The sequence below is a fragment of the Camelus ferus genome, chromosome 13, assembly GCF_009834535.1.
Source record: "Camelus ferus isolate YT-003-E chromosome 13, BCGSAC_Cfer_1.0, whole genome shotgun sequence".
NCBI lineage: Eukaryota > Metazoa > Chordata > Mammalia > Artiodactyla > Camelidae > Camelus > Camelus ferus.
The window spans coordinates 8,796,721-8,867,221 of record NC_045708.1 but is presented as its reverse complement, the minus strand read 5'-3'; the positions used below and the strand labels follow the sequence as shown (position 1 = coordinate 8,867,221).

Genomic DNA, 70,501 nt, shown 5'->3' with positions numbered 1-70,501 from the left:
AGAGCTAAGTGAATTTAGCAAAGTCACACGATACAAGGGCAATCGATAAAAATCAATTGTATTTCTGTGCTAGCTACTAGCAAAAAACAATTGGAAACTGAAATAAAAGCTCCATTTATAATAACATCCAAAAGTATGAAATGCTTAGGGGTAAATTTAATAAAATATGTTCAAGACCCATACACTGAAAACTATAAAACATTGCAGAAGACAATTAAAGAATAAATAAATGGAGAGACACATTGTATTCAGGCATTAAAAGATTCAAAATTGTTAATACGTCAATTCTTTCCAAAATCTATAGATTTGATGCAATCTTAATCAAAATTCCACTAGGTTTTCTCGGTAGAAATGGACGGGCTTATTCTAAAATTTGTATGGAAATACGAATGACCGTGTATAGCTAAAAGAAATTTTATAAAAGAAGAATATTCTGGATGACATACAATCTGATTCCAAAACTTAATATAAAGTTGCAGTAATTGAGGCAGCATGATGTTGGCATGAGGATTAATGGAATAGAACATAGAATCCTATGTAGACCCACATGTAGATGGTCAATTTTTATACGGTGCCAAGGTAATTCGATGGGAAAAAAAAAAGTCTTTTCAACAAATGGTGTTGGAATGATTGGCTATCCATGTGAGAACAAAATAAATACTAAAACTTACCTCATGCCATACATAAAAATCATATTGGAATAGACCACAGATCTCTATGGAAAAGGCGAAAACTACAAAATTTCTAAGAAAAAACTTAAATCTTTGCAACCTTGGAGTGGACAAAGGTTTTTCTCCAACAAGGACACAAAATCACAAACAATAATAGAGAAAGTTGATAAATTGGACTTTATTAAAATTTAAAATTGTTGCTCTTCTGAAGACACCGCTAATAAAATAAAAAGACAAGGCACAGACTGGGAGAAAAGATTCATAATACATATGTCGAACAAGGATTTGTATCTGGAATATGTTTTTAAATTCTTGCAACTCAATAATAAAAGAATTGGCCAAAACATTTGAACACAAAAGAAGATACATAAATGCCAATTAAACACACGAAGAGGCGCTCAGCATCCTTACACACCAGGGAAATGCAGCTTCTTGTGAAGACAAATGTAAGAAGGGTGTTGTTTGACCCAGGAATCCCACACTTAGAGAAAAGAAATGAAATGATACGTCCACACAAAGGATTGTACATAACGCTCACAGCAGCTTGTTTTATTACATGCACAATGAGAAACAACCCAGTTGTCCACGAAGAGATGACTAGATAAGGAAAGTGTGGGGGGTCCATACAGTGGAATGCTACCCAGTAACTGAAGGAAAGGAACCCCCTGTACACACATGGTGTAGGTGGTTCTCAAACGTATGATACACAAAAGACAACGTGCTGCATGATTCCATTTACATGACACTCTAGAAAGTGCATCTATGGTGACCAAAAACACCCACATTAATTGTTCCTCGGGGAGGTGGCCGGGGTGACTGACAGCAAAGAGCTCAAAGGAATTTTGGGGGGTGATGGAAGTGTGCTGTGTCTTGATTGTGGTGCTGTGGTGTGTACATTTGTCAAAACCTATCGAACCACAGACTTTAAATGTGTGCAGTTTCCTATCAATAAATTATAACACAATATAATTGATTTTTAAATTTACATAAATCAATCTCAAAAACAAAATCCTGGCCCAAATAATGCACACGGAGAAGGACATATAGAGGATCACATTACTGTAAGTTTTACCAATCTCTGAAATAATACACTGTAGGCGAACACATTTGTTTGCAAATGTAATTCAAGCATGCACAATAAGATGCTATAATGAGTTTAAGATAGTGGTGGAAGGGAGGGGAGGAAGAGACAGGGGTTCAAGGACAGGAGAGAGTTCCTCAGAAAGAGTCATCTGTGTCTTTACTATTGTAATAGGCTTTAAAAAAAATCTGATTACCTCTGCAGTTCCCCAGTCCACCAGCTGAGCTATCGAAGGGTGCGAAAAAAATCTAAAAAGAATGTGGAAAAATGTTGATATTACGAGGGCAAGCTGGCTGTGAGCACTTACGCACTTTTTCTATTACTTGGGGTACTTATTCATGAATTTGGGATATTTTGTAATAAAAGCTACAGTGCGAGTATGTGAGATAGTAAGACACGGAGATGGAGAGCGTTGAGACCTCTTTAGAGAAGTTTGCCTCTGAAGGAGAAGAAATGAAACAAGAGCTGGAGGATGAGATGAAGTCCAGCGAGATTTTTCTTCTCTTCCTTTTTGCTTCTTTTTTGAGATGGAAGACAAAGGACAGCCTGTCCTAAGATGATGAACATGAAAATGGCTAAGCAAGAGGATGGAAAGGATGATTCTGGAGAGACGGGGCTAGAGACCGGGAGAAAACACTGAGGAACCAAAGAGGGGCTTTGGTGAGAAGCAGGACTTTTATTATATGCTGTGGTTGGTAAGACCACCACCACCAACAAAATTGGAACAACTAAAATTTACCCTAAACAGGAAAAAGGTTAAATTGCGGGCCATTCTTTTATGGAATACTACAAGATTGCTCATATGAATAAGGACAGACCTTTAAAGACCTACCCTTAAATTTAAAAAAAGCAAGGTGATCAAAACCACACTAAGGCACTTTTTCTATAAGAGAAGATAAGATGAGATGTTTCCATATGCACATGCAAATGTATAGAAAATCAGAGAAAAGTCTTAGAAGATACACTAAATTGAACCCTTTGGAGGGGGGGCCTGGGATGAGACGGGAGTTCGTGAAGAGGCTTGCTCCATTTATCTATCTATCTATCTATCATCTATTTATCTATCTATCAATTATTGAGATGTTTTACATTGAGAATGTTGTCCTCTCTTACTTGGGCAAAACCAACAAAAGCATGAAAAACGAATTAAGTTTTCCTTCATGTATGATTTAAATGTACAAACGCATTGACCACAGAATCATGAGTGCCATTTCTTCTATGTCCAACTTAGTTATGATGTTACTGGTAGCCAGCTAATGATGACTTCCTGGAATTTGCATTTTAGTGAAAAACAACATTTGGCTCTAAACTGATGAGAAAGATTTCCATGGTCCATGCAGTCATAAGCATTTACCAGCCATACCAGGCTTTGAGTTCAGCTGTGGAACCACAGGGTGATAGAGACAGTCTTTGCCCTCTGTGGGAAAATCTCTAACAGGTGAGATTGTCGGGAAAAAATTATTGTAATACATACCCTTATTATACAATCCAGCAATCTCACTCCTTGGTATCTACACAAATGAGTTGAAATCCTATGTCCACACCAGAATGGGCACACGGATACTTACAGAAGCTTTATTCATAATAGCCAAACTTGGAAGCAACCAAGATGTCCTTCAGGAGGCGAATGAATAAATAAACTGTGGTGTATTCAGACAATGGAATGTCATCAAACCATGAAAAGACGTAGAGGAAACTTGAATGTCTATTATTAAATGAAAGAAGCCAATCTGTATGATTCCTACTGTATGATTCCAACTATGTGATATTTTGGAAAAGGCAAAACTCTGGGGACAGCAAAAAGATGAGTGGTTGCTAAGGGATGGTGGGGACAGAGGGATGAACAGCAAGACCAAAGAGGATTTTTAGGGCCGTGAAAATACCCTGTATGTGATACTACAATGGTGGATGCATATCATTATACTCTGTGCAAGCCCATAGAATGTACAACACCAAGAGCGAACCTTAATGTAAACTATGACGTTTGGGTGATAATGATGTGTCAGTGTAGGTTCATCTATTATAGCAAATGTACCGGCCCCATGGGGGATGCTGATGGTGGAGGAGGCTGTGAATATGGTGGGGGCACGAGTTAAATGGAAACTGGAGGGTACTTTCTGCTCAATTTTGCTGTGGACCTAAACCTGCTCTAAAAAAACAGTCTACTTAAAAATACATATAATTGTAATCCTTCCAGGTGTAAACCTCTATTAGATTAAATACTTTTTAAAGAAAAAAATTCTCGTTCATCTATCTTTAAAATCAGTTTTATTTTTAAATTTTTTTTTTAAAATCAGTTTTAAAGTCTCATTCATTTTGAGGCTCCAAATCAAGTTAAATATTTTAAAAAATATCCACATACTTTCTTTAAAAGTACTGCGTGTGTCCTTTATAATTTGAAAAGACAATTTACATCTTTAATCTTTAAAAAAATCAAATAACATTTATATAAAAACAGATTTAAAAAATACTGGGCTATACAGTTCTGCTCGCAACACTGATTTATAGCCCCTCGTCTGATCTACCAGCAGGTGGCCTAGGAGTCCTGAGACTCAAAGTGTCTGTCACTAGAGATGAATCCAATCCCCCCTTTGCCCCTCCTGCCTGTCCCAACCCCAGACACCTGCATTGGCTGCTTGAGCAGCTTGGCTGAATCATGATTCACTGGGGGCCACAGGTGTAAGCTGAATCTCATTTTGGGCCTGATTCTGCTCTCCTCTCTGTTGTAAGAAATAGAAGGCAAGTTAGAGGGATGAAGGTACCGGGGGCTCCTGCGAGGAAGGAGAAAGAAGGAAAAGCGCCGTGTAGCGATGTCTCACTGTGTGCCAGGTGGGGTGCCAAGCCTTCCCCGTGCATCGTCTCATTGGATCCTATGAAATCCCGTACGCTGAGTGTCCAGCATTATCTTTATTTCATGGGGAAACTGAGGCTTTTGCCTAAGGTCCTCCCCCCAAACCTTTAACTTCTCCCTCCCCGAGCCAACAACAGCAGCCCCTGAATCCTCAAAAAGAGTCTTCCTTTGAACGTCCTTTGTTAAGTTAATTTTTTTCCTGCTAATATTGATGTAGAAAGGAATGCCCCGATGGAGGTCAATCATTAATTCCGGGAGGCTCTGTAAGGGCATCTCTGGAAGAGATTAGCATTGGAATCAGCAGACTGAGTGAGGAGACCTGCCCTCACCAGTGTGGGTGGCACCTGCCTGTCCTTTGGGGGCCTGAATGGAACAAGGAGGGCAAATTCTCCCTTATCTCTCTTCTGGCCCATGAACGTTGACGCTTCTGGTTCTTGAGCCTTCAGACTCTGGAATGTGTACCTGTGGTCCCCTGGTTCTCAGGGCTTTGGATTCAGACTTGGAGTTACACTGTCAGAGCCCCTGGTTTCAGCCTTAAGCCTTGGTCTGAGTTAAATCACCGTCTTTGCTGGCTCTCCAGCTACAGACAGCGGACTGCAGGATGTCTCGGCCTCTGTGACTGTGCAAGCCCGCTCCTGTGATAAATCTCCTCTAATATATATTTCTATCTCTGTCTCTGCCTCTACAGGTGACCCTGGAAACACTGGTTTGAAATGCTCAGGTCCACTTATAGATGTTTTTCAATAGTAAATACAGTTCTACAGGATCTCCAGTTGGTGGAATCCAAGGATGTGGAAGAGAGGATATGGGGGCGGACTATGCGTTATATGGGGATTTCCAACAGAGCAGGGGTCAGCACCCCCACCTGTGTGCTGCTCAACAATTTACTGTACGTACTCTAATGGTTACTCAGGACAACCCTGACCAACACCGTGTCTTCCATCAGGCAAGGAGGTCACGTTCACCAACAGGTGCTTTGTTTCGTGATACATCCTAATGTATCCATGTCCCCGATGGGGAGAGACAGGAGGGGTTATAAGAATAAAGTCAATCTCTCGTTGATATGACCTAGCCCCCTAAAAGGATATCGTGTTTAATGAGGTATAGAAATACCAAAACCATGTTAAATGCCTGCACTGTTTCAGTATTTTGCTAAAAGGAATTTATATGTGTTTTCTGGCCACAATAGATCAGCTCAAGAAGGACCCCGACCCACACATGACAGGCATGGGTTGTGAGGGCCAGAGGCTCAGCTTGTCTGCAGCGTGGATGACTCCCTTCCAGAACCATGCAGCCTTGTGCAGCGAAGCCCTTCCCCAGCACACACAAAGGCCAGGATCTGAGAGTTACAGACCCACCTGGAGAACCATGAGGAATGTACCTCCTGTGGCCAAAAGAGCAGATGAGTTGGGGTGTTTTCCAGCCCCGCTGGCTGCTGTTAGACCTTGTTCGGGGGCAGTTAACAGGGAAGCAGTGACACTAGTGGGAGACCCTTTGATGATCCTGACAGGGTATCCTGCCTTACTCTTGAGTGGTTGTGGGGACAGTTCTGAGTTCAAACTCGTTCTGCTCGCCGCACAACAGGCCAATAAATCGGGAGACAAGGTGTTAGGGCAAGGAATAGGGACTTTATTTGGAAAGCTGGGAGACCTAGAAGATGGCAGACTGATGTCCTGGAGAACCATCTTCCCCAAGTCAGAATTCAGGCTCCTTTTATACTAAAAAGGGGAGGGGGTACGCTTGGTTGTTGCAAACTTCTTGGTGTAGGAGTTCTTTGTTTCTGGAATCCTTTGTTCTTGCAGCCGTCCCCAGTGGCTCAGATCATGGCGTCCCTCCAACAAAACAAACCTTATTTTCTATTCTCCAATTTGTTATCTTTATATGAATGGAAAAATGTTACTATCCTTAAAGGTCAGAGCCTTGAGAATAGGCTGTCCTGTATATTTCAGGCTGTAGACAACATTCTTTTACAAAAGGTGCAGAACCAGCAAGACGAAGCCTAGGAAACAGCGCACAGGGTTAAAGTCGAAGGAACAGATCTCATATGGAGTCAGATTTGTTCTTTTCTATTACATTTGCAGGACAACACAACTTTGTCTTTGAATTCATGAGTGAATTCCCTGAGCATCGGTACATCCAAATCCACCACCAGCCCCCAGATATTTACCAAGAACAAACAGAAAAAGGGGGAATCAGGTTTTGAATTATTTTTATATCTACTCCTCAGAGTTAGTGCTAATCAAGGAAACCCTGAACCTGAAGCTATGATGACCTGTAGCTTGGTATCAAATTGGCCACACGGGGGCAGGCTTGTCCTGGTCAATTGGCCGAACCCCAGGGCAGCCACCCTGGTTTCTTCTTACTCGGTTCAGTGGTATGATCTGAACACGGCAGATCCTTAAGTACCAAACACAGCTCCTGAATTGTGTGGGGAAAGGTGTTGGTGTTTGTGAACAGTGCTAAATATGAAGGGAAAACCAGACTTTTATTTCTGTGCCTAACGGCGTCACCTCGATCATAATCTGTGTTGAACTTACCTAAGTTTGAGGAAACAGTAATTATCAAAATATCCTTGGAAAGGGGTCAATGGGATTATGGATCGGCTGCCAAGGGCCCTAGAATATGGCTGGGCTAATTGCCACCTGGGCTGTGTCCTCTGGCAGAAGAACCTACAAGAACCAAAAAATTCCCGGGGTAGCAGCTGCCCCGATGATTACAGGGTTGTGTGTGAGTGGCCCATGTTTATTTCCCCCACTGGCTGCAAGTTCCCAAAAGCCCACAGCGCCCACCCTCAGTGGCTCTCAGCGTTGGTCACCTCTCCCTCTGCTCACATTCTCAGATTTAGTCTTTTCATTGCCAGGTTGCCTCCAACTTTCTGGGAGGAAACGCCTTCAAGGATGACACTGTCTTCTCTTAGCCACTCCCTTTAAATTTCTGAACGCCACACAGAGGAAAGTCTTTCAATCTCCCTTCTACCCAATGGGAAAAAATATATACCCATATTTTACACTGTTTGGATCATTCACCTTTAGGAATGCCCAGCTCCACAAAACCCCATCTCCCACCCTTACTTCTCATTGTAATTTTGACCTGATGTCCTTCAGAGAAGCCTTGACTTATGCTTGAAGGACCAGCCACATCTCCAGCTGCACTTCCCTTGCTACCTGAATGGTCTCGTGATCTCCCATGTTTCAGGCATAACAGCTAGGTGATCCCTGCTACAGAGACACATTTATTTTGTTTTCTTCGGAACAACATCACTGTCCTTGTGAAGCTGTTTTAATTCTGGGACATTTTGATAATTCTGATATGGTCAAAGATTCCCCAACAATGCTGCTTTCAAGTTTTGTTTTCTCCCGTCCAACATCAGAGGTCAGTAATCCCCTCCCTGTCTCACACCATGGCTCTCACTACTGGTAGTGGTGAAACTCAACCAGTGTTTGTGGAATGAATCAATGAGTAAGTCTTTGACTCCCTCCACCTCCCTCCTTGGTTCTCTCTCCTGAATGAATGTCTGATTCAATCATTTCCGCTCCAGATACACAAAGATCCGATCAGGACTAAGCTGATGCACAGTCTGGAATCTAATCAGGTGTGATTTCTGATTGGATGTTAGCAGTTGGAAAGAGGGAGGATGTGATTAGAGAGGTCTGTAAAGGTACCAAAGAAGAGACGCAGAACTTTCTGGCTCCAGGGTCACCTCTTGGGTTTTCCATGAGGTCTGAGAACTGAGCCCCCTGCCAAACACATCAGAGCTGGTAAGTTAACAACCTTAGCCAAGGACACCCTCATCTTACCCATGGTCGGCTGGTCCTGAGTGGTGGTATGCAGCTCAGGACGGAAGGGAGAGTGTTTTTGGTTTTTTTTTTTTTTCAGATGAACTTATATAAAGTTTTGGTTTTGCCTTTAGGTATGGTTTTAACTTAATCCCAAATATTTTGATCTGTGCTTTGATTTATATCATTTTTAATTGTCTTAACCAAGCAGATACTCTTTTTAATTAAAAAAAATCTAACTGTTTGGAATTTTATTTCTTGACATTTAAAATATTTACTTTGTGCAAATGGCATTCATTTTAGGGATCTCCCCTTAATCTTTCCCAACTGGATTCACTGTGGGGACTGAGGATGGAGGCTGTGGTGGGTCCCATGACCCTTCCATTCTCATAGTTTTGGGGCCCAAAGTGATGGTCTGAGAGTTTTCCCCAAAAAAGATGGGAGTCAGCTTTCAGGCTTATGGTACCCACTTCCCAGGGCAGCATAATTAGACAAAGCAGTAGATGGAAATGGAGGGGCAGTGGTTGGGTTTCTTCCTCCTTCTCAGTGCTTGTGAGGTGCTTATTCTGGTGCCCTTAGGGGTGGAGCTAGGGCTTTATGCCCCCTGAGGCCAGAATGGAGTTGGGATAAATCAAGCCTGTTGCACTATTGCCAGAGCAGCGACCTTGACCCTGAACAGATTCCTCTGAAGGGTGGGAAGACAAACGAAGGTGTGTTTATGCTTGGTCTGAGAAGAATGCTTTGTTCCCTGAAAGGTTTCACAGGATTCTTTCTGGAGCAGAGTCAGGATGAATGTCCGGACCCCACCCTAACTCCTGGACCTGGCAGGAACTGGCCTGCTGAGGGACAATGAGGCCCCGGCCATCACTGCTCTGGAGTACCTGCCCACTGAGCTCTTCCCATCTCTGTTCCTGGGGGCCTTGTATGGGAGACATACAAGGTCTTCAGCGAGACCCTGAAGGCCCTGCTGCAAGCCTGGCCCTTTGTCCGCCTGCCTCTGGGGGGCCTGATGCACATGCCTCATGCGGGGACCTTCCAGGCAGTGCTGGATGGGCTCGATGTCCTGCTGGCCCAGAAGGCTCCCCCCAGGTGAGTCTGATCCAGGCAGTCTGGTAGGGTCCTGGGTGTCCCTGAGGAGACAGCTGGGGTCAGGAGACTGGATGCCATGGGATGGACCAGAGGCTTTTGATGATGCCAGTGAAGAAGCTCAGAGGCCTTGGCCACTGCTGAGCTCACTTTGGGAAATGCCTTCCAGCAGGGCAGGAGCGCCTAAGTGCGGGGGAGCCTGAAAGAACGTGCCCCAGCTCCTTCTAGTGATGCTTTAGGTACTAGGAGTGGAGAACCAGAAAAGATGGGAGGGGAAAGGGAGGTGGAGGAAAGTGAGGCAGAGAGAGGGGAAGAGGGCAAGGCAGCAGGGGCATCAGGAATGTGAAGTAAAAGCGCAGGTGGGAAGTCTGAGTGTTGCCTAAATTCCGAGAGTAGTTCCATTTATCGTGGTTGTTGGACCATCCCAACCAATCTGCCCTTTTGGCCACAAGAGGTGCAAACTGCAGGTCCTGGATTTACGGAACACGGGCCAGGACTTCTGGAGCATGTGGCCTGGAGCCAGGGACCATGTGTGCCCAAATGTCCTCAGCCTTGCATCACTGGCTGAGGACATTTCAAGGACAGAGCAGCCCTTGGCTCCCCTGGAGGTGATCATAGAACTCTGCCTCAAGGAAAGGATCCTGGATGGATTCCTCACCTACCTCCTGAGGTGGGCGGAGCAGAAGAGAGATTCCGTACACCTGTGCTGTAGGAAGCTGAGGACGCTTTCAGTGCCCGTGGGGAACACGATGAAGGCCCAGAGTCTGGCGCAGCTGGACTGTATCCAGGTGGTGGAAGTGAATTCTCAGTGGCAGCTGTTCCCCCCTGGGCGTGTTCGCTCCTCTCCTGGGCCAGATGACGAATGTGCAGAGACTCCGCGTGTCTGTCTCTGAGGAGCAGGAGCTGCAACGTGTTGTCCAGTTTACCTCTCAGATCCTCAGGCTGCACCACCTCTGGGATCCCCATCTGGAATCTCCCTTTTCCCTCGAAGGCCGCCTGGACCAGATGTTCAGGTGAGGGCGGCGCCACTGGCCGTGTGACAGTGAGCACAACTCTAGAATGTCCCACGCGCTGTCTCCTTGGCTGCTCTCTCCTGAGGTGTGGCATCACGTAGCCACACAGATCCAGGTAGAGGGACAAACTGGGGCAGAGGCTGGGGAAAGGGACACAGTGCCAGGAAGGTGCAGACTGGGGGGTTCAGATCCGTGATGGAGTTTAGATTCTTACTTTAGGAGGAGAGGTCTACGTTTAGATGACTTACGACTCACTCACGGGGGAGTGGAGAGGCGCTGAGGAAGGGAAGCGATGTCAGACCTGCGCATTTCTAAAGAGAAGCTCTGTGCTCCCCAGTTTAGTGGCCACAATGAGCCTGTCTCAGATTCCCCATCAATAAAAAGGTTTTTTGTTTTTGTTTTTGTTTTTGCTGAAGGAGGTCTGAGTTGAAAACATTTTTTGTCTTGTCTCCCGATATTAAAATTCAGTGATGCTCACACTTGACTGAGACAGTGTGTCAGGCGCTCCTGCGAGCGTGGCTAGTGCCTTCCCTGAGCTTCACACCCTCACGAGGAGGTGGAGTCTGTTGCCCTCTGCTTGGCAGATGAGGAAAGAGAGCTTCCGAGAGTCTGTGAATGTGACTCAGTCACACAGTGAAGGTGACAGGACTCAGGCTAAAATGAGACTGGGAATTCTGGGTACTGATCTTTATCAAGTGGTCAGAACGACCTTGACCTTGGCCAAATCATTTGTCTCCCACCTTGAGGTCACGTGCCACCCCTGTTTCCCAGACCTAACTGCTCCGTGTCTCCCCAGGTGCCTGATGACCCCCTTAGACAGCCTGGCAATAACTCACTGCTTCCTGGAGGAATCAGACTTGGACCCACCTGTCCTGGTGCCCGAACATCAGTCAGCTAAAGGGCCTGGATCTGAGTGGGGTCAGCCTGACGGACTTTAGTCCTGAGCCGCTCCAAGTTCTGCTGGAGAAAGTTGCAGCCACCCTCCAGGAACTGAACTTGAATCAGTATGGGATCATGGACCCCCAACTCGAGTCCGTCCTGCCCGCCCTGAGCCGCTGCTCCCAGCTCAGGTCCTTCAGCCTGTGTGGGAGCCCCCTCTCCACGGCTGTTATGGGGAAGCTGCCAAGTCACACCGCCGGGCTGCCCAGATTGAGTCAGGAGGGGTACCCTGCCCCTCGGGAGACTTACAGCTGTGCTGGAGTTCCCCTCAGAGAGAGACTTGCCCGGCTGCAGGCTGAGCTGTTGGAGATTCTGAGAGACCTGGGACGTCCCAGGACCATCTGGCTTAACTCCATCCCCTGGGCTCCCGGTGGCTATAGGGAATTCTCGCTCATAGAAATCATTGAACACCCCCACCTAGTTGGTTGCATCTGTCAAAAGGTTTCTTCTGGGTGCTTGGAAACTGAAATCTAGGACATAGGTGCACCCTGAAGGGAACACAGACCCATGGTTTCAGACATCTGCTCAGTGTGAATGGGAAAAGGAGAGGTGATCCAGCCGTGGTGCAGGACTGCAGAGAGAAATGCTGTTTCAGGGAGTTGATGGAAATTTTGGGGTCAGAAATATGAGCCTGAATTTCTGGAGGGGGATTCAGGCTTGAGACACATGTACTGGAGTGATCCCTGGATGGATGGTTGTAATGAAATGGTCAGAAATAAAAAGACCCTCATCATAGATGGACTGGTGCTCTCCGTGATGTGTCATCCTGTTTTCTCTGTTTCCACGTCAGGGATCTCCAGTTACTGATGAAAAAAAAAAAAAAAGGCGCTCAGTTGACAATGATCCAGAACTCGATCATTCCCCCAAGACCTTTTTTCTTCTAGATCCTCTCACCTCCTTACTTATTTCTGTGGCTCTTCAGTGGGTTAATACACACAACAGAGAGAACACACTCTGTTCGGTGAGTGACAGATAAGCCGGAGCCTCTGGTCCTCACCACCCATGTCTGTCTCGTGGCTAGGGGTCCCTCTCGAATTAATCTAATTGTGGCCGGAAAGGATACAGATTCTTTTTAGTGAAATAGTAATATCATAAGGCATTTAACATGGTTTCACTACTTTAACACCACATTAAGTAATCACACCCTTTTGGGGGCTAGGTCAACAATGAACGAAAGAATGATATGTTCACACAGAATTTTGTATAATTACGTTGTAAAATCAGTCTTGTGACCTGCACTTTACTTTCTCCTACTATGCACACCACCACTTTCTGAATGCTTTTTTGTGTGTGTCTTGTCCAAAAAAAAAAAAAAAAAAGAGCCCACAAAGCACTTTACAGTCCCCCCCCCCCCCCGCCACTGTTTGTCTCTCCTTTGCTGTGTCTGAGTTTGTCCGCGCTGTTATAACAGAATCCAGAGACTGGGTGGGTTAAATAGGAAAATCTATTTGTTACACTTTTGGAGTCTGGAAGCCTGCGATAGGGAGCCAGCATGGTGGGGCTGAAGTGGGGGCCACCTTGTAGCGACCTCACATGGTGGGGGTGAGAGGAGCTCAGGTCTCTTCATTCCCTGAGAAGTGAACTAACCCCATCATGGGGCTCCACCTTCATGACCTCATCCCTCATCCAAACCTAAGTACCTTCCAAGGGTACCAGCTACAAATCCTGTCACATTGGGAATTAAGGGTTCAACATATGAATTTGGGGAGTGGGGAAACAAGCATCAGTTTACAGCAGCCCCTCACCCTAGAGGACCAGCCTGCAACGGACCAACTCAGCACTCCAGTGGGCATTGTCCTCTCTTCGTTCCCCCCCAACCCCAACCCCTGAGCCTCCAGCAGACTGCCAGAGGTATGGCGCCTCCCATGTCTGTCCACCGCTGTGGGTCTCCAACACGACGGCTTCTCACAAGCCTGGATTCTCACTCCTCTCTCCCTGCTCACCCTTCCTGCTCCCTCATTCCCCTACAGCTTCATCTCCATGCACCATCACAACAAATGGGAGAACATTAATCAGGTCATGAAAATCTTCCAATAGCTCCTCGCTTCATTCCAAGACCATGTGACCAGCCTGCACCCTCCTGGCCCAATCTCTGACTCTCTACCTGTTTCCAAGTTGGCCCAGCACTTCACTACATCAGGGTTGGCACAGGCCACCCGTGCCCAAAGCAGTCCCCTCAAATGACATTCTTTGTTTGACTAAACGCTAGTCTGGCACCTGAACCTTCTGCTCGGTCCATCTGTGCACGTTCTTGTAAAACCCGCTTTTAGCAAGACCCCTGATAAATCAGTTTCACAAGAATCCCACCCGTGGTACACCACCATCCTGACACCTGGGCAGATTTCCTCAGTCCTCTCTCCTGGCATCAGACCACCCTAGACGGCCCTCGGCAGGAACGGAGTTAGGTTGACTCAGCCTGAATCCCCTTCCTGCCCTCAGACCTGATGTCTCTTCTTAGCAGTTTTCCAGCCGTCAACCCCTCTGCTCCTCGGCTGTGAATCCCCACTTGTCCCTGTTGTACTGTGAATGGAACCCAAGTCTATCCTGGGGTATCTTTTAACCTCATTCCTTTCCAAGAGGAAAAACAAAAACCCCTATATTTTACTACTGAGTTATTCACAGGGTGCCTCTAAGAATGCCCTGCTCTGGCGGGGGAGGATATAGCTCAAGCAGTAGGGTGCATGATTAGCATGCATGAGGTTATGGGTTCAATTCCCCAGTACCTCCTCTAAAAATAAGTAAATAAACCTAATCACTCCCCCAAAATTAAAATTACCCTAGAAAAATCTAAGTCAACTACCTCATTCGTAAATAAGAGAACAGAAATGAAATAAGATAAAAACCACTTGTCCATGGAAAAAAAAAGAAGAAAGAAAAAAGAATGCCTGCCCTGCTCCACACTGCCCAGTCCCCACCTTCCTTCTCATTGTGATTTTGACCTGACCTCCTTCAGGGAAGCCTTGACTTAAGGCTTGGAAACCAACCACATCCCCCAAAGCATTTCCCTTGCTCCCTGAATGCGCTCCTGATCGCCTACGTTTCTGACAACACTTAAGTGACATTTGATACAGGGACACGTTTATTTCCTTTCAGAACAACAGCACTGTCTTCATGAGGCTGTTTTAATTCTGGGACATTCTGATAACTTCGATTTGGCCAAAGATCCCCCAACACCAGTTCCTTCAAGTTTTGCTTTTTCTGGACAATGTCAGGAACCCGTCATCCCTTCCCTGTCTCACATCCAGGGCTGACACTGTCTGTAGCAGTAAAACTCAATCCAACATCGCCGAGAATGAATGAGTCCTTGACTCCACCCCTTCCTCCCCTCAATCTTTCTCAGTCTCTGAATGACCGTCTGACTCAATCAATCCATCCAGAGATTGACAATAATCCAATCAGGATTAACCTGTGTGATAGTCTAGAATCTAATCAGGTGTCGTTTTGTGATTGGCTGTTGGAAAGTGGGCAGATGTGATTAGACAGGTATAAAAGCCTCAGACACCAGAGACAGATGCAGAATTTTCTGTCACCAGAGTCACTGGCAGGTTCCCCAAGAGGTCTGAGGTCTGAGCACCCTGCCAACCACATCAGAGCTGGTGGGTAACTGACTTCAGCAAAGGACGACATCACGTTATATGTGGTCTGCTGATCTTTAATGCTGACATGCAGGATGGCAGAGAGATTTTTAATTCTTTCTTTTCAGATAAACACATTTTAGGTTTTGGTTTTGCCTTTAAGTGTAGTGTTGCCTCAGTCCCAAACATTTTGATTTGTATTTTGGTTTATATCATTTTTTAATGCGTATACCAAGTAGATAATCTTTTTAATGAAAAACATATAACTGCTTGTAATTTTATTTTTTTACATTTAAGATATTTATTTTGTGCACAAATGGCATTATTTTAGGGGTATCCTCTTAGTCCTTACCAGCCAGGTTACTTACGGTCACTGAGGATGCAGTCTGGGTAGGTCCACAAGACACTCCTCTTCTCATAGTCTTAGGGCTCTAAGTGATGATTTGAAAGTCCCCCACCTAAACTTGGGGTCCGCCATCAGGCTGTTGGGACCCAATTCCGAATGGGACATGAAGTAAGCAAAGCAGTGGATGGAAATGCAAGGACTGGTGGTTTTCTCCTCAGAAATTTGAGACACTTGTTCTGGAGCCAGTACAGGCAGAGCAATGGCTCTGTGCCCGCGGGGACTAGAGTAAAACTGGGGAAAACTGAGGCTCCTTCACCGTTTCCAGAGTAGTGACTTTAGCCCTCAGTTGGAAGCTCTGAAGGGTGGGAAGACAAACGAAGGGGTGCTCATGCTTGGCCTGAGAAATATGTCTTGTTCCCTGGCAGTATCCACAGGGTCCCTTAGAAGCAGAGTCAGGATGAGTGTCCGGACCCCACCCCGACTCCTGGACCTGGCAGGAACCAGCCTCCTGAGGGACAATGAGGCCTCGGCCATCACTGCTCTGGAGTATCTGCCCACAGAGCTCTTCCCACCTCTGTTCCTGGAGGCCTTCTTTGGGAGACGCATCGAGACCCTGAAGGCCCTGGTGCAAGCCTGGCCCTTTGTCCGCCTGCCTCTAGGGGGGCCTGATGCACATGCCTCAGGAGGAGACCTTCCAGGCAGTGCTGGATGGGCTCGACGTCCTGCTGGCCCAGAAATTTCGCCCCAGGTGAGTCAAATCTAGGCAGCCTGGTAGGGCCCTGGGCGTTCCAGAAGATACTGCTGGGGTCAGGAGAGTGGATGCCGAAGGGATGGACCAAAGGATTCTGATGATGCCAATGAGAAGCTCAGAGGCCTTGGCCTCTGCTGAGCTTATTTTGGGAAATGTCTTCAGATGTGTAGGAGTGCCTAAGTGCGGGGGAGCCTGAAAAACATGCCCCCCACCTCCTCCCAGTGATGCTTAAAGACATTAGAAGTGGAGAACACGGAGGGACGCGAGGGGGAAGGGAGTTGGAGGAAGGTGAGGCAGAGAGAGGGGAAGAGGGCAAGGCAGCAGGGGCGCCAGGAATGGGAAGTAAAAGCACGGTGGCAAGTGTGGGTAGCCTAAATCCTGAGACTCTGGCTTTATTCAGTGGCCCTTAAAGCATCCCACCAACCTGCTGTTTCCCCACAGGAGGTGCAGACTGCAGGGTGCTGGACTTACGGAACACCGGCCAGAACTTCTGGAGCATGTGGTCTGGAGCCAGGGCCCATGTGTGCCCAAGCTCATGGATGGCACCAGCGGCTGAAAATAGTTCAAGGACAAAACAGCACCTGGCTTCCTTGGAGGTGTTCACAGACCTCTGTCTTGAGAAAAGGACCCCGGGTAAATTCCTCACCTACCTCCTCAGGTGGGTGGAGCAGAGGAAAGGTTTGATTCACCTGCGCTGTAAGAAGCTGAAGATCGTTTCAATGCCCGTGGGAACTATCATGAAGGTCCTGAGTCGTGTGCAGCTGGACTGTCTCCAGGAGGTGGACGTGGACTGCACGTGGCGCCTGTCCGCCCTGGCCAGGTTCGCGCCTCTCCTGGGCCAGATGACTAGTGTGCAGAGACTCCGTCTCTCCCACGTCCGTGTGTCTGAATTTGATCGGCAGCAGCAGCAGCAGCAGCAGCAGCAGCAGCAGCAGCAGCAGCAGCAAGTTGTCCAATTTACCTCTCAGATCCTCAGGCTGCACCACCTCCGGGATCTCCATTTGGAATCTCCCTCCTTCCTCGAAGGCCGCCTGGACCAGATGCTCAGGTGAGGGCGGCGCCACTGGCCGTGTGACAGTGAGCATAACACTAGAGGGGAGCCTGCTCTGTTCTGAAGTGTGGCATCATGTAACCACACAGATCCAGGTAGAGGGACAAACCGTTATAGAGGCTCTGGACAGGGACACCGTGCCAGGCGGCTATAAACTGGGGCTTTGGGATCTAGTGAGGGAGGACATGCATTTCTTCTTTAGCAAGAGATGTCTTTGCTCAGATGACATAGGAAAATAGGTAAGTGAAGGGAGCATTGAAGATGGAGAAGCCCACCAGACCCGAGCATTTCAAACAGAAATTCTGTGCTCATCAGTTTCATGACCACAGTGAGCCTGTCTCAAATTCCCTGTCTGTAAAACGTTGGTTTTTTGGTTTGTTTTTTTGTTTTGTTTTGTTTTGTTTGCTCCAGATGAGGTAATTAATATATGAGAAATGCATGATTCTGGAGTTGATGGCAAAGGTGCTGGAGCCAAAAGGGTAATAAAAGGTGGCAGATGGTTTGCAGGTGATGCAGGGATGTAAGTGATCCCCTGCGGACTGGCAACCCCAGCTGATGTGGCCTCTTGCCTACTTCCCTCGAGCTTCAGATCGCCCAGAGATACAGGAGCTTAGGGACCAAACATGGGCTGAAGGAAGCCTGAAATGAAAGCTTTTTTTTTTTTTTTCGGTCTTGTTTCCAAGTATTAAAATTCAGTGATGCTCACACTTGACTGAGACTCAGTATTAGGCTCCCCTCTGAGCATGTTGAGTGCATTCCATTCCATTTAGTCATCCTTATCCTTAAGGAAGTGGAGTATGTTTTACTCTGAATGACAGATGAGGAAAGGGAGCTTTCAAGATTCTGTGAGCTTGACCCAACCACACAGAGAAGGTGAAAGGATTCAGCCTAAAATGAGACTGGGAATTCTGGGTATTGACCTTGCTAAAGCGGTTAGAATGACCTTGGCCTTAGGCAAATCATTTGTCTCCCAACCTTCGCTCACGTGGCTCCCTGACTTCTCCCACCTAATTTCTGGATTTCTCCCCAGGTGCCTGAAGACCCCCTTGGACAACCTCTCAGTAACGAACTGCCAGCTAACAGAATCAGACTTGAGCCACCTGTCCCGGAGCCCAAACATCAGTCAGCTGAAGGGCCTGGATCTGAGTGGCATCAGCTTGAGCGACTTTCGTCCTGAGCTGCTCCAAGGTCTGCTGGAGAAAGTCGCAGCCACCCTCCAGGAGCTGAACTTAGAGCAGTGTGGGGTCATGGACCCCCAACTTGATTCCATCCTGCCCGCCCTGAGCTGCTGCTCCCAGCTCAGCGCCTTCAGCCTGTGTGGGAACCGCCTCTCCATGGCCATCATGGGGAAGCTGCTGCGATGCACTGCTGGGCTGCCCAGGTTAAGGGAAGAGTTCTATCCTGCCCCTCAGGAGAGTTACGGCCCTGGCGGAGCCCTCCATCTGGGGAGACTTTCCCAGCTTCGGGCCAAGCTGATTGAGATCATGAGGGGCCTCGGAGGTCCCAGGGCCATCTGGCTCAGCTCCAGCCCCTGTCCTCGCTGGGGCAGCAAGCTACGCTCTCATGAGGAGCCCTTTCTCTACCACTGCTACGTGCCGGCCTAGGTGGGTGCGTCGATCCAAAGCTTTCTTCTGGGCACCTGGAAACTGAAATCTAGGACATAGGAGCATCTTGAAGGGAACAGAGACACGTGGTTTCAGATTTCAGCGCGATTTGAATGAGAAAAGGAAATGTGATTGCACATTTCAGCAGGGGTTCAGGATTTCAAGGGAAAATGTTGACTTGGGGAGTTGGTGGGACTTTCCGGGACATGTATTTAGCAAGTCAGAAATAGGAATCTAAATTTCTGGAGGGAAAGTTGGGTTTGAGACACACATGTTGGCGTTATCTCTGCATGGATGGCTGTAAAGAAATGGTCAGAAATAAAGAGAACTGCGGTGTAAATGGACTGGCGTCCTGTGTGATCCATTACTCTGTTTTCACAGTTTACACCTTGGAATCTCCAGCTACCGATAAAAAATAAAAGAAAGGGCACTCAGTTGTCTATGATCCAAACCCCTACCGTTCCTGCCAAGTCTCTATTCTCCCTACTTACATCTGTGGTTGTTCAGGGGTTAATACACACAAAGGGGAACATACTCAGGGGCCAGTGAGAAAATGGAATGAAGAGCTCTTGGCAGGTCTCTCACTGCTGACTCAGGCCATGACCCTGGGCCTGAGCATCCCTCATGGTTCTCCAGGTGGGTCCATAATTCTCAGATCCTGGCCTTTGTGTGTGCTGGGAAAGGGCTTCACAGTGCAAGGCACGTGGTTCTGGATGGGGGTCGTCCACCTTGCCGATGAGCTGAACCTCCGGGCCTCACCAACCCATGCCTGTCACGATTGGGTCGGGGTCCTTCCGGAGTTAATCTACTTGTAGCCAGTAAGGACATCAAATTCCTTTTAGCAAAATACTAAAACAGTATAGGCATTTACGTGGTTTTAATATTTCTATATCACATTAAAATTATATAGTTTGGGGTGGGGGATAAGGTCATATCAATGAGAGACTGCCACCATTCTCACTGTAACCCCTGTGTCCCCCTATCCCGGAGGACAGTACAGCATGCTTTGACACCAGCACGTCAGTGTGTATATAAAGACACTTGTGTGTATTGCCTGTAACTCGTCATCAGCCCTCCCTGTCCTCAGCTCCACGTTCAACCAACTGCAGATGGTGAAGAACTGTATTTACTATTGAAAAATATCCCCCTCTGAGTGAGCCTGCGCAGTTCGGTCCCGTGTGGCTGGAGCCTCACTGTATATGCAGATGCGTGCATGCTACGGGGAGAGGCTCGCACGGTTACAGTGGCCGAGCAGTCGCACGGTCTGCTGTCTGGAGCTGGAGAACCAGCAAAGTCGGCGGTACACGTCTGCCCCAGGCTTACGGCTGAAGACCAGTGGAAGTGATGGCGTAGCTCCACTTCTAAGTAAAGCCCTGAGCACTAGGGGGCCACTGTGCACATCCCGGAGTCTCTGGGCTGGGGAGCCAGAAGCTCCAACGTTCATGGGCAGGAAGAGAGAGGAGGAGAGAATTTGTCCTCCTTCATCCATTCAGGCCCCCAAAGGATAGGCTGACACCACCTGCATTGGTGCGGGCAGAGCTCCTCGCTCAGTCCACTGATTCCAATGCTAATCTCTTCCAGAGATGCTCTTAAAGATCTTCCCAGAAGTAATGCCTGACCTGCTACCTCAGCATCCCTTCCCACAGTGAAGCTGACACATAAAATTAACCATCACAGTGGCCCTAAACAAAGTGCATGCAAATGAAGGCTCCCTGCTAAGGATTCCGAGGTGGTGGTGGTTACCTGGGGGAGGGAAGGCATGTAGGGCTACGAGGAGCTTAGACAAGAGCTCAGTTTCCCCCTAAAATAAAGATAATGACGTACCCTCAGTTTACGGGATTTTAGTAGGATCCAGTGAGATGTTGTTCACTGAGGGCTTGGCCCTGGAGCTGGCAGGGTATAAGAGCTCAGCAAAGGGGTCTTTTCTTTCTTTTTTCCTCCTAGAGGGGACATCACTAGAAACTTCATCCCTCTAGCCTAGCGTCTATTCCTCACAACAGGGAGGAGAGCAGAACCCAGGGCTGGAAATGGAACTCAGCTTATACACGTGGCCACCAGTGAGTCAGGATTCACCCAAGCTGCTCAAGCAGCCCGTGCAGGGAGGGGGAGGGGAGGCACAGGAGACACTGGATGCGTGTCTAGTGACAGACATTCTGAGTCTCAGGTCTCCTAGGCCACCTGCTGGTAGATCAGACCTGAGGATATAAATCAGTTTTGGAAGCAGGAATGTGCAGTTCAGCATTTTTTTTTTAAATTTGCTGCCACATAAATGCTAGTTGAGTATAAATATTTGCGTAATGCTTTATATAAATATTAAAGATACAAAATGTTTTGAAAACTATAAAAGTAATTTAGCACTTTTAAAAGAATGCATGTGGATTTTTAAAAAATGTTTAACTTGGTTTGGAGCCTCAAAACAAATGAGACTTGAAACCTGATTTTAAAGATCAATGAACAAGAATTTTTTTAAAAAAATATAATATATAGATCAATAAAACTTTTGAGCTGGAAGGATTACAATTATTTTTTAAAGTAGACTATTGTTTTTGAGCAGTTTTAGGTTGACAGTAAAATTAAGCAGAAAGTACAGTTTCCATCTGACTCCAGCCCCCACCGTGTGCACATACTCCCCCAACATCAGTATCCCCCATTGGTTGGCTTATTTGTTATAACTGGTGAATCTACTTGGACCCATCATCAGCACTGTCCCCGCTCTCCTGCCTGGAGTTTAGCGCATTTGGCTGGACAAGCCTGCTCCCTAGTGGCCAATTTGACACCAATTTGCAGGTGGCTATGGCTTCAGGTTTAGGGTTTCCCTTATTAGAAATCACTCTGGGAGCAGGTGTGAAAATAATTCAAAACCACATTTCCCCAAAGCAATTCTCGGTTTTCGGAAAACATCTAGGGGATGCTGGTGAATTGGGGTGTATGGATGCTCAGCGCATTCATTCATGAATTTGAAAACAAAGCTGTGTTGACCTGCAAAATTATGTGGGGCTCATTTTGAAGTCCCATTTCTGACCAGACTTTACCTTGCTGGCACCACACTTCATGTCCAATGGGTTCTTCACCTGAGAAATAAATCGTTTCTGAGGTTCCCTGGGGACTTGGGTGACTCAGTGGCAACCTTGGTTATTCCTGAAACTGACTTTCCTTCCTTAGTTTTCTCCTAAACAAGGACTCACACAGCCACTGGTGGAGGCGTTGGCTGCATGGAGTTTCTGGGAACCCACCTGTGGGACTTCCCACCCTTTGCCAACTACAGGAGTAGGAGAATTGTCTCCTTCTCTGGCGTGTGCAAATCCCCAAACTCAGGTCAAATTTCTTGGGTATCTTTCTCTTTGAGACCCAAACTCCACAACCCCCAGGGCCAGGTGGTGAATGAGTGAAGGCTGCAAGCAGAAACCAGGGAGACCTGGGGGGCACGGGACCCTGCTTCAAAGAAGCTGCCTCTCAGTTTATGCTGAGAGATGCTCTTTGGGGATGCAGGTTCAGTGTTGCTAGAACTTCCTACTTTTTTTTTCCCCCAAGGGATGTTGGAGAGTAAAATGTCATATAAAATCTGGTTTTTAAACTCTGGTCACAAATTTTGCTTTTTAAAACATTTTCCCAAAACATGTCTGGGGACACATTTGGCTGTTGGAGTAACATCTTGTAGCTTCTGATACCAGAAGACTATCCAGCGTGGTACTCTGCTCTGACCCAGAAAGACCCTCATGGCATCAGAAGAGAGACTGCGTGCCTTTGCCCGTCTGGACCTGAGACCTAACCCGGATAGGGGGCCTGGCTGTAAGTTGCTGGGGCTGGAATTCCCCTCGAATTCCCACAATACTGCCTCCAGGTATGAAATACACATTCCATGGGAGATATCCGCAAACAGCTCTCCATGAGGACATACATATTTTGTATGAACAGAATTGTATCACATGTGCTATTCTGTACTTGGTTTTTTTTTTAAATTCATGATGTGATTATCTCCAATCTAACATGGCCCAACAAACTCTTTACTTCTCAAAAAAAAAAAGTTTTGCTCCCTTTTCATAGTTCTTAAATATACAACTTTCTTCACAACACACACCTGAACTCTTTCCCCTTCCTTGTGGGAGCGAGAACACCATCGCCCACATATGTTTTCGGGTGACTCAAACATTTCTCGGAGGTGGGGGGAAGGCATGATTTTCTAAGCTAAATAAAGGAGAGGCCAATACCTCCTCCAAGTGTGGCTGTTCCTCTATCACATTTCTTCCATCCCAAGAAAATAATTTAGCTCTACATAAGACTTTTCCAATAAAGACGTAGAAAACATCACCTCTGTCTCTAAGAGATTTGTAATGAAAACTTAGATAGCAGAGAAAACTGCTTTGCTGATACATAAACCACCTCCTGTCCTTAACTGTATCCGCCCCTAAGAATGTCCACATCACACAGACCCCACAAGCCTAAAGGGCAAGAAAGGGGTGCCTGTTAACTTGGCCCCACCCCAAGCAGCGGTGGCCCCCTACACTGTCCCCGTCCCTGCCACTGTCCCAGTGCGCTCAGTGCACAAGGACAGATGGCTAGAAACTCCAAGGTCAGGTTTCCACCTGGCAACCCATGTCAACCCTAAAAGGCTGAAGAACTGTTGAAGAGATTTCAGATGCTCTATGAAGAAATTCACTGTAACACCTATAACTTTAAGACTTTGCATATGTCACAACAGTGCATGAGTGATACAAGGTGTAAAATACTTTTCCATTCCTTTGGATTTTGCACATGATGGTTCTGCACCAGTCACTGCAGGGAGGTTGAGCGAGCTCCGTTTTGGTGTTTGTTGTTTTGAACAAGCATTCAACTAGACAGGATTCAGAGTAGATTAATACCCCCTTTTGATAGTTACAGTTAGCTAAACAGGTGCCTGGCAGCCCACAAAACAGGGTTTGCTCCAAGACCAACCCACAGAGTGAGTCAGTTGCAGACTAAGGGCGCTGGGACCTGCTGGGTTGGCCGCAGTGGTGTTTAGCTACATGTCAAGAGCATTAAGAAGAAAGTCCTGGTTGGAGGCGTGAGGTTGGCAGCACCAGCTGTGGAACCTCCGTGATGTGCCTGCACAGCTCCATCCTCAAACATTTGCAGGGTGATCACCACTGAGGGGCACGGAGCTGTAGGTGGGTGGTCCTGGGCCTGATACGTGGGCACAGTGACAAGGTGGAGGGGGACAGGAATTGGAGAGTGGGCAGTCAGCAGGGTATCTGCTGACACGGCCATAGCCGTCCCCGCCACTATGCCCACAGTGACCCAGTTGCCTCTAGGCAGAGGGATGGGAGCAGGGTACATCATCACCGGCATGCCATTGGGCGACACCACCATGGTGTGGTGGATGGTGTGAGGGCGCGCTGTGTTCAGGGGCTGAGTGTGGTACAGAGGTGGGAAGCCCCATGAAAAAGACCAGCAGGACCCCCAGGCAGGGCCACTACTCTCCTGCCAGCCCCATCTGGTACCCTGGCCCAGTGGTATTATCTCACTTTTTGCCTCTGAAACGACTTGCTTCTAGGAAAGCGAAACTTACCCCTAAGATTCTATTGGTTCCCTGAACTAACTCCTGATTGGTCCATTTATAGCACCTCATTTGCATGGAGCTCACTCTTAATGGGTCCATTTCTACCACTCCTGATTGGTCCATTTCTACAAAGCTCATTCCTAATTAGTCAACTTTGTTACACCTTATTTGCATATGATGTTACAAAGTCTAGACTGACAGCCTATAAAAGCCTATGTAAACCTACAGGCCGTGTCCAGAGCTTGGAGTATTAACTCCTCTGGGCCCCCCGGGAGTAATGAACCTGAGTTCTCCAACCCTCCGGGTGCTGCTTGGTCTCTCACCCAGATCCAGGTTGCTGTTACAACTAAGCTGTAACACTGAGCTGTAACACACCTTTGCTGCAACAGTACCTTCCATGTATGGGCTCTGCTGGGGGTAGGCACTTGGCGCTGGGTACACAGCTGGCTGCTAGGGGTTGGGGAAAGAGGAGTAGGGTGACGCTTCCCTGCTGATAGGGGAACAGGACACTTCATTAGGAGTACCAGGTGTGTAACCTGTTTGGAAGGTATGGTTCACTCCAGGGTACCTGCTGGGGGAGTAGACAGGAGATGCTGCTGCGCAGCCCATGGGGGAATCCAGCTGGTTAACCAATTCCTTTGCATTTGCGTAGGGAACCCCAGAAGAACCCGGGCTCTAAACAGGATTCATGATTCCAAGAACCCACTGTGCTGGCAGCGGGGGCCTGAGTGACCAGCGCTCGCGGGCCTGGGTGGGTTTGGAGGGCGGGCTCTGCTTGGATGTGGGGCTGAGCCTCGAGGCTGGGTCCCCGCCGCCACCGCCCCCCTGCCAAGCTCCCACACCCCCTCCATCCCTGCTCCGTCTGGCCAGCCTGTCTCTCGGCATCTCGCGCTCCCCACCAACCAGACTCCTTACTTTTTTTTCTCATACCTGCTCCTTTCCCACTCCGTCCAGTCTCAGGAAGTCATGACCAAGCTCTAGAAGTTCCCTCAACTTCTGTCTTACCCTCAAGTCTCTCCTACACTCTGAGAGCACAGTGCCGCTGATTCAGTCTCCAGAACGTGCTCAAAACGGTCTCCAGTGCCACTCAAGTGCAAGCCAGGATCTCTTGCCAGGAGTGTCCCTCCTTCCTTGTTAATTGCCCCAGCTCAGGGTCCAACAGAAGCAGGGGGACTGGAAAACACGCATCAGGTTTTGTCACAACCCTCCTCACAAACTTCCCATGGTCCCCTCGCAAGCCCTTGCCTGGATGGTCTTGCCCCAGCCTCCTCTCCCTGGCTTCCATCTGGTTCAAGGCCATGCACTCCCTCCCACCACTCTTCTGGGACCCTCCTTAATGGCCACTTCTGAGCCCACAGCGCCCTTGATGGCTGTAGATACAAGATCATCTGGACAGCTTAACAAGTCGTGAGGCCTGGAGGAAGCCAGGTGAGTGAGGACAGGACACTTTGGATTGGAACGGGTCTTGGAAGAGCTTTGACTGACAGAAAATGCACAGCCTAGAAGTTGAGAATTATGTTTTATTCAGTGGCCCTACTTAGCACTATTGCAGGGGAAGGTGGCCAGAAGGATAGCCCTGAGGAAATGTTCCAAAGAGGTAAGGGAGGAGCCAGCATACGTAGGAGCAATTGCTGGGGAAAAAAAAAATAAAACAAGTATTCAGACATCAAAAGATGACTGCTGATCACAAAAACGAGACAGCTCCAGATGATGATTCGTGTGCTTTTCTATGTGTGGGAAGATGCAAAGCGGGAGCCTACTGAGCGCCTTCCTTTGACACCTTCTTAACAACCGATGGCCCGTGTCCTGTTTCTCCATTCTGAATCTCTCTCTGTGCCCGCTGACCTGGGGGCTGCAGTGGCTGATGGCTTTTTTGGCTGCATCATCCTTTGTTCACTGAAATGGCAGGCTACATACTTTGTCGACAACAAAAGCTTAGGAGAAGAGCCCTGCGTTCCTGAGAGAGGAAACTCTAGTTAAGAGTCCCCTCTAATAGGCACCTGCTCACTGGGTTGTGGAAATGGAGCTGGAACGGGAGAGTTCTTGGGGTCAGGATGGAACAAAGACAAATTCTCTTCTGTCTCTTCTTGCCCGTGAACATTAAAACTTCTGATTTGAGTCTTCAGACTCCAGAATACACACCAGTGATCTGCTGTTTCTCAGGGCTTTGACCTCAGACTTGGAGTTACACTGTGAGTACCCCAGGAAATAGACTGTCAGATCCTGTGGTTTCAGCCTTCCCCCTCGGTCTGAGTTACACCGCCGGCTTTGCTGGTTCTCTGGCTCACAGGCAGCAGACTGGGGTTCTCAGCCTCTGTAACTGTGCAATCCCATAATATATCTCTTCTAGTGTATGTCTATATATCCAGGTGACCCTGGAAAGCACTGGTTTGAAATGCTAGGTCCACTTACACACAGGTATTTTTCAATAGTAAGTGATGTTCTACAGGATCTAGTTGGTGGAAACCAAGGATGTAGAAATGAGGATATGGCAGGCAGTCTATAAGTTACTTGGGGATTTTCAAGTAAGCAGAGGGTAGCACCCCGAACAGGCACATTGTTCAAAGATCAGCTGTACCCTATTGATTACTCAGGAGAACCCTGGCTAACACAGTGGCTTACATGAGGTAAGAGGGTCACCTTCACCCACAGGTGTTTTGTTACACGTCCTGATATGCTGATGTCAAACATGTTACACTGCTCTTCCCTGATGGGGGGTTACTGGAGATAAATAAAGTCAATCTCTCATTGATATGACCCAGCCCCCAAAAGGATATAATTTTTTAATGAGGTATAGAAATACTCAAACCATGTTACATGCCTGTATGGTTATAGTATTTGGCTAAAAGGAATTTCGATGTCTTTACTGACCATGACTAGATTAACTCAAGAAGGACCACTGCCCGCTCATGACAGGCATGGGTTGGTGAGGACCAGAATCTCCAGTTTATCTGCAGTGTGGACGACCCCCTTCCAGAACCATGCACCTTGTGCAGTGAAGCCCTTTCCCAGCACACACAAAGGCCAGGATCTGAGAATTGTAGCCCCACCTGGGGAACCATGAGGGATGCTCAGGTCCAGGGTCATGGCCTGAGTCAGCAGTGAGGGCCCTGCCAAGAGCTCTTCGTTCCAATGGCTCACTGGCCACTGAGTGTGTTCCCCTTTGTGTGTATTAACCCCTGAACAACCACAGAAATAAGTGATGAGGTAAGAGATGCCCCAGACAAAACACAGAACTGGAGGGAGTGGTAGGGTTTCAAATCAAGCACAACTCGGTGCCTTTATTCTTTCATCAGTAGCTGGAGATTCCTGAGATGTAAACTGAGAAAACAGAAGAATACACCATGGAGGGCAGGAGTCGGTTTACAATGAGGGTCTCTTTATTTCTGACCATTTCTTTACAACCATACACACAGGGATCACTCCAACATGTGCACCTCAAGCCCATACCCAGTATCCTGCCTCCAGAAATTTAGGTTCATATTTCTGACTCTGTAACACATGTCTGTAAAAGTCCCATCACCTCCCAGAGTCAACATTTCCCCCTGAAATCCTGCACCCCGGCAGGATCACATTCCCTTTTCCCATTCACACTGAGCTGATGTCTGAAACCATGGATCTGTGTTCCCTTCAAGATGCACCTATGTCTTAGATTTCAGTTTCCAAGTGCCCAGAAGAAAGCTTTTGATAGAGACAACCTGCTAGGCAGGCGGACTACTGCGGTATACGATGGGTTTGGCACTGTCATTTATGCCAGGGAAAGGGATGTCCTTTGGAAATTTTGCAGTTTATCCTCCAGAATTTGAGAACTGTGCTTTTCAAGAGGAATGGAGAAAGAATGAGTTCTGCCACTGTGTTCCTGTCATCCAAGTGACACCAGATGATCATGAGAGATGCACGTCAAACCAAGACCCAGTGGCTGCCGGACACAAATGAAGGAGCACAGGGATCCCGCAGTGGCCTCAGAGGCACTGGCTTCCCCCTTGTGGGAGAAACTCTTTAATGTCCAGGGCTGAGGGCTAGCAAGAGTAGGTGGATGTGGGGACTCTGTGGACACCATCCCTGGAAAGTCTCTAGTACACGTGACAGCCCCTAATACTCAACGCCCAATTTTGTCCCCTCATTCCTTTCTCCCTGATTCATTTAAAAGTACCCATTTATTCTTTTATTTTGAGGGAGGGGATAATTATGTTTATTTATTTTATTGTAGTGGAGGTGCTGGGGATTGAACCCAGGACCTCCCGCATGCTGAGCACGCGCTCTACCACTTGAGCTATGCCCTCCCCCCGCCTCGTTCTGACTTCTATCGCAGGCTTTGCTGGTTCTCTAGCTTACAGACAACAGACAGGCCTCTGGAAACACACAAGCCCATTCCCATAATAAATCGCGTTACATACCCACATGGTCAGGTGACACTGGAAACATGGATTTGTACTGCGTAGGTCCGCTTACATGGTATTTTCAAAAGTAACATCACACCACCTGAAGTTGGTTGAATCTGAGAATGTGACTCTGAGGATGGGGAGGGCCGACTATGAGTTGTATGAGGTTTATAATAAGTGTTTTATATCCTGATCTGCTGATGTCCAAACATTCTGTAGTAGTTTTCCATGATGGGAAGAGTCAGGAGGTATTATGGGAGTAAAGGCAATTGAATTGACAGGAATTATCCCCCCCAAATGATATGTTTTAACATATTGTAAAAACACGAGAAACATGTTACATGCCTGTATGATTTTAGTATTTTGGTAAAAGGACTTTGTATGTCTTTAATGGTCACAATTAGATTAATTCAGGAAGGATCACTACCCAACCCATGACAGACATGGGTTGGTCAGGCCCCGAGTTTCCAGCTTAGCCCTTTCCCAGCACACACAAAGGACAGGATCTGAGAATTAGGGACCCACCTGGAGAACCATGAGGAACGCTCAGGTCAGGACCTGAGTCAGAACCGAGGGTCCTGCCAAGAGCTCTTCACTCCAACCGCTCATTGGCCACTGAGTATGTTCCCCTTTGCGTATTAACCGACTGAACAACCACAGAAATAAGTAAGGAGGTTGAGATACCCCAGACAGAATGAAGAACTCGTGAGAACAGTAGGGTTTTGGATTATAGACAACATAGAGCCTTTTGTCCCAACAGTAACTGGAGATTTCTGAGGAGCAAACTGAGAAAACAGAGCAATACACCAAGGAGGGCAGTAGTCGGCTTACACGGAGGGTCTGTATGTCTGATCATTTCTTTACAGCCATACACACAGGGATCGTTCCAACATGTATGTTTCAAGCCTGTATCCCGTATCCACCTCCAGAAATTGAGGTTCATACTTCTGACTCTGTAAACGTATGTCCTTGAACGTCCCATCACCTCCCCAAGTCAACATTTCCCCTGCAGTCCTGCACCCCCGCTGGATCACCTTAGCTTTTCCCATTCATGCTGAAGCCAAGGGAACTTCATTATGTATTTTGCCCTAGATTTCAGTTTCCAAGTGCCCAGAAGAAAGCTTTTGAGAGAGGCAACCAACTAGTCAGGGGTATATGACAGACTCTGTATGATAGAATGTTCTGTTGCTACAGTGTGGACATGAGCTGGAGCTGAGCTGGATGGTCCTGGGACGTCCTAAGCCTCTCAGAATCTCAAACAGGTCAGCCCCAAGCGAGGCAAGTCTCGTCGGGTGGAAAGTTCCCTGAGGGCTGTAACTCTCCTGAGGGGCAGGGTACAGCTCTTGACTCAAACTGGGCAGCCCGGCGGTGTGTCGCAGCAGCTTCTCCATGGTGGCCATGGAGAAGAAGTTCCCACACAGGCTCAAGGACTTGAGCTGGGAGCAGCGGCTCAGGGCAGGCAGGATGGCCTCCAGATGTGAGTCCATGATTCTACACTGATCTAAGTCCAGTTCCTGCAGGGTGGCTGCAACTTTCTCCAGCAGAACTTGGAGGAGCTCAGGACTAAAGTTGGTCAGTGTGACACCATGCAGATCCAGGCCCTTTAGCTGCCGGATGCTTGGGCACTGGGACAGGTGGGCCAAGTCTGACTCTGTTAGCTGACAGCTGGTTATTGAGAGGTTGTCCAGGGGATTCTTCAGGCACCTGGGGAGAAATGGAAGAATTAGGTCTGGGAAGCTGGGGTGGCAGGTGAGAGACAAATAAATGGCTTGCTCAAGGCCAAGTCTGTTCTGACCATCTGGTCCTGATCAATACCCAGAATGCCTTTCACTTTCATTGTTGTGTGACGGGGGCAAGTTCAGAACCTTGGAAGCTTTCTTTCCTCAGCGGTCAGGCAGAGTGCAACATACTCCACTTCCTTATGAAGATGGAAGTAGACAATGGAATGTCCTAGAATATGCTCAAAGGAGAGCCTGATACAGTCTCAGTCAAGTGCGGGTATCACTGAATTTTTACTTTGTGAGACAAGACCAAACATGCTTTCAACTCAGGTTCCTTCAGTCCATGCTTGGCCCCTAGGTACCCAGACCTCTGGCCAGGCGAGGCTCCTGGGTAGCGTGCATGAAGATCTCTGTCTGGGCCAGACCCCGAACACCAGCAGGGCTTGCCGGTGTGCAGGGGCTCACTCCCATCTGTCAACAAACCATCTACCACTTTTTATCATCCTTTTGACTCCCTCTCTCTTACAGGCATTTCCAGAACCATCCATTTCTTATATATTGATTTCCTCATCGGGAGCACAGAATAACTTTTTACAGACAGGGAATTTGATACAGACTCATTGTGGTCAAAAACCCTGTGAGCACAGAGCTTCTCTTTAGAAATGCTCAGGTTTGAAGTGGTTTCCACTCCTCAACGCCCTCTTCACTTACATCTTTACTAAGTAATCGGAACATAGATATCTCTTCTTAAGGAAAAAAAATCACGAAATCTCCATCACTAGATCTGAATACCCCAGTCTATAGCTTCCTAGCATGGTGACCCTTTCTAGAACTTCTACCTTCTTGATTTGGGTAGTTATGTGATACCCCACCTCAGGGTGGAGCAGCGAAGGAAGCAATGCATCGGAGGGTCTAGTGTTGTGTGCACTGTCACACTGCCAAAGGTGGCATCCTCACCTGAGCATCTGGTCCAGGCGACCTTCGAGGAATGAGGGAGATTCCATATAGAGATCCCGGAGGTGGTGCAGCCTGAGGAACTGAGAGGTAAATTGGACAACATACTGCTGCTCCTGCCTGGTAGGTATATACACGTGGACACGGGAGAGAAAGAATATCCGCACATTAGACATCTGACCCAGGAGAGGAGCAAATGAGGCCAGGGTGGGCAGAGTCCAGTTGCAGTCCACGTGTAACTCCTGGATACAGCCCAGCTGCACCTTTCTCAGGACATCCATAACATTCATAATGGGCTCTGAAAGAATGCTCAGCATCTTACAGCACAGGTGTATGGAACCTTCTCTCTTCTCCACCCACCCCATCAGGTAGGATAAGAATTCATCCAGTTTCCTTTCATCGAGGGAAAGTCCTATGAACACCTTCAAGGCAGGCAAGGGCTGCTCTGTCCTTGAACTGTCCTCAGCCACTGGTGCCATCGATGAACTTGAGGACGCATCAGGGGCTCTGGCTCCAGACCATGTGTTCCAGAAGTCCTGGCCCGTATTCCTTAAATCCAGCACCTGCAGTTTGCACCTCCTGTGGGGAAACAGCAGATTGCATGGGATGCTTAACGATCCACGCTGAATGAAACCAGAGTCCCAGAACTTAGGCAACACCCAGACTCCTCCCTGTGCTTCTACTTCACCTTCCCGACACCCTGCTGCCTTCCCTCCTTTTCCCTCATTTTCCTCCGTCTCCTTTTCCCCTTCCATCCTTCCTGCTTCTCCACTTCTAGTACATTTGAGCATCACTAGAAGAAGCTAAGGACATGTTCTTCAGGTCCCCTGCATCTTAAGCACCTCTACACATCAGGGAGGCATTGCCCAAAGTGAGCTCAGCAGTAGCCAAGGCCTCTGAGCTTCTTCATTGGCATCATCAGAAGCTTCTGGTCCCTCCCTTGGCTAGTCACTTAGGACACCGGCTGTCTCTTCAAGGACCTCTAGTACCCTACCAGGCCACGTGGATCAGACTCACCTTGGGGGAGCCTTCTGGGCCAGCAGGACGTCGAGCCCATCCAGCACTGCCTGGAAGGTCTCCTCCTGAGGCATGTGCATCAGGCCCCCCAGAGGCAGGCGGACAAAGGGCCAGGCTTGCACCAGGGCCTTCAGGGTCTCGCTGTGTCTCCCATTGAAGGCCTCCAGGAACAGAGGTGGGAAAGAGCTCGGCGGGCAGGTACTCCAGAGCAGCGATGGCCGAGGCCTCGTTGTCCCTCAGCAGGCTCACTGCTGCCAGGTTCCAGAGTCTGGGAGGGCTCTGGACACGCATCCTGGCTCTGCTCCAACTGGAATCCTGTGAATATTTGCAGGGAGCAAGACAGCCTTCTCAGGCCAAGCATGAGCAGATATTTATGTATCTCCCCACCCTTCATGGGAACCAACTCAGGGCCAAAGTCTGCTCTGGCTGTGGTGGAAGGGTCTCAGTTTACCCAAATTCCACTCTGGGCTCAGTGGGCACTAAGTCATGGCTCTGCCCCTTCTGGCACCGAAAGTGTCTCACAAGTACCATGGAGATGGAACTAGCATCCACTAACCTATCCATTTCCATCTGCATCTTTGGTTAATTATGTCTTACTGGGAAGTGGGTACCATAAGCCTGAAACTTGTCCCCAATATTCTCTGGGGGAAAACTTTCAGATCATCACTTAATGGCCTAGAACTATGGGAATAGGAGTGTCATGTGGACCAGCACAGTTTCTATCCTCAGTTCCCACAGCTAGCCCAGTTGGGAAAGATTAAGGGAATACCCCGAAAATGAATGCCAAATTTGTGCACACAGGAAGTGTTTTAAATGTCAAGAAATAAAATTCCAGTTAGAGGTTTTTCATTGAGAAGATATTTTTGGTTAAGCTATTTAAATGATATACATCAAAGTACAGATCAAATGTTTGCGATTAAGGCAAAACTACACTTACTGGCAAAACCAAAACCTTAAATCCACTCATCTGATAAGGAAGAAAAAAGAAAACCAAAATCTTCTGCAATCCCTAGCTGCAAGTCATCATTCAAGACCAATTTACCATAGGTAAGATTGGAGTGTCCTTAAGTAAAATTCGTAACTTACCACTCTGATGTGGTTGGACGAGGCCTCAGACCTCAGATCTGGTGGAGAATCCAGGCAGTGACTCCAGAACAAAAAGATTCATTCTGCATCTCTCTTTGGTATCCAAGGCTTTTATAAACTTTTCTAATCACATCCTCCATCTTTCCAAATACTAACTTCCAATCAGAAAGCTGTACATAATTAGATTCCAGACTGTCCAAAAGGTTAATCCTGATTGGATTTTGTTTTCCTTCAGATGAACTGATTAATCACACATTCATTCAAGAAAGAGAAGGAATGGGATGGGGGAGTCAAGAATTATTCCTGGATTCACTCCACAAACATGGATTGAGTTTTACTAACTGAACAGTTAGAGCCCTGGGTTGAGACAGGAAGGGTTTAATCTGTTCTTGATACGAGACAAAAAAGAAAAGAAAGAAAGAAAAGAAAAAGAAAACCAAAAGCATTATTTTGGGGGGATCAAAATAGTCAAAATGTCCCAGAATTAAAACAGCTTCTGAAGACAGTGGTTATAGTCCTTGCGTCAAGTTGCCACTTAAGTGTTATGTGGGTAACATCGCAGATCATGAGCCTGTTCAGGGAGCAAGGGAAGTGCTTTTAGGGGATGCAGCTGGTCCTCCAGGCTTAAGTCATGGCTTCTCTGAAGGACACCAGGTCAAAATCACAATGAGAAATAAAGGTGGGGACTGGACAGCGTGGAGCTGGGCATTCCTAAAGGCACCCCGTGAATGACCCAGACACTGTAAAATAGGGGGTTGTTCCCCCCCATCCCATAGGATGGAGATTAAAAGGATTTTCTCTGGATGGAGTTTAGAAACTAAAAGGGAGTAACTAAGAGGGGACAGTGTTATCTTTGAACCCCTTTTCTCCCAAGAAGGTAGGATCAGCTCAACAAATTGGATTTAAAATTCTGAGACTGTGAATAAAGAGGGAGGCAGCCAGCCCTGGGGAGTCAGACATTTCCCAGGTCCGAGAACCACCGAGGGTGGGTGCTGCGGGCTCTTCGGGAACTTGGGCCAAGGGGAGAAATAAACATGGGTCAGTCACCCCTAACCCTGCCCTTATCACGGCAGCTGCTACCAGGAGATACTTGCTTTTAGGGTCTTCCCACAGAGGATGCTGCCCAGAGGGCAATTTAACCATGGACCTTTTCCCACCGACCTTGGGAGACCAACCACAATCCCCTTGGCCCCTTTCCAAGTATATTTTGAAAGTTACTGTTTCCTCAAATTTAGGTAAGTTCAACACGGGTTCTGAGCAAGGCCATGCCATTAGCACAGAAATAAAATTCTGCTTTAATTGGATGGATTGTATGATATATAAATTATATCCCAATAAATGAGTTGTATTTTTTAAAATGTGACACTTCACACTAGGTTTTTTTTTTTTTTTAATTTTGGAAAACAACTAATTTTTGTCAAAATATATTGTTCACATTCACATGTAATGGGTTTGAGAGTGTTAGGCATACTTGAATTAGGAAATGAGTTTTAACCTTCTCTCACTTTAAGGAATATGGTAAATGTTGATAGATTTAACCCACATACACTAAAGCACCTTAGGAGTCTCAATACATTTGAAGGACATAAAGGAGTCTTGAGACCAAAAATCTGAGAACTGCTGATCTAGGAAGAAAGTCTAGAAAAAATAAAAGTGGTGGTTTTTCCCTATTGCTGAGAAAGTTTGATGATAAGTCTCTCCCCCTTTTATTGTTATTTAATTCTGTACCCACCATCCAAGCACACCTGGTGTGGTCTGTGTGTGAGGGTCAGCACGGTGACACCGCCCCACTCTCTCTACTCCTTCTCAGTGGCTGTCTTAGTTCACACAGCAGCACAAATCAGAAATGCAATTCTTTGTTATTTTCTTCTTCATGGTAAAACCCTTGTCTCTACTATTTTTTTTCTCTCTTCCATTTGACATATTTTCCCAGAATAATATTTTTTCCCGTTTTACTGAGATATAATTGGTGTATAAAATTCTATTCGTTTTAGGTGCACAACATAATGATTTAATATATGTATATACTGCAAAATAATTACCACAATAAATTTACTTAACATCCATCACCTCACATAGTTACAATTTTTTGTGTGTGATGAGAACTTTAACGAGCTACTCTCTTAGCCACTTTCAAATGCAAGACAGAGTATTATTAACTTTATCACATTCTGTACATTGCATCTCCATGACTTATTATTTTGTACCTGGAAGTTTGCACCTTTTGACCACCTTCATCGATTTTCCCTGTATGCTCCCATCCCTGCCTCTGGCAACCACCAGTCTGTTCTCTGTATCTATGAGTTCAAGGTTTTTAGATTCCACAGATAAGTCAGATCATACAGTATTTGCCTTCCTCTGACTTATTTCACTTAGCTCACCCCCTTCAAGGTCCAATCATGTTGTGGAAAATGGCAGAATTTTCTTCTTTTTATGGCATATATATATTCACATTTCGTCCATCATCCATTGATGGAAACTTAGTATGTTTCCATACCTTGGCTACTGTAAGTAATGCTGCAGTGAACTTGGGGCTGCAGATATCTTTTTGAGATAGTGATTTTATTTTATACATTTATATGTATGTGTGTGTATATAATATATATATAGTTTTTTTTTTGAGGAACTGACATTGGCTAGACCAATTTATATTCCCCACAACAGTGCACAAAGTCTCCCTTTTCTCCACATCTTCTCCAACATTTGTTTCTCTCATCTTTCTGATAACAGCCATTCTAAAAGATGTGACATGTTATCTTACTCAGGTTTAGATTTGTATCCCCTGCTTAGTGATGCTGGACATCTTTCCATGTATCTGTTGGCCACCCACATGTCTTCTTTGCTAGCATAATATTTAGTATGAATCCTAAGGTTTCACCTTCAATTAGGCAGGATGTAGAGAAATACGAGATGCAGGTAAACCTGAAGTGTGTCTTGTAGGTTGGGTCAAACCTGGGGTCTAGGGTGGAGGGGTAGCTCCCCCTGGAAACCTCTCAATGGTGGGAGCCAATAGAATGCGTTCCATCACCTCCTTCAGACCCGGGCCGCACAGCCAGCCTGGCAGTCCCTGAACTGGCCATCGTGCTGCCTTTTCATCGCCATGCTCCACTCTTGGAACACACACTATCTCCTGGAGCACCACCAAAAGTCCTGGTCAGCAAAAGTGACAGGGGTCTTGGAAAGTAAATGATGTCCCTTGAACTTCTGAAAAGGAATTTGTATGTGTTTACTGGCCACAACTGGATTAATTCAAAAAGGAATACTCTCCACTGATGACAGCCATGGGTTGGTGAGGACCAGAGTCTCCAGTTTACCTGCATGGTGGACGATCCCCTTCCATTACTGGGGGCCTTGCCTTGTGCAGCGAAACCCTTTCCCAGCACACACAAAGGCCAGGATCTGAGAATTAGGAACCCACCAGGAGAACCACAGGGAACGCTCATGTCCAGGGTCATGGCCTGAGACAGCACTGAGGGTCCTGCCAAGAGCTCTTCTCTCCAATGGCTCATTGGCCCCTGAGTATGTTCCCCTTGGTGTGTCTTTAATTTATTGAACAGCCACAGAAATAAGTAAGGAGGTAAGAGATGCCCTGGACAGAATGAAGAACTGGAGGGAATGGCAGAGCTGCAAGGCATGAACAACTCAGTGCCTTTTTTTTTTCTTTCATCAATAGCTGGAGATTCCTGAGGTATAAACAGAGAAAACAGAAAAATACACGGAGGGCCACAGTCAGTTTATAAGGAGGGTCTCTTTATTTCTGGCCATTTCTTTACACCACCCATGCAGGGATCACTCCAAGCAGGTGTGTCTCAAGCCTGTGCCCCCTAAGGAAGTTTAAGTTCTTATTTCTGACTCTACAGGGCGCATGTCCTGGAAAGAGTAGGGAGGGGGAAGGAGTCAAGGACTTACTCATTGATTCACTCCACAAAGCTTGATTGAAGTTTCTCTAATACAGGCAGTTATAGCCCTGGGTGTGAGACAGGGAAGAGTTTTATCTCTTACTGAGATTAGAAAAAACCCAAACCAAAACCAAAACCAAAATGAAGAGCATTATTTTGGTGGGGTGGGGGGTGGTCTTTGTCTATATCAAGATTGTCAGAATGTCCCAGAATTAAAACAGCTTCCTGAAAACAATGGTGTTGTTCCAAAGAAAACATTACAAAAGTGTCCTTATGTCAAAGTGTCAATTAAATGACACAGATAACATAGCAGGTCCTGAGCTAGTTCAGGAAGCGAAAGAAATGCAACTGGGCATGTTGTTGGTCCTCCAGGCTTCAGTCAAGGCTTCTCTGAAGCTGGTCGGGTCAAAATCACAATGAGAAGTAAGGGAGGGGGTTGGGGAGTGTGGAGCTGGGCATTCCTGAAGGGACCCTGTGAATGACCTAAGACAGAATATAATACGGCTCTATTTTTCCCATTGGTTAGGAGAGAGACTTTTTTCTCTGATTGGATTTTAGAAATTAAAAGGCAGTGTCCTCATTGAGAATGTTGGGGATTTTTTTCCCCAGAAAGATGGGACCAGCTCAGCAAACTAGCTTGAAAAGACTAGTCTGAGAATGTGAGGTAAGAGTTAGGCAGCCAGGAGTTCTGGTCAAGATGGCGGAGGAGTAGGGCCATGAGCTCACCTCCTCTCATGAACACAACAAAACCACAACAGACTGCTGAACAGCATCAATAAACAAGACTGGAAACTACCCAAAAAGATCTTCAACTGGGGACACAAAGAGGGAACAACAGCTGGACAACAGGAGGGGTGCTCTCGTGATTCAACTGGCTCCCACAAACCCCAGCTGGGCAACCCATGGCTCGGAGAATAATTACATCGCAGAGGCTTACCCACAGAATTCTGAGCCCAGTGTCAGGCTCCCCACCCTGGGGGTCCGGCACTGGGAAGAGGAGCTCCCAGAGAATCCGGCGTTGAAGGCCAGCAGGGCTTCACTGCAGGGGCTCCCCAGGACTCGGGGAACAGAGACTTGACTCATAAAAGAGCGCACAAAAATCTTATGCACACCAGCATTAAGGGCGGAACTAGTGATTTCGCAGGAGTCTGGGCCAGACCTGCCTGCTGGTTTTGGAACATCTCCTGGGGAGGAGGAGGAGGGTGGCTGTGGCTCCCCCTGGGGACATAAATGCGGGTGGAGGATGTTTGGAGAGCATTCAGCATGAACTTTCCTGGAGGCTGTCTTTGCCTTTGGCCATTAACACCAAGACCTGGCCCCACCCAACAGCCTGTAGGCTTAAGTGCTGGGATGCCTCAGGCCAAAAGCTCCCTGGGGGGAAACACACCACCACGAATCAGCAGATAGGTTACTTACGGACTTTTTGAGACAACAACCCCTTGAGGCACCACCCCCCCCAAACATGGCACTGCCCCACCAGAATGCCAGGACCCAGCCCCACCCACCAGCGGGCAGGCACCAGCTCCTACCACTAGGAAGCCTGCAAGAAGCCTCTTGTCCAGTCTTTCCCACGGGGACAGACATCAGAAGCAAGCAATCAATAATCCTGTGGATCAAGTCCAAAAACTCAGTCCATAATCTTCCCTGGGACCAGCTGGCCCTCAGCCCTTGGGTGACTAGGGGGGAGTGCACCGCTGGGACACACAGACCGTCACCTACTTCTTCCACGTAACTATCCTTCCACACACATAAAAATATGAATAGAAATTTAGACAAAACGAGGTGGCAGGGGAATATGCTCCTGGAACAAGATAAAATCCCTCCAGAAGAACGAAGTGATGAGGAGATAGGCAATCTACCCAAGAAGGAGTTCAGGGTAACGATCGTTAAGATGCCCGGAGAACTCAGGAGGAGAATGGATGCACAGAGCGACAAATCAGAAGTTTCTAGCAAAGAGACAGAACTGTTTATGGTCCCTGTGATGGTTAATTTTATGTGGCATTGATTCTGGGTGTTTCTGGGATGGCGCTTCTGGAAAAGATTAGGATCTGAATCTGGAGACAGTGAACAGATCTGCCCCTCACCAGTGTGGGTGGGCATCATCCAATTCCTTGGGGGACTGAATGCAAGATGGAACGTTCTTTTCCTCTTTCTTTTCTTCCCAATGAACGTTGGAGCTTCTGGCTTTTGAGACTTGAGGCTCCGGGATGTACAACAGCGGTGCCCCAGTTCTCAAGCCTCTGGCCTCAGACTTGGAATTATATCTTGTCTTCAGCACTAAACCTCTGTCCGAGTTATAAAACTGGCTTTGCTGTCTCCTCAATTCCTGCAAGCCCACTCCCATAATAAAGCCCTTCTAATATGTATCGAATTGTGTCCTATGTAAATTATGTCGCAATAAAGCTGTCATATTTTTAAATGACACACTTCACACTATTTTTTTTTTAATATTGGGAAACATAACTACTTTGAGGGAAAATATTTTATATTTACATGTATTGGGTTCAGTAGTGTTGTGCATAATTGAATTAAGAAGTTTTAAAATTTCCCCACTTTTATGAAATTGGTAACTATCGATCAATATAACCCCCGCACACTAAAGCCCTTTAGGATCTTTGATACATTTTTAAAATAATAAAGGAGTCTTGAGACTGAACATTTGAGAACTGCTGATGCAGGAAGGAAGTTTAGAAAAAATAAAAGCAGGTGGTTTTTCCCTGCTGGTGAGAAAGTTAGGTGACAAGGCTTTCCTCCTTATATTGTTACTGAATCCTGCGCACAACATCCAAGCACGCCGGGTGCGGTCTGAGTGGTGAGGGCCAGCACAGGGAGACACGGCCCCGCTCTCTCTACTCCTTCTCCGTCGCCTCCATTCGTTTATCCAGCTAAATCGATCAGAAATGCAAACATCTGTTTCTGTCTTTTCCATCATAAAAGCCTTGTTCTTATTATTTGTTTTTTCTGTCTTGCTTTTGCATCTTTTCCCAGAATACTTTTATTCCACTTTATTGCAATGTAATTTGTATACAAATTGTATTCATTTAGGTGTACAACCTAATCATTTGACATATCTATATAATGCAAAATAAGTACCACGGTATGTTTAACATCCATCATCTCAAATAGCTACATTTTTTTCTTGGGATCAGAACTTTTAAGATCTACTCTCTTAGTAACTTTCCAATACACCATAGAGTATTGTTAACTTTCGTCACCATGCAATACATTACATCCCCATAACTTTTTTTTTTTTTAATAACTAGAAGTTTGTACATTTTGATCACCATTTCCCCCATGCTCCTCCCCGGCCTCTAGCAACCAACATCTGTTCTCTATATCTATGATTTTATTTTTTTAGAGCCCACATGTAAGTGATATTGTACAACTTTTGTCTTTCTCTGACTTATTGCCCTTAGCATAATGCCCTCAAGACATGACGAAAACACCCTCGTGACAAAAATGGCAGGATTTCCTACTTTTTTATAGCTGAATAACATTTTTCTATGTATATCACATTTTTTCCATCATTCTTGGATGGGCACTAGAGTTGTTTCCATATCTTGGCTATTACCAATCATGCAAATGAGTCTATGATCCAAACCTTTTTTTTTTTTCTATTGGTAGCTGGAAACTCTCAAGGTGTAAACTGGGAAAACAGGATAATATACCACGGAGAGCACCAGTCTATTTACACTGGGGGTCTCTTTATTTCTGACCATTTCTTTACAGCCAACCATCCAGAGATAACTCCAATATGTGTGCATCAAGCCTGAATCCCCCTCCAGAAATTCTGGCTCATATTTCTGACTCTGTAAGACACATGTCCCTAAAAGTCCCATCAACTCTCCAAGTCAACATGTACCCTGTAGTCCTATGCCCCTCCTGGATCACCTTTCCTTTTCCCATTCACACTGAGCAGATGTCTGAAACCATGGGTCTCTGCTTCCTTCAAGGCGCAACTATGTCCAAGGTCTCAGTACCCAAGTGCCCAGAATAGCTTTGGATAGAAGCAAGCAACCAGGCCGTAGGACTACAGCATTACAGAGCGGGCTCCATGTGGACACATTTGTCATCACCACAGTAAGGACAGGGCCTGAGGCTAATCCAGATGGACCTGGGACGTCCTAAGTCTCTCAGAATCTCCAACAGCTCATTCTGTAGAGGGACAAGCCTCTCCAGGAGGAGAACGCCCTGAGAGCTGTAACTCTCCAGAGGGACAGGGTACAGCTCTTCCCTTAAACTGAGAAGCCCAGTGGTGTGACCCAGTAGCTTCTCCATGACGGCCACGGAGAAGAAGTTCCCACATATGCTGAGAGACCTGAGCTGGGAGCAGCGGCTCAGGGCGGGCAGGATGGCCTCCAGATGTGGGTCCAAGATCCTGCACAGGTCCAGGTCCAGTTCCTGGAGGGTGGTTGCAACTTTCTCCAGCAGAACTTGGAGGAGCTCAGGACTGAAGTTGGTCAGGGTGACACCACTCAGATTCAGCTTCTTTAGCTGACTGACGTTTGGGCACTGGGACAGGTGGGTCAAGTCTGATTCTGTAAGCAGGCAGTTGGTTATCGCCAGGTTGTCCAAGGGAGTCACCAGGCACCTGGGGAGAAACCAAGCAATTAGAGATAAATGATTTGCCCAAAGCCGAGGTTGTTCTGACCATCTGATGAAGGTCAATACCCAGAATGCCCAGTCTCATTTTAGGCTGAGTCCTGTCATCTTCTTCATGTGTCTGGGTCAAGTTCATAGAATCTTGAAAGCTCTCTTTCCTCATCCATCAAGCAGAGGACAACATATCCCAGTTCTTCACAAGGATGAATGTGGATAATGGCATGTGCAAAAGCAGCATGCTCAGGGAGAGCCTGATACAGAGACTCAGTCAAGAGAGGGCATCAGTCAAATTTAATATTGGGAGATAGACAAAAAAAATGCTTTCAACTCAGGCTTCCTTCAGTCCACTGCTTGGGGACCAGGCACTCGTATCTCTTGCCAGGTGAGGCTCTTGGGAGACATGCATGAAGAGCCAACCTGGGCAAGATCCCACAACATCAACTGGAGTTGCCAGTCTGCAGGGACTCACATCCCTACAGCATCTGAAAGCCATTTACCACTTTTTATTATCCTTTTGGCTCCAACTCTCTTATCATCATCTCCAGAATCATGCATTTCTCATCTATTAACTACCTTACCTAGAGCACAAAACAATCTTTTACAGAGAGGGATTTTAAGACACGCTTATTGTGGTCACAAACTTGGTGAGCACAGAGCTTCTTTTTATAAATGCTCAGGTCTGAGATTGTTTCCCCTTTTCAATATCCTCTTTACTCACCTATTTTTCTAAGTCATCTGAGCACAAATCTCTCTTCCTAAAGATGAAATCACATACCCATCTTCACTATTTCTATATCCCCTAATTTACAGCTTCCTAGCACGGTGTCCCTTTCCAGAGCCTCTATCCCAGTGAGTCCCACACTTTTATTTCGTGGTTATGTAACACTGCACTCTGGGATAGAGCATCAAACAAGATAATCCATTTGTGGTTCTAGTGTTCTGTTCACTGTTCCTTGGCCAGTGGTGCCAGCCCTCACCTGAGCATCTGGTCCAGGCGGCCTTCGAGGAAGGAGGGAGATTCCATACAGAGGTCCCGGAGATGGTGCAGCCTGAGGATCTGGGAGGTAAACTGGACAACGTGCTGCTGCTGCTCCTGCTCCGCAAAGGGAGACGCATGGACGTGGGAGAGACGGAGTCTTTGCACATTAATCATGTCCCCCAGGAGAGGAGCAAAGACGCCCAGGGTGGACAGCTTGCAGGTGCAGTTCAGCTCCACTTCCTGGATACAGTCCAGCTGCACCATGCTCAGGACTTCCTTAATATTTTCCTTGGGCATTGAAACAATCTCCAGCTTCCTGTAGCACAGGTGTGCGGAGCCTTTTCTCTGCTCCACCCACCTGATGAGGTAGGTGAAGAATTTACCCAGGGTCCTTTTCTTGAGGTGAAGTTCTATGAACACTTTCAAAGGAGCTAAGGGCTGCTCTGTCCTTGAACTGTTCTCAGTCACTGGTGCCATGGATGAGCTTGAACCAGCTCTGGCCTTGGCTCCAGACCACATTCTCCAGAAGTTCTGGCCAGTGTTCTGTAAATCCAGCACTCGCAGTCTGCACCTCCTGTGGGGAAACAGCAGATTGGCTGGGATGCTTTTAAGATCCACTGAGTAAAACCAGAGTCTCAGAATTTAGGCAACACTCAGACTTCCCACCTGGGCTTTTACTTCCCATTCCTGACACCCCTGCTGCCTTGCCCTCTTCTTCCCTCTCTGCCTCCACTGACTCCATCTCCTTCTTCCCTACCATCCTTTCTGGTTTTCCACTTCCAAGACTGTCAGCATCACTAGAAGAAAGTGAGTGCGTGTTAGGCACTCCTACACTTCTGGAAGACGTTTCCCAAAGTGAGCTCAGCAGTGGCCAAGACATCTGAGCTTCTTCATTGGCATCATCAGAGCCTCTGGTCCATCCCTCGGCCAAGCCACTCTCCTGACCCCAGCTGTCTCCTCAGGAACGCCCAGGACCCTACCAGCTACCTGGATCAGACTCACCTGGGGCGAACTTCCTGGGCAAGCAGGACATCGAGCCCATCCAGCACGGCTTGTAAGGTCCTTCGGTGAGGCTTCTGCATCAGGCCCCCCAGAGGCAGGCAGACAAAGGGCCAGGCTTGCACCAGGGCCTTCAGGGTCTCCATGCGTCTGCCATAGAAGGCCCCCATGAACAGTGATGGGAAGAGCTCGGTGGGCAGATACTCCAAAGTGGAGATGGTCAAGGCTTCGTCCCTCAGCAGGCTGATTGCTGCCAGGTCTAGGAGTCTGGGTGGGGTCCTGTCACTCATCCTGACTCTACTCCAAAAGCAATATTGTTAAACTGTCAGGGAACAAGGCATCTTTCTCAGGCTAAGCATGAGCACACCTTCATCTGTCTCCCCACCCTTTAGAGGACTCAGCTCAGGGCCAAAGTCACTGCTCTGGCACTGGTGAACCAGAATGAAGGAAACTCAGTTTGTCTGGATTTCGCTCTGGGTTCAGAGGGCACACAGACATAGCCATGCGCCTTCTGGCACCAGAACAAGCATCTCACAGTTACCAAGAAGGAAGAAGGGCAACCACCAGCCCATCCATTTCTACCCACTGCTTCGCTTAATTCATAGCCCATGTGGAAGTTTGTACCACGAGCCTGAAAGCCGACCCTCATCTTTTTTGGGAGAAACTTTCAGACCATCACTTGGGGCCCAAACTACGAAAATAGGAGAGTCATGTTGGCCAACACGGCCCCCATCCTCAATTCCCAAAGTAAACCTTGCTGGCAAAGATTAAGGAGATACCCCTAAAATGAATGCTATCTGTGTGCAGAGTAAAGTTTTTAAAGGACTAGAAATAAACTTCTAAAATGTTATATTGTAATAGAGGAGAACAAATCTGACTGCATATTAGATCTGCTCCTTTAGTTTTGACCACTGTGCCCCGTTTTCTAGGCTTAGTTTTGCTGGCTCTGCACCTTTTATTAAACAATGTAGCTTTTAGCCTGAAATTTACAGGAGAGCCTGTTGTGGGAGCTCTGACCTTTAAGGATGCTAGCACTTCTGCACTTAAGTGGAGATGGCAAGTTGCAAAATAGAGAATAACCTTTGTTTTGTTGGAAGTTTACAGGGACGCCATGACCTGACCCACGTGGACCTGTGGATGGCTGCAAGAACAAAGAATGCCTGCAGCAAGAAGTTTGCAACAACCAACCACACCCCCTCCCTTGTTTTTTTTTTTTTTTTTTTTTTGTATTAAAGGAGCCTGTACTCTGACTAGAGCAGGATGGTTCTCCAAGACATTAGTCTGCCATCCTCTTGGTTTGCCGGCTTTCTGAATAAAGTCGCTATTCCTTGCCCCCAACACCTCGTCTCCCGATTTATCGGCCTGTCGTGTGGTGAGCAGGACAAGTTTGGACTGAGCAACAATATGTTTTTAACTACTTGATTAAGACATTTAAAAAATGATACAGACCAAAGCACACATCAGAATGTCTGGAATTAAGACAAAGCTATATTTAGGGGAGAAACCAAAATCTTTAATCTGTTCATCTGAAAAGAAATAATAAAAATTTCTCCCTTCAGTCCCGAGCTACATGCCACCATTCTAGACCTGCTGACCATAGGCAAAATGAGGGTGTCTTTAGCTGAGGTCAGTAACTTACCAGCTCTGATTTGGTTGGAGGGGAGTGCAGACCTCAGACCCCTTCAGAGTCCAGCTGGTAACTCTGGAGCCAGAAGATCTTCATCTCTTCTTTGGCGCCTGAGGCTTTTGGAGACCTTTCTAATCCTAGCCTCCCTCTTTTCAATTTCTAACATCCAATCAGAAAGCCATACCTGATTGGATTCCAGACTGTCACTCTGTTGATCCTGACTGGATCACTGACAATATCCAAGTGAATCTGAGGTGGGAAGCCCCATGAAAAAGACCGGCAGAACCCCCAAGCAGGGCCACTATTCTTCTGCCAGCACCATCCGGTTCCCTGGCCCAGCGGCATTATCTTGCTTTTTGCCTCTGAAACGGCTTGCTTCTAGGAAAGTGGAACTTACCTCTAACATTCTGTTGGTTCCCTGAGCTAACTCCTCATTGGTCCATTTGTAGCACCTTCATTTCCATGGAGCTCACTCCTGATTGGTCCATTTCTACAAAGTTTGTTACTAAATAGTCAACTTTTGTTATACCTCATTTGCATACAATGTTGCAAAGTCTAGACTGGCAGCCTATAAAAGCCTGTGTAAACCTACAGAGGGGGTGCAGAGCTTGGAGTGCTAACTCCTCTGGGCCTGCTGGCGTAATAAACCTGAGTTCTCCAACCTTCCGTGTGCTGCTTGGTCTCTTGCCCGGATCCAGGTTGCTGTCACAACTGAGCTGCAACACTGAGCTGTAACACACTTTGCTGCAACAAATTGATTGAGTCAGATGTCCATTCATGAAAGAGAAAGGATGAAATAGGGGTGGAGTCAAGGACTTACTCATGGACTCACTCCCCAAATTTTGACTTGAGTTTTACTAAAATGGGCAGTTACAGCTCTGGGTGTGAGGCAGGGAAAGGATTATTAGATGCTCAGTTACTGACATTAGACAAAAGCAAGAACAAAAACAAAACCTCAACCTGAAAGCAGCATTCTTGGGGAATTTTGGCCATATCAAAATTATTAAATAACCGAGAATTGAAACAGCTTCATAAAGATGGTAGTGTCATTTCCAGTGGAAATAAAATAAACTCCTATCTGTTTCAAGTTGTCATTTTTAAGTGTCCTGTCGGAAACATAGCCGATCATGAACCTATTCATGGAGCAAATAAAGTGCAATTGGGGATGTGGTTGGTCCTCCAGGCTTAAGTCAAGGCTTCTCTGAAGGAGGTCAGGTAAAAATCACAGTGAGAAGTAACAGTGGGCACTGCACAGTGTGGAGTCGGCCATTCCTAAAGGGACTTAGTGCATGACGCAGATGGTGTAGCATATATATTTTTCTCATGGGGAGGAAGGGAGATTAAAAGACTTTTCTCTGAGTGGTGTTTGGAAATTAAACTGGAGTGGCTAAGAGGAGATAGTGTCATCTTTGAGGGCATTTCATCCCAGAAAGTTGGAATCAGGACAGCAAACTGGCATAAAAATACTAAATCCAATTATGGGAGCAGAGGGCAAGGTGATGGGTCCTGGGAAGTAGGCCGTATCCAAGTCTGAGGGTGGGCACTGTGGGCTCTTTGGGAACTTGGAGCCGGGGGCTAAGGGGGAGATAAGTGGGGATCAGTCACACCTAACCCTTTCCTTATCCTGCAGCTGCTACAAGTAAACATTTTCTTTGAGGTTCTTCCCACAGAGGATGTGGTCCAGGTGGCAGTTAGCCTGGACATATTCTAAGGGCCTTGGTATAACCGAATAGGATTCTGTTGTCATCAGTAACCATCTGGTATCTGTAATGGTGCTTGTAACTGCTTAACTGTGTAACGGTTGAGGGGTTCTTCTCGTGCTCTTGCTGATCAGGGTTAGGCTGGACAGGAGGAAGGCTCAGATGGTCTACCCAGTCCCCTTGTGGTGCTAGTGCTGCATTCAGGCATTATGCTCAGTGCCCCGGCCTGACCTCAGTGCCCTCCTCTTGACCCCTTGTGCCTTCCTTGGATCTTGTTAGAGTCGCAGGCCTCAGCCTGCAGCAGGAGGTCCCAGGCCTCGGCCTGCTTAAAAGGCTAAAAGCATTTAGCAACCTGACTTTAAACTGGACAGATTTCCTCTAAAGCATTTTCCCATGGAGCCTCTTCCTATGCATCCTTGGTCCCAGGTACAGGAATATTGACAGAGTCAAAGCCGGAGGTGAACTGCGTCCCCAGCAGAGGGAAGGGGACCACTGCATCGGCAAAAACAAGAACAACTTTGCAACACCTTTTTACCCTGTTTGCGAACTCTACGATGAGTAGCTCCAACCCTTGAACTCTTGAACTTCGACTGTAAACCCCTCTGCCTTCTCTCCCCAGGAATCTCACAGTCTTAGAGGCATCAGCCCACCGTGACCTCCTTTGCCTGGCAAAGACATAAAGCTGCCTTTTCTGCTTCATCCAAAACTCTGCACTCGAGTCTGAATTCAGTAAGCAGGGTTCGGAGGCCATGTTTCGGCAACACCGGCAGTGGACCCTAATCCCACTGGCCCCTTTCCAAGTGTATTTTGATAGTTACTCTTTCCTCAAACTTAGGTAAGGTCAATACAAATTCTGGTGATGATGACGCCAGAAATAAAATTCTGGTTTTCCCTTCATATTCAGAGCTGTTCACAAATTTCAACGCCTTCCCCCACGGAATTAAGAAGGTGTATTTGTGTTTAAGGATCTGCCACATTCAGGGAGTCCTCCCACCCTGGGCTACACAATATGGAGATTCTTTTGACATTTCAGGACACAAAGAAAATGAGACAGATCTTCCATATCTTAAGAATTTTCCACGCCTCTCTCCCCACCTCCCCCACCCCCCTTCAATGTGATGCTCAAAGAATTCTTATGTAGCACTGGCTGCCAAGGCTGGGATTTTTGAAGGGTGTTCTCCATCTTGGTATCTTTCTGGAAGATCCCTTTCACTATATTTCTATCCCGAGTATAAACAGCTTTTGCACATAATTGGTTTAAACTAAAATAGCTGTGTACTCATTAGCTGTTTTAACTCTCAGACCATGAATCAGCTTGATTAATGAGCTGCAGTAAACTGAGGTTAGTAACAACAGTAATCACACATGTCTGTTTATTGGGCACAAACTTGGTGAGCAATGACGTTTTTCAGCAACATTTTCAGCAGTATTTTCCAGCCCCTGTGCTTCTGTTGGACTGTGATCTGGGGAGTTAACAAGGAGGAGGGACACCAGTGGGAGACCCTTAGCCGCACCTGGCCGGAGATCCTGGCTGGCACTTGACTGGCTGTGGAGGAAGCTTTGCGGGCAGAATCGGCAGCCCCTTGCTCTGAGAGTGAAGGAGAGGCAGGAGGGTAAGACAGGATTTCAGGAACTTCCCAGGGCTTGACTGTGACTATCTGAGACGAGAAAAATGGGAAAGGAGCAGGCATGAAAAGAAATGTAAGGAGCCTGTTGGGCTATGTTAGATTTGAGGTGAATACATTACTGAGTGAAAAATAAAAATCAAGCACATGCAATATAATTCTATTCATGTAAAATCATATATATTCATTCAAGAGCTATTTGTAAATGTGACCCATGGAATTTATATTTTAAACCTGGGTGCAAGATTGTGGGGGTGCTAGAGGGGTTCTGGCCCCAGCAAATTCAAAGCCAGGCCCCCTAACCAAGTTTGATCTCAGGTCCAGGAGGCAAAAGCATGCAGTTTCTCTTCTGATGTCTTCAGGATCTTTCTGGACAGTTTTCTGATATCAGAGGCTACAAGGTGTCACTCTTAGAATTCAAATGTGTCCCCAGGCATATTTTGGGACAATGTTTTAAAAGTAAAATTTATGGCCAGAATTTTAAAAATCAGATTTTATAGAACATTTTACTCTCCAACATCCTTTGGGAAGAAAAATTAACAAAGTTCTAGCAACAGTGAGCCTACAGCCCCAAAGAGCATCTCTCAGCATGAACTGAGAGGCGGCTTCCTTGAAGCAGGGTCCCGTGTCCTCCAGGTCTCTCCTTGGTTTCTGCCTTCAGCCTTTCATTCATCCACCACGTGGCCCTGGGTGCTGTGGGGTTTGCGTCTTACGGAATAAGATCAGGCCCAAACATTTTGACCTGACTTTGGGGTTCTATACAAGCCAGAGAAGGAGACAATTCTCCTAATCCTGCATTGGGCAGAGAGTGGGAAGTCCCACAGGGAGCTGGGGACCTGGGTTCCCAGAAACTTCATGCAGCCAATTCCTCCACCAGTGGTTGTGTGAGCCCTTGTCCTGAGAGGGGGAAACCCTGAAAGTAAGCCAGATTTAGGAATAACCAGGGTTTCTACAGAGTCACCCAAGTCCCCAAGGACCTCAGAGGCAATTTCTTTCTCAGATGAGGAAGCCAGTGGGCATGAAGTGAGGTGCCAGCAAGATAAAATGCCTGACCAGAACTGGGAGCTCAAAGTGAGCCCCACAGGGTTTGCAGATTTGCCTTCAAATTCATGAATGAGTTCTCGAGCTTCAGCACACCCAAGTTCACTCCCAGCCCACCAGGTGTTTTCTAAAAACAAGCAAAAAATTGCTGTGGGGAAAATCTGATTTTGAATTAGCTTTACATCTTCTCCTAAAGTTATTTCTAATCAAGGAAACCCTGAACTTGAAGTCATAGCCACTTGCAAATTGGTATCAAATTGGCCACCAGGGGCAGGGCTTGTCCAGGCCAATGGGATGAGCTCCAGGCGGGTACCTAGGCTTGGCTCCTTAGGTGCTGGGTTTCACAGTCACACCATCACATCTTGGCAGAGGAAATGGTCAGCACCCGAGTGCCCTCTGCCTCAAGTCAGTGTCATCCACTGTGGCCTTGGTTGTTCTCTTGATTACGCTTGTGGTCTTCGATTGTCAAGCTACAGCCGCTGCCATTTGTGGAGGATTTATTCTGCACCAGGCTCTGGGCTCAGGACTTTTATCTGAGTTAGGGAGTATATGATACCCATTCAACAGAGAAAGAGAGAGATCCAGAGAGGGACGGTAACTTCTTCAAGGTCACAGTTGTAAGTGGTGGAACTGGAATTCTGAGGCGCTTCTGTTCTTGTCGGAGCTCTTGAATGTCGCATCCTGTGTCCCAGCACCTGGTAATGCACGGCTCACTTTAACCGTTGTAATAAAATTCTGGAGTCACAGGAAACTCTCTTGCTGGAGGAAGGCTGAAGGACCATGAGACCCAGATGTTTACCATGTTGTTTTCACTGCAGAATCTCTTATTCCAACGAAATTGTACAGATGAAATAAAAGCAGAGCATCTCAGGCTACTGATTCAAGCGTTGGAGGATGGTATGAAGCCTGGTGAGGTTTTTTCCTTTCTTTCCTTCTGCCTCTGTCTTTAAATGGAAGATACTGGAGAGCTTGCCATAAGCTGATGAAAATTATCTAACAAGAAAATTAAGTGGGATAATTCAGGAGAAATGGAGCTAAATACAAGAAATGAACAAGGCAAAACCAAAGAGAAGTGTTAGTGACTGCAAAGTTTTTATTACTCTATGATTGGTAACAGTGAAAAAAAAAAAGGAACAGTCAAATGTAATAAACAGGCGAAGGGTTAAACTGTGGACCACTCATTTTGTGGAACACTATATGCAGGTTAATGTGAATCAGGACAGACCTGTAGGACCCACCCTTACGTGAAGAAAAGCAAGATGGTCAAAACCACACTGACGCTTCTTCATAAGGGAAGATGAAACCACACATTTCTACATACATAGATAAATGTATAGAAAACCAGAGACAAGCCTATAACTACACCTGCCAGAGCAGGGACTGCGATAAGGAGGAAGTTCAGGGAATTTGCTTATTCTGTCTGCATTGTTGGACTCAGCCTAAAAGGAGACTTGGCACCCTGGGTACTGACTGAGTCAAGGAAAAAAAAATAATTGTAACATATGCCTTTATCATCTGTTCCAGCAGCCTCACTCATTGATATCTGCCCACATGAGTTGAAATGTATGTCCACACAAAAATGTGTACACGGAAGCTTGTAGCACCTTTATTCATAATTGAGCATCTGGTTTTGAAGGCCAGCCAGGCTTAACTGCAGGAGCTCCGTGGGACTGGGGGAAACAGAGACTTCACTCTCTTGGGAAACTCACACAGAATCTCACACGCACTGGGACCAAGGGCAGAGGCAGTGATTTCCTAGGAACCTGGGCCAGACAGGAGTTATAATGGGAATAATGTCCTTCTCTCATTGACATGACCTTACCCCTCCAAAGTGCATAATTTTTAATGTGGTATAGAAATCCTAAAACCACATACATGCCTGTAGTATTTTCTTATTTTGCTAAAAGGAATTTACAGGCCACAGCTAGATTAACTCAAGAAGGACCACCACCCATTGATGACAGGCATGGGTTGGTGAGGAGCAGAATCTCCAGTTTATCTGCAGTTTGGACGACCCCTTCCAGAACCGGAGGCCTTGCCTCATTCAATGAAGCCCTTTCCCAGCACACACAAAGGCCAGAAACTGAGGCTAAAAGACCCACCGGGAGAACCATGAGGAACGCTCATGTCCAGGGTCACGGCCTGAGTCATCAGTGAGGGTCCTGCCAAGAGCTCTTCATCCCAATGGCTCATTGGCCACTGAGTGTGTTCCCCCTTTGCATGTATAAACCCGCTGAACAGCCACAGAAAGAAGTAAGGAAGCAAGAGATGCCCCCCCCCCCCGAAACATTAAAGAACTGGAGAGAATGGTATGGTTTTGAATCATGGACAACTTGGTGCTTTTTTTTTTCTTCCATCAGTAGCTGGAGATTCCTGAGGTGTAAACTGAGAAAACAGAATACACAATGGAGGGCAGGAGTCAGTTTACACTGAGGGTCTCTTTATTTCTGATCATTTCTTTACAACCATACACACAGGGATCACTCCAACATGTGCACCTCCAGCCCACATTTCCCTCCAGAAATTTAGGTTCATATTTCTGACTGTATACCACATGTCCCTCCAAATTCCATCAACTTCCCAAGTCATTTCCCCCTGAAATCCTGTATCCCAGCTGGATAACATTCCCTATTCCCATTCATATTGAGCTGCTGTCTGAAACCATGGATCTGTGCTCCCTTCAAGATGCACCTATGTCCTAGATTTCAGTTTCCAAGTGCCCAGAAAAGCTTTGGATAGATGCACCCAGCTAGGCAGGCGTGCTACAGCGGTACACGATGGGTTCAGCATGATAGAAGGTGTTATCTCCGCAGTGAGGACAGGGGCTGGCGCTAATCCAGATGGTCCGGGGACGTCCTAAGGACTCTCAGAATCTCCAGCAGGTCAGCTCGAAACTGGACAAGTCTCCCCGGGTGGAGAACTCCGTGAGAGCTGTAACTCTCCTGGGGGACGGGGTAGAGCTCTTGACTTAACCTGGGCAGCCCGGCTATGCGTCGCAGCAGCTTCCCCATGACGGCCATGGAAAGCGGGTTCCCGAGCACACTGAAATAACTGAGCTGGGAGCAGCGGCTCAGGGCGGGCAGGATGGACTCCAGTTGGGGGTCCATGATCCCACACTTATTTAAGTACAGTTCCCGCAGGGTGGCTGCAACTTTCTCCAGCAGAACTTGGAGCAGCTCAGGACTGAAGTTGGTCAGGCTGACCCCACTCAGATCCAGGGCCTTTAGCTGACTGATGTTCTGGCACTTGGACAGGTAGGTCAAGTCCAGTTCTGTTAGCAGGCAGTTGGTTATTGCCAGGTTGTCCAAGGGGGTCATCAGGCACCTGGGGAAAAACTGGGCAATTAGGTTTTGGAAACTGGAGTAGCCGGTGACCTCAAGGTAACAGACAAATGATTTGTCCAAGGCCGAGGTCATCCTAACACCTTAAGAAGGTCAGTACCCAGGATGCTAAGTCTCATTTCAGGCTGAGTCCTTTCATCCAGTGTGTGACTGGTTCAAGTTCGTTTCAGGATTCTTGAAAGCTCTCTTTCCTCATCTGTAAAGTGGAGTAGAACATACTCCACATTCTTAAGACAATGAACAAAGATAATGGAATGTCTGGAACATTCTCAGAGGAAAGCCTGACACCTTGTCTCAATCAAGTGTGGTATCATTACATTTTAATATTGGAGAAAAAAATAAAATGCTTCCAACTCAGCCTTCCTTCAGCTCATGCTTGGGCCCCAGGCACCTGTATCTTTGGACCAGGTGAGGCTTGTGGGTGACATGAATTGAGAACCAACCCGGGCAAGATCCCACCGCATAAACTGGGGTTGCCACTTTGCGGAGGCTCATTTATATCTGCATCGTCTGAAAACTGTCTACCACTCCTAATTAATCCTTTTGGTGCCCACTCCATCGTCATCATCTCCAGAACCATGCATTACCCCTTGATTAATTACTTTATCTAGAGCACAAAACAACTTTTCACAGATGAAGAATTTGAGACAGACTCATTCTGTTCATAAAATTGGTGAGCATAGAGCTTCTTTTTACAAATGCTCAACCTGAGGAGGTTTCCCCTCTTCAATGTTCTCTTAGCTATTTTTTTTTGAAAAGTCATCTGAATAGAGATACCTCTTCCTAAGGAAGAAATCACAGACTCTCCCTCAGTAGGTGCCAGCCTCCTCAATCTACACCTTCTAAGCACATGTTCCTTTCCATATACTCCACCCCAGTTTCATATGATACCACACTCAGGACAGAGCAGCAAAGGAGACAGTCCATCTGTGGTCCTAGTGTTGTGTTCACTGCTTCTTGGCCAGTGGTGCCGCCCTCACCTGAGCATCTGGTCCAGACGGCCTTCAAGGAAAGAGGGAGATTCCATGTAGAGAACCCGGAGGTGGTGCAGCCTGAGGAACTGAGAGGTAAATTGGACAATGTGCTCCTGCTCCTCCTCCTCAAAGGCAGACACGTGGACGTGGGAGAGAAGGAGACTCTGCACACGAGTCATCCGGCCCAGGAGAGGAGCGAACCCGGCCAGGGTGGGCAGACGCCAGGAACAGCACACGTCCACCTCCCGGATGCAGTCCAGCCGCACCATGCTCAGGACCTTCCCAATATTTTCCACGGGCATTGAAACGATCTTCAGCTTTTTGCAGCACAGGTGTATGGAATCTTTCCTCTCCTCTGCCCACCTGAGGAGGTAGGTGAGGAATCCATCCATGGTCCTTTCATTGAGGCAAAGTTCTATGAACACCTTCAAGGAAGAAGCCAAGGGCTGCTCTGTCTCTAAACTGTCCTCAGCCGCTGATACCATGCACGGGCTTGGGCACACACGGGCCCTGGCTCCGCACCACATGCTCCAGAAGTTCCGGCCAGTGTTCCGTAAATCCAGCACCTGTAGTTTACACCTCCTGCGGGGAAAACAGCAGATTGGCTGAGATGTTTTAAGATCCACATTGAATGAAAACACAGTCCCAGAACTTAGGCAACACTCAGAATTCCCACCTGTCCATTTACTTCACCTTCCTGACACCCCTGCTGCCTTGCCCTCCTCTTCCCTCACTTTCCTCCGTCTCAATTTTCCTTCCCCACTTCTAGCACCTTACGTATCACCAGAAAAAGGTGGGAACATGTTCTTTCAGGCTCCCCTGCATCTTAGGCACTCTTACATGTTATCCAGAAGGCATTTCCCAAACTGAGCTCAGCAATGGCCAAATTTCTGACCTTAATGGGCATCATCAGAAGCCTCTGGTCCATCCCTTGACCATTCCCTCTCCCTAATCTCAGCTGTCTCCTCAGGATGCATGCAACCCTGCCACGTTACTGGGATCAGACTCACCTGGGGTGAACCTTCTGGGCCAGCAGGACGTCGAGCCCATCCAGCACTGCCTGGAAGGTCTCCTCCTGAGGCATGTGCATCAGGCCCCCCAGAGGCAGGCGGACAAAGGGCCAGGCTTGCAGCAGGGCCTTCAGGGTCTCGCTGTGTCTCCCAAAGAAGGCCTCCAGGAACAGAGATGGGAAGAGCTCGGCGGGCAGGTACTCCAGAGCAGCGATGGCCGAGGCCTCGTTGTCCCTCAGCAGGCTGGCCCCTGCCAGCTCCAGGAGTCGTGGTGGGGTCCGAACACTCATCCTGACTCTACTCCTAAGGGACCCTGCGGAAACTTCCAGGCAACAAGACATATTTCTCAGGCCAAGCATTAGCACCCCTCATCTGTCTCCCGACCCTTCATAGGAACCAACTCAGGGCCAAAGTCACTAGTCTGGCAAAGGTAGAAGAGCCTCAGTTTACCAGCGTTTCACTCTGGGCTTGGTGGGCACAAAGCAGAGCTCTGCCCCCTACAGGCACCAGAACAAGCAGCTCACAGATAACATGCAGGTGGAAAGATGGCCACTAGACTAGCCATTTCCATCTGCTTCTTTACTTCATTATGTCTTATTGGGAAGTGGGTACCGTGAACCTGAGTGCTGACCCCCAGTTTTGGGGGAAGACTCTTTCAGACCATCGCTTAACGCCCTAAAACTGGGAACAGGAGCATCATGTGGACCAGCACAGCCTCCATCCTCAGTTCCCACAGTTAACCCAGGTGGGAAAGATTATGAGATATCCCTACCTGAATGCCCTTTGTGCACACACTAAGTATTTCAAATATCAAGAAACAAAATTGCAACAGTTTCATGTTTTCATTAACAAGAACATCTGGTTGGTTAAGGCATTTTAAAATGTCATAAATCAAAGGACAAATCAAAATGTTTGGGATTAAGGCAAAAGTACACTTAGAGGCAAAACCAGAGCCTTAAATCTGTTCATTTGGGAAGAAAGAAAAAGGAAACCTCTCCATGCCATCCCGAGCTGCATGCCATCATTCTAGACCTGCTGACCGCAGGTAAGATGACAGCGTCCTCAGCCGAGGTGGGTACCTTACCAGCTCTGTGTGGGTGGCGGGGCGCTCAGACCTCAGACGGGGACGCAGGGAGTGAATCCGGAGCCAGTGGTCTCTGCATCTCTTCTTAGTACCTGAGGCTTTTATAGACCTTTCTAATCACATCTTCCCCCTTTCCAACTAGTAACTTCCAATCAGAAAGCAATACTTGATTAGATTCCTTATTGTCCATCAGGTTAATCCTGATTGGATCTTTGTCTACATCCAGATGATTTGACTTGAATGTGATTTGAACAAATGAGATATTTATACAATGTGGGGGGTGGGGAGTCAAGGACTCATTCCTGGATTCTCTACACAAACATCAATTGGGTTTCATTAATATGGACTTTCATAGTGAGACAGGGAAGGGTTTAATGGATTGGTTACATTGTATACATAAAGCAGAACTTGAAAGCATCATTTTGGGGGGATCTTTGGATGATCAAAATGATCAAAATGTTCCAGAATTAGAACAGCTTCAGGAAGACAGTGGTGCTATTCCCAACAGAAACAAAATTAACTCCCATCTCATCAAGTTGTCACTTAGGTGTTATCATGGAAACATAGCAGATCATGAGACTATTTGGGGAGCAAGGAAAGCGAAATGGGGATGTGGCTGGTCCTCCAGGCTTAAGTCAAGGCTTCTGTGAAGGACATCAGATCCAAATCACAATGAGATGTAAGGGTAGGGGCTGGGGCGCGTGCAAATGGGCATTCCTAAATGGATACTGAGAATGACCAAAAGTGTAAAATATGGGGGTATTTTTTGGGGGGGGGAGGAATTTAAAAGACTTTTCTAGGGGTGGTATTTATAATTTAAAAGGGAGTGGCTAAGAAGAGACAATATCATCCTTGAAGGTGTTTCCTCCCAGAAAGATGGGATCCGCACAGCAAACTGGCTTGAAATACTAAATCTGAGAATGTGCGCAGGGGGAGAGGCAGCCAGCCCTGGGGAGTCAGACGTGTCCAAGTCTAGAGCCACTGAGGGAAGTGCTCTGGGCTCTTTGGGAACTTGGGACCAGGGAAGAAATAAACACGGGTCAGTTGTACACAGCCTTGTCCTCTTCATGGCAGCTGCTGCCAGGAGACATTTTCTTCCAGGGTCTTCCCAGATGACAGTTAACCCCAGGCATTTTCCAAATCATAATCCCATTGGACCTTTTCCACGTATGTTTTAATTATTACTGTTTCCTCAAACTGGGAAAAGTTCAACACAGATTCTGATCAAGGTGACGCCATTAGGCACAGAAATAAAATTCTGGTTTTCCCTTCATATTTAGCACTGTTCACCAATACCAACACCTTTCCCCACACAAAATTCAGAAGCTATATTCGGTGTTTCAGGGTCTGCGACGTTCAGGGATGACTGAATGAAGCGAGAACCTCCCTCTACCCCCCAAGACATCTCACTGCCTTTCTTTCCTCCATTCAATGTGATGCCCAAGTAATTCATTTATAGATCTGGCTCTCCCAAGGCTGGGATTTTTGAAGTGTTTGCTATCTTGGTTTCTTTCTGGAAGACTGTTTTCACCATATTTCTACCCTGGGTAGAAATGGCTTTGCATAAATTTGGGTTAAACTGGATTGAACTCAATAGACATGTTAACTCCCGGTCCCCCAATCACCTGCATTAATGAGCTGCAGTCAAGCAAGATTAGTAACAGCAAAATCATAAACGTCTCTGTTTCTTGAACAGAAACTTGGGGAGAAAATGCACCAGCACTTTCCATCCACTACATCAAATAATCTTCACAGACAATGTAAACATCAATGCTCCTTTCCCTTGTTTATGCTGGTGGACCTGGGGTTTGGGCTTGTGATGGAAACCTCCCACTTGCAAGCAGTGAATCATTGGTAAGTTCCCTAGAGTGAGGGGCTCAGAAGGACCCCTGAGCTGTCAGGAAAACTAAGTGTTAGGAAGGACTGACTGACAGGCTTCACGTGAATGTCAGTGGAAATGGGGAAACTGCGGAGTCCAGGATGGGGATGTTTCTATGGACTCCCAGCTTCTGTGAGACCCAAGGAGGTAGGAGGGGTCAACGCGTTGGAATGTTCTAGAGATTATGGAAGCCTAACACTCTTCTTTTCCCCTGAGGAATGTTGCCTCCTTCGTCCACCTCCACACAGAGCCTGTTTGCTCAGGGGTCACGTTGGCCATCTAGGCGGGCCGGAGCACATCTGCCAGGAGGTGCCGTCCTTCCTGCCCAGTCCTGGCCCAGCAGGGCTCCCAGAGTCTGGTGGGAAGCCTGGATTTCACGTTCCTGCCATGTCCTGATCGTCTGTTCTCACGACCTCCTTTGCTGTCCAGGTCAGAGCAGCCGCCTGAGCCCATTAGGGAGACGACCTGACCCCCTTCTCCCATCACAGGATCCCGTGTGAGATTCCAGAACCTCTGCTCCTGGGTCCTTGCTCAGGAGTTTAGAATATTTCCAAGTGTCCAGTTCCCTCTCGCAGAGCAAGCTGACTCAGGAGCCCTCCCCTCCTGCAGCCCAGCAATGTCATCCTCCCTTGGAACCTGGAGCCTGGCTCCAGTGCTGGGACACCTCTCCACTGGGATCAGCAGAAGTCAAGGAGTTCTTCTCAAATCCCACTGAACAGCTTTGGACTATGTGACTAAATCCAAGGCATAGAGTTGCCCTGCTGCACTTCTGGATTCATAGAGGCACCCAGGAATTCTGGAGGGTGACCCCCTTGGTTGCTGGAGAGGACCCTGACTCCTCTGGTCTTCCTAGAGGTGACAGCTGATGGGAGGCCCTGGGGACCAGTACCCTCAGAGGCTCTCCCCTCTGTGACTCTCTCGGCCCAGCCCTTGAGCTGACAAAGTTCTCAGGCCCAGTAGGTCTTTTTTTTCTCCCAAGTCAGATCTCTTCTTGACCTGAAATGTCTTGCTTTCTGTGCCCTTTTTAAAAGTCCAGGTCTCTGTGTTGGCCCTCCTTGCCCCTCCAGATTCTGGTTCCACTTTTTCCCCCCACTTTTTAAATAAAACAGATTCAACAGATTCTGGTTCCACTTTTTTTTTTCACTTTTTAAATAAAACATATTTATTTTTTGATTATTGTTTTTTCATAGAAGTACAGTCAATTACAATGTGTCAATTGCTGGTGTACAGCACAATGTCCCAGTCAAGCATATACATACGTATATTCCTTTTCATTTTTTTTCATTAAAGGTTATTACAAGATATTGAACATAGTTTCCTATGTTATACAGAAGAAACTTTTTAAAATCTGTTTTTACATAAAGTGGCTAATATTTGTAAATCTCAAATTCCCTAATTTATCCCCTCCCAACCTCTTTTCCTGGTAACCGTAAGATTGTTTTCAAGTCTGTTTCTGTCTTGTAGGTGAGTTCCTAGTGTCCTTTTTCCTTCTCCTTTTTTTTTTTTTTAGATTCCACATACGAGTGATATCATGTGGTATTATCCTTTATCTTTCTAACTTACTTCACTTAAAATGTCGATCTCTAGGTCCATCCATGTTGCTGCAAATGGCACTATTTTATTCTTTTTTATGGTTGAGTAGCATTCCATTGTGTAAATATATTACATCTTCTTTATCCAGACATCTGTTGATGGACAGTTAGGCTGCTTCCATGTCTTGGTTATTGTAAATAGTGCTGCTATGAACATTGGGTGCATGTAGCTTTTCAAATTAGTGTTCCCTCCAGATACAAGTCCAGGAGCAGGATTGCTGGATCATACGGTAAGTCAATTTTCAGTTTTTTGGGGACTCTCCATACTGTTTTCCATAATGGCTGCTGGTTCCACTTTAGATGCACTCATAACTTGCTTTAAATGAGGACCTCTCACTCCTTCTTCACCAATAAATATTCAGTGACATGTCACCCTGGGTTCAGGCAATTAATTCCTAGGGACGGGCTTGTGGAGACATGAAGTGTGGGGAGGATGTCTGTGACTCTCTCCAGGTGGGATTGGGCTACAGGGACTGAAGGAGGAAAAGGGAGGAGGACAGGGAATGTCAGAGGAGCTAGTGTGGGGCCCACAATGAGGTGGGAGGAAGGAAATAGCCAAGCAGGAGACCATGTCCTCTGGCTCTCACAGGGCTGTGTCCCTCCCAGTCTGGGGACTGGTGTCTGAGACCACTGGGGTCACTGTGGTCCTGGATTTGGAGCTGTGAGTGCCCAGTGAAGTGGATGTGCTTGCCCTGACCTTCATTAAGTTCTAGTGCCTGCCCCTCCCCCACCCCACCTCACCCCCACCCGCAGAGCACAGAGTCGGGCCAATGGAGAGTCTGGAGAGACAGAGTAGCAAGTATCCATTCTGGATGCAAACATCAGGGGCAGGTTAGGAGGAAAGGGGAGGGTCCCCCGTTGTCTTTTATGCCAGAGAAAGAAATGTTCTTTGGAAACTTTGCAGTTAATCACCTCACTCATCACCTCACTCATCACAGCCGCCAGACTTTGAGAATTGTGCTTCTCTGGAGGAAACAAGAAAGAATGAGGTCTGGCACTGTGACCCTGTCATCCACGTGATGCCAAATGCATACTTTGATCTGTAGGAAGTTCATGGTAGACGATTGTCAAATCAGGACCCAATGGCTGCCCAAAACAAATGAAGGAGGAGGGCCCTCCTCCCCTGGCACTGGCCTCCCCCTGTGGGATAAACCATCTAATGTCCCGGGCTGAGCAGTGATAAGAGCTCATGGGGATGGGGACTCTGTGCCTAGAATACGTGACTCCATAATAACTAATACCCAATACCCAGTATAATCCCCTCCTCTCTCCTGGATTCATGTAAAAGTAGTTGAAAAATTCTTCTTGTAACTGAAAATTTGCCCCCGTTACCTAATTCTCCCCATTCCCTCCAGCCCAGCCCCTGTCAACTGCCATCCTATTCTCTGTTCCTCAGAAATTGATCTTCTCTTTTTCTTTTTTAGATTCTACTTGTAAGTATTTGTCTCTCTTTGGTTTACATCACTTAGCATAATGTCCTCCAGGTCCAGGTCCATCTATGTTTTCACAAATGGCAGGATTTCTTTTTTATGGCTGAATAATATACCATTACGTATAGATATCACTTTACCTTTATCCATCATCCTTCAAAGGACATTTAAGTTGTTTCCATATCTTGGTTATTGTGAATAATGATGCAGTGAATATGGGTGTGCAGATATCTCTTCAAGGATCTAATATAGTTAATAATATAGTATTTGGTGTAGCTCAGTGGTAGAGCCCATGCTTAGCATGCATGAGGTCCTAGGTTCAATCCTCAGTACCTTCCATTAAAAAAAAAACACCTAATAATAAATAAATAAATAGACCTAATGAATTCCCCCCAAGTAATAAAATAAAAAATAAATAAAAATTTTAAAAATAATATAGTATTATATACTTGAAATTGCTGAGAGTAGATCTTAAATATTGTCACCACACATATATAAAAGTAGTTAACTATAAGTGATGGATGTCTTTTTTTTTTTAACTACTTTTTTTTTTGACAGTGGGAGGTAATTAGGTTTATTTATTTAAATTTTTTCTAATGGAGGTACTAAGGATTTGAACTCAGGACCTTGTGCATGCTAAGCATGCGCTCTACTGCTTGAGCTATAGCCTCCCCCTTAAGTGATGGATGTCTTAATTATCTTGATCTTGGTCGTCATTTCACGATATATGTGTATATCACATCATGACATTGCACACTTTAAATATCTACAATAGTATTTGTCAATTATTACTTAATTAGAAAGCTGTATTTACTGAGTGTCTAGTGTGTGTCAACTGCAATTCTGGGTGCTGGCAAACATCCAGTGAGTGTGAAATGGTCCCCGTCTCAGGTCACCTCACCTGTACAGACCTTACGTTCTATTGGGGCAGACAAAAAGCACATAAGCTGGAAAAACATTTAAGCCAGGCAGACCTGTTCCTAGACCATAGTAGGGCAGGAAGGTGAAGGGTTCAAAACAAGCCGCCCCACCCCCAAACTGTGCCGCTTGGCATGCAAATTATTTTGCACCCCAGGCAATCACGGCCCTGCAACAAACAAACAAAACACTTTTCACCTCTCCCTGAACTACCTAACAGAATTTAGAAAGGGTGCCTGGGCCAGAAAAAGACCTATTACCAAGAGATAACTTTATCTGAATGATGTATCTGTGTGGCAGGACAAACATCAAATTACCAAACACCCGCTATTCCGTGAATCTCCATCTTCCCCTTTGACTGGCCTGGGCCGCTATCTCATTCCGTGTCCTGAGATCACACATAAGCTTCAATTGCTTGGCTTCTGCCTGGGTCTCAATGTGCTTGTGACACTCCTGTAGGTTTGTAATTAATCTTGTTTTTGATTTTCCCCTGTGTTGTCAGTCTTTTGTAATTTGATTATTAAGCCAGCTAAAGAACCTAGAATGTTAAAGAGAAAATTTTTCCTCCCCAAGGATGATAAATATGAATGTGCAAGTTGACACTACACCACAATCTAAATAGTCAATAAGAAAAATTATGATTATCTCGTGACGTTTGAAACATGTAATAACTTGCTGTGGTTATAAATGTATAGGAAAATGAAAAAACAGCAAAACCGACACTTACTTAGTACACTGGATTTGAAAACATTGAGAATCGAAGTGTTTTTTTCCTGTGTACAAACGTGTCAAGATTAACGCGAACAGTGATTGCCTTCAGCTCACGGCATAACTGAGCACAGGGAGCCAGTGTCTTTTCTATGCTTTGTAAGTTGTCATCCTCCTCTCTAAGTTGGGATCAGCCTCCCACATTTGATCCTTCCTCCTTCCAACGTCAGGAAATTCCCCAAAGTTTCCGTGAGTGTGAAGTTTCCAGCGTTGGTTCCTCTGAGGCTCCTTCATCCATTTCTTCACACACTTTCCTCTTCCTGCATCTCTGGGAGGTGGGGGGGGTGTGGACCTGAGAGAAACAGAGGTCGTGGAGGGAGGGTAGCCCTTGACTGGTTCAAGGTTACATGCAGGAAAGTGGAGGGAACAGGGTCTGAATTCACATGGCTTTTTATCCACAGAGGCGCTCACCACATTGTCTCCCCTTGCAGGCTGGCTCCACTGACAGCGAAAGGGTGCTGATCAGCAAGTCCCTGTAACAGCAGGGGGGAAGCATTCCTACATGTACTAGTGCGGTGTGTCTGACCAAAGCTGAATAACAGTCACATTTTCCCCATTGATGAGCATTTAGTTTGTTTCCTTATCTTGGCTACTGCAATGCTTCAGTGAAATTACGGGTGCAGATTTCTTTTTGAGACAGTGATTTCGCTTCCTTCACATTTATACCCAGATGTGGAATTGCTGGATCACGTGGCAGTTCTGTTTTTAATTCCAGGCGAACCTACATACTGTTTTCCACAGCGGCCGCACCGACTCGCTTTCCCAGCAACAGTGGACGAGGGCTCCCTTTTCTCCACGCCCTCCATCAGTGCCTCTTATCTCTTGTCTTTTGAATGCCAGCCATTCTAAAGACGTGAGATGATATCGCCTTGTGGTTTTGACTGGCGTTTTCCTGATGAGTGATGCTGAGCATCTTTTCAGTACTTTTTGCTACCCATGTCTTTGCCAGAATGATATTTAGTGTGAACTGGGGGATTAGCAACATGCAGTCCCCTGTAAGTAAGTAGAGTGTTGAGAAATATAGGATGCAGGTAAACCTGAAGTGTGGGTTTTGTTTTGTTTTGTTTTAAATTTTATTTATTTATATGTCATCGTATTATTTTATTTATTTATTTTTGGCGGGGGGTGTGTGGTGATTAGGTTTATTGATTTTTTAGAGGAGGTGCTGGGGATTGAACCCAAGACCTCGTGCATGCGAAGCAAGCGCTCTACCACTTGAGCTACACCTTCCCCCTTGAAGTGTGTTTTTTGTGATACTTGGGGTCTGGGATAGAGGGGAAGCTCCCCCTGAAGGCCTCTCCATGGTGGGACCCAAGAGACTCAGTTCCATCCCTTGGTTCCAACCTATAACCACACAGCCAGACTCACAGTGCCTGAACTGGTCATCTGCACCGCCGTTTATTTATTGTGCTTAGTGCTTGGGACACGCACTGCTTCCTGGAGCACCAGCAACAAAAATCACAGGGGTCTTGGAAAGTAAATGACATCCCCTGAACGTCTGACAAGAAGCACAAGTCCCCATCTCTGTAACTGGCATCTCCTCCCCAGCACCTCTGGTTCTCACTGTGCACAGTCACTGAGGCCACCTCGGAACTCTCCCCACCCCTGTTCTCAGATACAGTCCTTCAGACCTGGGAAAAGTGAACACATGGGGGTGGGATGGGATGCTCAACACTGTCTTCAGAGCCGTCTGAGCCCCAAACTCCCATCCCCTCTTCCTGTTCCTCCTCCCTCCAGGAGCCCCTCACACCCGCCCTCTGCCCATGGAATGGACATGCCTACAGGAAGGAGGTGACTCAGAGTCCAGGACCCAGGAAGTTCCTTAATACCTGACCCAGACACAGACAAGTGTCCTCTTTTGCACAGACATGGATGCTGGTCTGATGGAGACCCTGGAGATGTGTTTAGGTCCATTCAGAATCCAACTGCTCTGCTGTTCCAACTCCATTTCCACAACCTAGCGAGCAGGCTTATCTCTAGGCTCAATGGGCACAAAGCCATAACTCCGCCCCTGCAGGCATCAGAACAAGCATCTCACAAATACCAAGAAGGAGGAAAGACAGCACTAGTTCACTCATTTCCATCCACTGCTTTGCTTAATTCTTGCCCCGCTGGTAAGTGTGTACCATGTGCCTGAACACTGTCCTCAACCTTTTTAAGGGGAAGACTTTCAATCACTCTGGGAATAGGAGCATCGTGTGGACCAGCACACCCTCCATCCTCAGTTAACACAGTTCACCTGGCTGAGAAAGAGTAAGGAGATACCCCAAAATGAATGTCACTGGCACAAACTAAATATTTTAAATGTCAAGAAATAAAATTCCAAACAGTTAGATGTTTTTCATTAAAAAGAATATCTCTTTGGTCACTACATTTTAGAATGATATAGACCATTTACAAATCAAACTTTTTGATAAGGCAAAATTACACTTAGGGGTGAAACCAAAACCTTGAATCAGTTCATCTGAAAAGAAATAATTAAAAACGCTCCCTTTCATCCTGAGCTGCATGCCATCGTTTAGGACCAGCTGACCGTAGGTAAGATGAGGGTGTCCTTAGCCAGGGTCATTAACTTACCAGCTCTGATATGGTTGACAGGGTGCTCAGTCCTCAGACCTGGGGGAGAACCCAGAAGGTGACTCCAGGGCCAGGAAATTCTGCATCTCTTCTTTGGTACCTTTACAGATCTCTCTAATCACATCTTCCCTCTTTCCAACTAACATCCAATCAGAAATTAGATTCCGGCCTGTCCATCAGGTGAATCCTGATTAGATCTTTGTGTGCCTGGAGAGGAAATGATTGAATCGGACATTCGTTCAGGAGAGAAAACCAAAGAGAGAGGTCGATGGGGCTCTGTCATCATTGGGGCAGCTCCTGCCAGGAGATACTCTCCTTTGGGCTCTTCCCCAAAGATTTATTCATTGATTCACACCACAAACATTGATTGAGTTTTTATCAATACCAATAGTTAGAGCCATGGTGTGAGACAGGGAAGGGATAATCCATTTGTGATACTGGACAGGAAGAAACAAAACTTAAAGGCATCATTGTTGAGGGATCTTTGACCATATGAAAATTATCAAAATGTCCCAGAATTAAAAGAGCTTCATGAAGACAGAAGTGTTATTCCCAAAAGAAGCAAAATAAATGGGTCCTTGTATCAACTTGTCAGTTAGATACTATGCTCGAAACATGAGATCATGAGCCTATTCAAGGAGCAAGGGAGATGCTTCGGGGGATGCAGTTGGTCCTCCAAGCTTAAGTCAAGCCTGCTCTGAAGGGTATCAGGTCAAAATCACAATGAGAAGTAAGGATGGGAGCTGGGGAGTGCAGAGCTGGTCATTCCTAAAGACACCCTGTGAATGACCCAGTGTAAAATATAGGGGTTTTTTTTCTTCTTGGGAGGAGGGTAATTTAAAGACTATCCCCTGGATTATGTTTGGAAACTAAAAGGGAACAGCTAAGAGGAGACAGTGTCATCTTTGAGGGTTCTCCTCCCATAAGGTTGGGATCAGCACAGCAAACTGGCATGACAAGACTAAATCTGCTAATGTGAACAGAGGGAGAGGTGACCAGCCCAGAGAAGTGAGCCATTTCCAAGTCTGAGGGCCACTGAGGGGGGTGCAGGGGGCTCTTTGGGAACTTGGAGCCAGAGGGAGAAATAAACGTGGGTTAATCACAAACAACCCTGTCATCATCGGGGCAGCTGCTACCAGGAGATGTTCTCGTATAGGTTCCTCCCCATAGAGGACACTTTCTAGATGGCGATTAGTCCAGCCATTTACCGTGGGTCTTAGAAGCCAAATCATAATTCCAGTGGCCCCTTTCCAAGCACATCTTGGTAATTAGTGTTTCCCCAAACTTGGGTAAGTTCAGCACAGTTTCTGATCAAGGTGACGCTGTCAGGCACAGAAATAGAACTGTGCTTTTTCCCTTCGTATTAAGCACTGTTCACAAATACCACCCTCTGCTCCCAGAATTTCCCATGCCTTTCTCCCCCCAACCCCCATTAAATATGATGCCCAATGAATTCTTATAGACCACTGGCTGCCAAGGCTAGGATTCCTTGCAGGGTGTTCTCCATCTTTGTATCTTTCCAGAGGATTCCTTTCAACGCATTTCCACCATGGGTATAAATTGCTTTTACATAAAATTGGGTTAAACTGAATTGTACTCAATAGACTTTTTAACTCCCAGGACATCCATTACCTGCAACAGGGTGAGATTACTAACAGTGATGGGCGTACATCTGTGTTCACTGAACACAAACTGTGTGAGCAGTGGTGTGGGCACTTTTTATCCACTATTTCAGATAACCTTCATGGAAAATCCAGCGGTCACTGTTATTCCCCCTATTTTTAGCCTGGTGAACCCCATCTCTGCCCACTTCTGTGCAGTGAATAGTTGGCATATTCCCTTAGGTGAGGGGCTCAGAAGGACCCTTGAATTGTCAGACAAAGTAAATGCTGGAAAGGCATGACTGAGAGACTTTGCATGATGTTAATGGAAATGAAGAAACTGCAGAGTCTAGACTGGGGTTGTTTCTACAGGATCCCAGCTCCTATGAGATCTCAAAAGACCATTGTCTTAAAGTGGCAAGTTGTAACTAATTCTCGAAGAAAATCCGAGTGCTGATATGGAAAGGTGCACAGGTGGGTAGACTCCAAGCTGGGAGTCTCTGGGGTGTTTGGGAATTTGGGGGTTACTGGGAAGGGGCTTTCTTGCCTGCGCTGTAATCGGCTGTGGGAGGTGTGTCAAAGGAAGCTAGAGACAGACATAGGTTTAAGCGGTGAAGGCAAATTTTACTCAGGACTATTGCAATAGAGGAATAGATACCCCTGTATGAAACCAGGCTCCATTCACAATACAACAAGGGTATTTGGGCATTTGCAACCAAGAAGCAAGGGGAGGCTGGTGGCTGGAAAATTACTAAGAGGAGACATCGGGTCTGGGGGGAGTTCTGACTGAGCCAACGTAACAGGATTCCTACAGAAGGCCTCCCAGTGTGATCAGATACCAACAATGGAGAGTGAGGAATTCTGATCAAATATCGGGGAATATCAGGTATCAGTGGTGGGGATTCTTGTAAAGTGGACCAATCAGGGTTCTTGCTAAAACTGGATTTTACAAGGATGTACACAGATGGACTTAGCAGAAGGTTCAGGAGACTGACTAGAGTTTATTCAAGCGAACAAGCCAGTTGAGGGGATTGTGTCGAGACACTAGGTGGACTGTGCAAATCCTGATGTAGTCAAGGGCTGGGCCAACTTGAGAACAGGAAGAAAGCCCCTGAGGCTGGGCAGGGAGGGCTTGGAAAGAAGAGGGGGTCTTTTAGAAGTTTTTCATGATGTGATTAATGCTTTCTCTACTGGTGAGAAAGTCGCCTAAAGTGGGTACAGAGGGAACATATCTCAACATAATAAAAGCTATATATGACAAACCTACAGCCAGCATAGTACTCAACGGTGAAAAACTCAAAAGCTTCCCACTAAAATCTGGGGCAAGACAAGGATGCCCACTATCACCACTCCTATTCAACATAGTCCCTGGAAGTCCTAGCCACAGCAGTCAGGCAAGAGAAAGAAATAAAAGGGATCCAAATTGGAAAAGAAGAGGTAAAAGTGTCATTATATGCTGATGACATGTTACTATATATAGAAAACCCTAAAAGGTCCACACAAAAGCTACTAGAGCTGATTGAAGAATTCAGCAAGGTAGCAGGTTACAAAATTAATGTTCAAAAATCAGTTGCATTTCTTTACACTAACGATAAATCAACAGAAGAAGAAAGTAAAGAAACAATCCCCTTTAAAATAGCACCCAAAGTAATAAAATATCTGGGAATAAATCTAACCAAGGAGGTGAAAGAATTATACACAGAAAACTATAAACCATTGATGAAGGAAATTAAAGAAGACTTTAAAAAATGGAAAGATATTCCATGCTCTTGGATTGGAAGAATCAATATTGTTAAAATGGTCACACTGCCCAAGGCAATCTACAGATTTAATGCAATCCCTATCCAATTACCCAGGACATATTTCACAGAACTAGAAAAAATCATAATAAAATTCATATGGAACCATCAAAGACCTAGAATTGCCAAAGCATTACTGAAGAGAAAGAAAGAGGCTGGAGGAATAACTCTCCCAGACTTCAGACAATACTATAGAGCTACAGTCATCAAGACAGCATGGTATTGGTACCAAAACAGACATATAGACCAATGGAACAGAATAGAGAGCCCAGAAATGAACCCACAAACTTTTGGTCAACTCATCTTTGACAAAGGAGGCAAGAATATACATTGGAATAAAGACAGTCTCTTCAGCAAATGGTGTTGGGAAAACTGGACAGCAGCATGTAAAACAATGAAGCTAGAACACTCCCTTACACCATAGACAAAAATCAACTCAAAATGGATTAAAGACTTAAACATAAGACAAGATACAATAAACCTCCTAGAGGAAAATATAGGCAAAACATTATCTGACATACATCTCAAAAATTTTCTCCTAGAAGAAATAAAAGCAAGAATAAACAAATGGGACCTAATGAAACTTACAAGCTTCTGCACAGCAAAGGAAACCAGAAATAAAACAAGAAGAAAACCTACGGAATGGGAGAAAATTTTTGCAAGTGAAACCGACAAAGGCTCGATCTCCAGAATATATAAGCAGCTCATACGACTCAATAAGAAAAAAATAAACAACCCGATCCAAAAATGGGCAGAAGACCTAAACAAGCAATTATCCAAGGAAGACATACAAATGATCAAAAAGCACATGAAAAAATGCTTAATATCACTAATTATCAGAGAAATGCAAATCAAAACTACAATGAGGTATCACCTCACACCAGTCAGAATGGCCATCATTCAAAAATCCACAAATGACAAATGCTGGAGAGGCTGTGGAGAAAGGGGAACCCTCCTACACTGCTGGTGGGAATGCAGTTTGGTGCAGCCACTATGGAAAACAGTGTGGAGATTCCTCAAAAGACTAGGAATAGACTTACCATATGACCCAGGAATCCCACTCCTGGGCTTGTATCCAGAAGGAAATGTACTTCAGGATGACACCTGCACCCCAATGTTCATAGCAGCACTATTTACAATAGCCAAAACATGGAAACAGCCTAAATGTCCATCAACAGGTGACTGGATAAAGAAGAGGTGGTATATTTATACAATGGAATACTACTCAGCCATAAAAACCGACAACATAATGCCATTTGCAGCAACATGGATGCTCCTGGAGAATGTCATTCTAAGTGAAGTAAGCCAGAAGGAGAAAGAAAAATACCATATGAGATCGCTCATATGTGGAATCTAAAAAACAAAAACAAAAACAAACAAACAAACAAAAACAAAGTGTAAATAAAGGACAGAAATAGACTCACAGACAGAGAACACAGACTTGTGGTTACCAGGTGGGTGGAGGGTGGGAAGGGATAGACTGGGATTTCAAAATTGTAGAATAGACTACACTGTGTAGCACAGGGAAATATACACAAAATGTTATGATAACTCACAGAGAAAAAAATGTGACAATGAGTGTGTATATGTCCATGAATAACTGAAAAATTGTGCTG

At 46.4% G+C, this 70,501-nt stretch overlaps 5 protein-coding genes, 1 non-coding gene and 1 pseudogene across 7 annotated transcripts; 2 read left to right on the top strand and 5 right to left on the bottom strand.

Annotated features, from left to right (window-relative positions):
• The first annotated feature begins 9,167 nt into the window (after positions 1-9,167).
• On the top strand, positions 9,168-11,891 carry LOC102517439 (PRAME family member 8). The gene is given in 5 exon segments (XM_032494797.1): positions 9,168-9,323; positions 9,326-9,468; positions 10,281-10,478; positions 11,275-11,338; positions 11,340-11,891. Coding segments are annotated over 5 exon segments (1,113 nt in total).
• A 4,816-nt stretch (positions 11,892-16,707) lies between these two features.
• LOC102517681 (PRAME family member 12) lies at positions 16,708-18,744 on the top strand. Its single transcript, XM_032494796.1, has 2 exons — positions 16,708-17,137; positions 18,171-18,744. The coding sequence occupies exons 1-2, from the start codon at positions 16,809-16,811 to the stop codon at positions 18,742-18,744; spliced, it is 903 nt and encodes a 300-aa protein (XP_032350687.1). The 5' UTR covers positions 16,708-16,808.
• A 5,098-nt stretch (positions 18,745-23,842) lies between these two features.
• Positions 23,843-24,970, bottom strand: LOC102517919 (annotated as a pseudogene).
• Positions 24,971-29,807: 4,837 nt separating this feature from the next.
• On the bottom strand, positions 29,808-32,645 carry LOC102518167 (PRAME family member 12). The gene is given in 4 exon segments (XM_006193767.2): positions 29,808-30,366; positions 31,341-31,916; positions 32,355-32,536; positions 32,538-32,645. Coding segments are annotated over 4 exon segments (1,425 nt in total).
• Positions 32,646-41,022: 8,377 nt separating this feature from the next.
• On the bottom strand, positions 41,023-45,794 carry LOC102518414 (PRAME family member 8). Of its 2 annotated transcripts, none has more exons than XM_032494770.1 (4): positions 45,559-45,794; positions 43,923-44,241; positions 42,919-43,494; positions 41,023-41,930 (listed from the first exon to the last, which is right to left on the bottom strand). In XM_032494770.1, exons 2-4 carry the CDS (start codon positions 44,207-44,209, stop codon positions 41,378-41,380), a joined length of 1,416 nt encoding a protein of 471 aa, XP_032350661.1. In that variant the 5' UTR covers positions 44,210-44,241; positions 45,559-45,794; the 3' UTR covers positions 41,023-41,377. The 2 variants fall into 2 exon arrangements, with proteins under 2 accessions (XP_032350661.1, XP_006193830.1); XM_006193768.2 differs by having other exon boundaries at positions 43,923-44,216.
• Positions 45,795-52,743: 6,949 nt separating this feature from the next.
• On the bottom strand, positions 52,744-55,527 carry LOC102518644 (PRAME family member 27). Its single transcript, XM_006193769.2, has 3 exons — positions 55,238-55,527; positions 54,234-54,809; positions 52,744-53,236 (listed from the first exon to the last, which is right to left on the bottom strand). The coding sequence occupies exons 1-3, from the start codon at positions 55,525-55,527 to the stop codon at positions 52,744-52,746; spliced, it is 1,359 nt and encodes a 452-aa protein (XP_006193831.2).
• An 8,538-nt stretch (positions 55,528-64,065) lies between these two features.
• On the bottom strand, positions 64,066-64,138 carry TRNAA-CGC. Its single transcript has one exon. It is a non-coding gene; the product is annotated as a tRNA-Ala (tRNA).
• Positions 64,139-70,501: the final 6,363 nt, after the last annotated feature.

Coding starts and splice junctions, on each gene's coding strand:
- LOC102517681 (XM_032494796.1), top strand. CDS start 16,809: ATGCCCGTGGGAACTATCATGAAGGTCCTGAGTCGTGTGCAGCTGGAC. Junction 17,138..18,170: donor CGCCTGGACCAGATGCTCAG/GTGAGGGCGGCG, acceptor ATTTCTCCCCAG/GTGCCTGAAGACCCCCTTGG.
- LOC102518414 (XM_032494770.1), bottom strand. CDS start 44,209: ATGAGTGACAGGACCCCACCCAGACTCCTAGACCTGGCAGCAATCAGC. Junction 43,495..43,922: donor GCCCAGGAAGTTCGCCCCAG/GTGAGTCTGATC, acceptor GTTTCCCCACAG/GAGGTGCAGACTGCGAGTGC. Junction 41,931..42,918: donor CGCCTGGACCAGATGCTCAG/GTGAGGGCTGGC, acceptor GTTTCTCCCCAG/GTGCCTGGTGACTCCCTTGG.
- LOC102518644 (XM_006193769.2), bottom strand. CDS start 55,527: ATGAGTGTTCGGACCCCACCACGACTCCTGGAGCTGGCAGGGGCCAGC. Junction 54,810..55,237: donor GCCCAGAAGGTTCACCCCAG/GTGAGTCTGATC, acceptor TTTTCCCCGCAG/GAGGTGTAAACTACAGGTGC. Junction 53,237..54,233: donor CGTCTGGACCAGATGCTCAG/GTGAGGGCGGCA, acceptor GTTTTTCCCCAG/GTGCCTGATGACCCCCTTGG.